Consider the following 63,747-nt stretch of genomic DNA (forward strand, 5'->3'; position numbering starts at 1 on the left):
CTCCTTACACCTACAGACTATCCTCAGGACCCCTCTCTCCTTACACCTACAGACTATCCTCAGGACCCCTCTCTCTCCTTACACCTACAGACTATCCTCAGGACCCCTCTCTCTCCTTACACCTACAGACTATCCTCAGGACCTCTCTCTCCTTACACCTACAGACTATCCTCAGGACCCCTCTCTCCTTACACCTACAGACTATCCTCAGGACCCCTCTCTCTCCTTACACCTACAGACTATCCTCAGGACCCCTCTCTCCTTACACCTACAGACTATCCTCAGGACCCCTCTCTCCTTACACCTACAGACTATCCTCAGGACCACCCCTCTCTCCTTACACCTACAGACTATCCTCAGGACCCCTCTCTCCTTATACCCACAGACTATCCTCAGGACCCCTCTCTCTCCTTACACCTACAGACTATCCTCAGGTCCCCTCTCACCTTACACCTACAGACTATCCTCAGGACCCCTCTCTCCTTACACCTACAGACTATCCTCAGGACCTCTCTCTCCTTACACCTTCAGACTATCCTCAGGAGCCCTCTCTCCTCACATCTACAGACTATCCTCAGGACCTCTCTCTCCTTACACCTTCAGACTATCCTCAGGAGCCCTCTCTCCTCACATCTACAGACTATCCTCAGGACCTCTCTCCTTACACCTACAGACTATCCTCAGGACCCCTCTCTCCTTACACCTACAGACTATCCTCAGGACCTCTCTCTCCTTACACCTACAGACTATCCTCAGGACCCCTCTCTCCTTATACCTACAGACTATCCTCAGGACCCCTCTCTCTCCTTACACCTACAGACTATCCTCAGGACACCTCTCTCCTTACACCTACAGACTATCCTCAGGACCCCTTTCTCTCCTTACACCTACAAACTATCCTCAGGACCCCTCTCTCCTTACACCTACAGACTATCCTCAGGACCCCTCTCTCTCCTTACACATGCAGACTATCCTCAGGACCCCTCTCTCTCCTTACACCTACAGACTATCCTCAGGGCCCCTCTCTCTCCTTACACCTACAGACTATCCTCAGGACCCCTCTCTCCTTACACCTACAGACTATCCTCAGGACCCCTCTCTCCTTACACCTACAGACTATCCTCAGGACCCCTCTCTCCTTACATCTACAGACTATCCTCAGGACCCCTCTCTCCTTACATCTACAGACTATCCTCAGGACCCCTCTCTCCTTACATCTACAGACTATCCTCAGGACCCCTCTCTCTCCTTACACCTACAGACTATCCTCAGGACCCTCTCTCCTTACACCTACAGACTATCCTCAGGACCCCTCTCTCTCCTTACACCTACAGACTATCCTCAGGACCCCTCTCTCTCCTTACACCTACAGACTATCCTCAGGACCCCTCTCTCCTTACATCTACAGACTATCCTCAGGACCCCTCTCTCCTTACACCTACAGACTATCCTCAGGACCCCTCTCTCCTTACATCTACAGACTATCCTCAGGACCCCTCTCTCTCCATACACCTACAGACTATCCTCAGGACCCCTCTCTCCTTACATCTACAGACTATCCTCAGGGCCCCTCTCTCTCCTTACATCTACAGACTATCCTCAGGGCCCCTCTCTCTCCTTACACATAAAGACTATCCTCAGGACACCTCTCTCCTTACACCTACAGACTATCCTCAGGACCCCTCTCTCCTTACACCTACAGACTATCCTCAGGACCCCTCTCTCCTTACATCTACAGACTATCCTCAGGACCCCTCTCTCCTTACATCTACAGACTATCCTCAGGACCCCTCTCTCCTTACACCTACAGACTATCCTCAGGACCCCTCTCTCCTCACACCTACAGACTATTCTCAGGACCCCTCTCTCCTTACACCTACAGACTATCCTCAGGACCCCTCTCTCCTTACACCTACAGACTATCCTCAGGACCCCTCTCTCCTTACACCTACAGACTATCCTCAGGACCCCTCTCTCCTTACACCTACAGACTATCCTCAGGACCCCTCTCTCCTTACACCTACAGACTATCCTCAGGACCCCTCTCTCCTTACACCTACAGACTATCCTCAGGACCCCTCTCTTTCCTTACACCTACAGACTATCCTCAGGACCCCTCTCTCCTTACATCTACAGACTATCCTCAGGACCCCTCTCTCTCCATACACCTACAGGCTATCCTCAGGACCCCTCTCTCCTTACATCTACAGACTATCCTCAGGGCCCCTCTCTCTCCTTACACATAAAGACTATCCTCAGGACACCTCTCTCCTTACACCTACAGACTATCCTCAGGACCCCTCTCTCTCCTTACACCTACAGACTATCCTCAGGACCCCCCCCCCCCCCCCCCCCCCCCCGTCACACCTGCAGACCCTTTCCTTGCAGACTATCCTCAGGGGCGGTTCTTGGTGTAGGACCCTCCATCCTTGCACCCCCTTTTCCCATCCCTGGGGGGCTCCCTCCGGTCCTTGGTGGGCTCCGCTCTTCTTGGCTCCTCTCCTTTCTCTGTCTTCTGAGTTCAGCTCTGAAGCTTCTCGTTGAAGTTTCATTTTTTTCTTGAACATCTGTCACCAAAAAGGAAACCAAAGTGACATCACTTCCCCAAAAAGAGGAGACAGGGAGCAGAGAGCAGCGCAGCTCACACCGGCACCAGCCCTGCTGCAGAACCTCCTCACCTGGACATGGGCTCCTCCTGAGGCTCCTCAGCACCTTCCCCCAGCTCCTCAGGTGGTGCCATGGACATGACCATCAAGGTGGGTGATGATGGGGCGCAGGGGCCCCAGGAGCCGGACACCATGGGCTGCAGCCACCCCCTCCCTTCTTCCCCTGTGACTCTCAGCCCTGGGGCGGTTATTCCGAAGCCCCCACTCTTTCCTCTTGGTACCAGATTTCCTCTTCCTTTAGTGGTTCATGTCTCAGCTTAAATAACAACCAGCAAAACCTCCACAACTAGAGCTGGGAGGGACAGCACCCCTATGGGGACCCTACTGCACAAACCTATAGGGACCCCACTGCACACACCAATGGGACCCCACTGCACAAACCCATAGGGACCCTACCACGCACACCCATGGGGACCCCACTGCACACACCAATGGGAATCCCACTGCACTTGTCCATGGAAACCCCACTGCACACACCAATGGGAATCCCACTGCACTTGTCCATGGAAACCCCACTGCACACACCAATGGGACCCAACAGCACACACCAATGGGACCCCACTGCACACACCAATGGGACCCCACTGCACACACCAATGGGACCCAACTGCACACACCAATGGGACCCCACTGCACACACCAATGGGACCCCCACTGCACACACCAATGGGACTCCACTGCACACACCAATGGGACCCCACTGCACTTGTCCATGGGAACCTCACTGCACACACCAATGGGACCCCACTGCACACACCAATGGGACCCCACTGCACACACCAATGGGACTCCACTGCACACACCAATGGGACCCCACTGCACTTGTCCATGGGAACCTCACTGCACACACCAATGGGACCCCACTGCACACACCAATGGGACCCCACTGCACACACCAATGGGACCCCACTGCACACACCAATGGGACCCCACTGCACACACCAAGTCTGCATGTCTGGGGGGCTGAAGTCTCTACCTGCTGCCAATGGACCAGGACAGAGGAGAAGTCCATGGTGTTCAGGATCCTGGGGCTCTACAGGTGGGTGATGGATGGGGCCCCGGAGGTCAGGGCCCCACCAGGTGTAGACAGAGGAGACCTCCCCCCCCCCCCCCCACCCCACATCACCCTGTGGATCATTACAGCCTCATTGTGGATCTGTTATCGCTGAGATTTATTCATTGGATTAAGAAAAAAAAAACTCTTATTTTGGTGAAAATATTAGGAAATTATTTATTGTTATTATTATGATTTCAAAAAATGATAGAAATAAGATCAATAATAGTGAGCACGATTTATAATCATTAATTGTTTTATCATTCGTTTATTCCTATATTTATTATCTTCTGTATCACGTGTGTAAATATTTTCTATATATTCAGAGATAGAAATAAAGAACAGAAACATTAACAACAAAAAATACAGAAAAAAAGTATCAAAACAAGATATTTATTTATTGATCCTATAAAGAGTCTGGAGAAGTAAATGTCATATATGTAACTTCTGTGATCTGCAAAGGATCTATTATATAAGAGACAGATATAAGATAAATATAAGATAGATATAATATAGATATAAGATAAATATAAGATAGATATAATATAGATATAATATAGATATAATATAGATATAAGATAAATATAAGATAGATATAATATATATATAATATAGATATAATGTAGATATAAGATAAATATAAGACAGATATAAGATAAATATAAGATAGATATAATATAGATATAAGATAAATATAAGACAGATATAAGATAGATATAAGATAGATACATATTACACAGATATAATATAGATATAATATTAGACAGATATAATATAGATATAAGATAAATACACAGATATAATATAGTTACATATTACACAGATATAATATAGATATAAGATAAATACACAGATATAATATAGATATAAGATAAATACACAGATATAATATAGTTACATATTACACAGATATAACATAGATATAAGATAAATACACAGATATAATATAGATATAATATTACACAGATATAATATAGATATAAGATAAATACACAGATATAATATAGATATAATATTATACAGATATAATATAGATACAATATTACACAGATATAATATAGATACATATTACACAGATATAATATAGATATAATATTACACAGATATAATATAGATATAATATTACACAGATATAATATAGATATAAGATAAATACACAGATATAATATAGATATAATATTACACAGATATAATATAGATATAATATTACACAGATATAATATAGATATAATATTACACAGATATAATATAGATACATATTACACAGATATATATAATATTACACAGATATATATAATATTACACAGATATAATATAGATACATATTACACAGATATAATATAGATACATATTACACAGATTTAATATAGATATAATATTACACAGATATAATATAGATATAATATTACACAGATATAATATAGATATAATATTACACAGATATAATATAGATATAATAATACACAGATATAATATAGATATAATATTACACAGATATAAGATAGATATAATATTACACAGATATAATATAGATATAATATTACACAGATATAATATAGATACATATTACACAGATATAATATAGATATAAGATAAATACACAGATATAATATAGATATAATAATACACAGATATAATATAGATATAATATTACACAGATATAAGATAGATATAATATTACACAGATATAATATAGATATAATATTACACAGATATAATATAGATATAATATTACACAGATATAATATAGATATAATATTACACAGATATAATATAGATATAATATTACACAGATATAATATAGATACATATTACGCAGATATAATATAGATATAATATTACACAGATATAATATAGATATAATATTACACAGATATAATATAGATATAATAATACACAGATATAATATAGATATAATATTACACAGATATAAGATAGATATAATATTACACAGATATAATATAGATATAATATTACACAGATATAATATAGATATAATAATACACAGATATAATATAGATATAATATTACACAGATATAAGATAGATATAATATTACACAGATATAATATAGATATAAGATAAATACACAGATATAATATAGATATAATAATACACAGATATAATATAGATACATATTACACAGATATAAGATAGATACATAATACACAGATATAATATAGATATAATATTACACAGATATAAGATAGATACATAATACACAGATATAATATAGATATAATATTACACAGATATAATATAGATATAATACACAGATATAATATAGATATAATATTACACAGATATAATATAGATATAATAATACACAGATATAATATAGATATAATATTACACAGATATAAGATAGATACATAATACACAGATATAATATAGATATAATATTACACAGATATAATATAGATATAATACACAGATATAATATAGATATAATATTACACAGATATAATATAGATACATATTACACAGATATAATATAGATATAAGATAAGTACACAGATATAATATAGATATAATATTACACAGATATAATATAGATATAATATTACACAGATATAATATAGATATAATATTACACAGATATAAGATAGATATAATATAGATACATATTACACAGATATAAGATAGATACATATTACACAGATATAATATAGATATAATATTACACAGATATAATATAGATATAATATTAAACAGATATAATATAGATACATATTACACAGATATAATATAGATATAAGATAAATACACAGATATAATATAGATATAATATTACACAGATATAATATAGATATAATATTACACAGATATAATATAGATATAATATTACACAGATATAATATAGATATAATATTACACAGATATAATATAGATACATATTACACAGATATATATAATATTACACAGATATATATAATATTACACAGATATAATATAGATACATATTACACAGATATAAGATAGATATAATATTACACAGATATAATATAGATATAATAATACACAGATATAATATAGATATAATATTACACAGATATAAGATAGATATAATATTACACAGATATAATATAGATATAATATTACACAGATATAATATAGATATAATATTACACAGATATAATATAGATACATATTACACAGATATAATATAGATACATATTACACAGATATAATATAGATACATATTACACAGATATAATATAGATATAATATTACACAGATATAATATAGATATAATAATACACAGATATAATATAGATATAATATTACACAGATATAATATAGATATAATATTACACAGATATAATATAGATATAAGATAAATACACAGATATAATATAGATATAATATTACACAGATATAATATAGATATAATATTACACAGATATAATATAGATACATATTACACAGATATAATATAGATATAATATTACACAGATATAATATAGATACATATTACACAGATATAATATAGATATAATATTACACAGATATAATATAGATATAATATTACACAGATATAATATAGATATAATATTACACAGATATAATATAGATATAATATTACACAGATATAATATAGATACATATTACACAGATATAATATAGATACATATTACACAGATATAATATAGATACATATTACACAGATATAATATAGATATAATATTACACAGATATAATATAGATATAATATTACACAGATATAATATAGATATAAGATAAATACACAGATATAATATAGATATAATATTACACAGATATAATATAGATATAAGATAAATACACAGATATAATATAGATATAATATTACACAGATATAATATAGATATAATATTACACAGATATAATATAGATATAATATTACACAGATATAATATAGATACATATTACACAGATATAATATAGATATAATATTACACAGATATAATATAGATACATATTACACAGATATAATATAGATATAATATTACACAGATATAATATAGATATAATATTACACAGATATAATATAGATATAATATTACACAGATATAATATAGATATAATATTACACAGATATAATATAGATACATATTACACAGATATAATATAGATACATATTACACAGATATAATATAGATACATATTACACAGATATAATATAGATACATATTACACAGATATAATATAGATATAATATTACACAGATATAATATAGATACATATTACACAGATATAATATAGATACATATTACACAGATATAATATAGATACATATTACACAGATATAATATAGATATAATATTACACAGATATAATATAGATACATATTACACAGATATAATATAGATATAATATTACACAGATATAATATAGATACATATTACACAGATATAATATAGATATAATATTACACAGATATAATATAGATATAATATTACACAGATATAATATAGATATAATATTACACAGATATAATATAGATACATATTACACAGATATAATATAGATATAATAATACACAGATATAATATAGATATAATATTACACAGATATAATATAGATATAATATTACACAGATATAATATAGATATAATATTACACAGATATAATATAGATACATATTACACAGATATAATATAGATATAATAATACACAGATATAATATAGATACATATTACACAGATATAATATAGATATAATATTACACAGATATAATATAGATATAATATTACACAGATATAATATAGATACATATTACACAGATATAATATAGATATAATATTACACAGATATAATATAGATACATATTACACAGATATAATATAGATATAATATTACACAGATATAATATAGATACATATTACACAGATATAATATAGATACATATTACACAGATATAATATAGATACATATTACACAGATATAATATAGATATAATATTACACAGATATAATATAGATATAATATTACACAGATATAATATAGATACATATTACACAGATATAATATAGATATAATATTACACAGATATAATATAGATACATATTACACAGATATAATATAGATATAATATTACACAGATATAATATAGATACATATTACACAGATATAATATAGATATAATATTACACAGATATAATATAGATACATATTACACAGATATAATATAGATACATATTACACAGATATAATATAGATACATATTACACAGATATTAGAGACATCACAGATTCTTATTTAAAGTTCTTTATTCGTTTTTCTGTTTTCTTGATGTTTTGTTTCTTTTTTATCTTCCTTCCTCCTGATACAGAAGATTTCCTTTTATTTTCTCAGTAATATAATAATTAATATATTTAGTCATTAGAATTCTCCTCCCCCTCTTTATCATTTGTTTTCTGTTCGGGCGGATTTTTTGGTTCTGTGTGAACTGCGGCAAAATAATCGGGAGATCAGAAAAAAGATCGGGGATCGGGCGGGAATCTACTGCACCCGATAAATGCAGATTTATGTTACATTTATATATTTCTTCATAAATAATGAATATCATAGTATATAATGTAGTAATAATAATCCTTAGTATTATCATTATTCATTTGTTTGCTGCAGTTTTACATTTATATATTATTTTATACCTCATATATATATATTTGTATTATTCAGCTTTTATTTCCTTGTATTTATATATTATTATTATTATTTTCTTTTTACTTCATTATTCCCGCATTTCCCTTTTATTTATTTAACATTTTAATTTGACTTTCATGTTATATTAATAATTATTTTATTTCAGTCTTTACATTTAGTTTTAGATTTTATAAACAGTTATTATATATGGATATATGTGTATAAATATATATATAATCTGTATGTTATTTTCTCTTATATATATATATGTGTGTATATAATCTGTATGTTATTTTCTCTTATATATATATATGTGTGTATATAATCTGTATGTTATTTTCTCTTATATATATATATGTGTATATAATCTGTATGTTATTTTCTCTTATATATATATATGTGTATATAATCTGTATGTTATTTTCTCTTATATATATATATATATATATATATATATATGTGTATATAATCTGTATGTTATTTTCTCTTATATATATATATGTGTATATAATCTGTATGTTATTTTCTCTTATATATATATATATGTGTATATAATCTGTATGTTATTTTCTCTTATATATATATATATATATGTGTGTATATAATCTGTATGTTATTTTCTCTTATATATATATATATGTGTGTATATAATCTGTATGTTATTTTCTCTTATATATATATATATGTGTGTATATAATCTGTATGTTATTTTCTCTTATATATATATATATGTATGTATATAATCTGTATGTTATTTTCTCTTATATATATATATATATATGTGTGTATATAATCTGTATGTTATTTTCTCTTATATATATATATATGTGTGTATATAATCTGTATGTTATTTTCTCTTATATATATATATATGTGTGTATATAATCTGTATGTTATTTTCTCTTATATATATATATATGTGTGTATATAATCTGTATGTTATTTTCTCTTATATATATATATATGTATGTATATAATCTGTATGTTATTTTCTCTTATATATATATATGTGTGTATAATCTGTATGTTATTTTCTCTTATATATATATATGTGTATATAATCTGTATGTTATTTTCTCTTATATATATATATATGTGTATATAATCTGTATGTTATTTTCTCTTATATATATATATATATATGTGTGTATATAATCTGTATGTTATTTTCTCTTATATATATATATGTGTGTATATAATCTGTATGTTATTTTCTCTTATATATATATATATGTGTGTATATAATCTGTATGTTATTTTCTCTTATATATATATATATGTGTGTATATAATCTGTATGTTATTTTCTCTTATATATATATATATGTATGTATATAATCTGTATGTTATTTTCTCTTATATATATATATGTGTGTATAATCTGTATTAATGTTATTTTCTCTCTTATTTAGTCGTTTGTGTCTGTTCCTTCCTAAGGGGTGCCTCCAGCTGTTGCAAAACTACAACTCCCAGCATGTTGGATTATATAGTAGTATATAGTATAGATCAGTGTTTCCCAACCAGGGGTGCCTCCAGCTGTTGCAGAACTACAACTCCCAGCATGTTGGATTATATAGTAGTATATAGTATAGGTCAGTGTTTCCCAACCAGGGTGTCTCCAGCTGTTGCAGAACTACAACTCCCAGCATGTTGGACTTTATAGTAGTATATAGTATAGGTCAATGTTTCCCAACCAGGGTGCCTCCAGCTGTTGCAGAACTACAACTCCCAGAATGTTGGACTTTATAGTAGTATATAGTATAGGTCAATGTTTCCCAACCAGGGTGCCTCCAGCTGTTGCAAAACTACAACTCCCAGCATGTTGGACCATATAGTAGTATATAGTATGGGTCAATGTTTCCCAACCATTGGCTGTCCGGGCATGCTGGGAGTTGTAGTTTCCGGGCATGCTGGGAGTTGTAGTTTTGCAACATCTGGAGGGCCACAGTTTGAAGACCACTGGTCTATATAGTCACAATATTGTGTATAATAGGTGGATGTGTAACTATAATGGTTGCACATAACATTCTCAGCTCTGCTACATCTCTTCATGGCATTTCATATTGAGTGAAGTCATCTTGTATTACAGAATTATTATTATTATATTATCATGTATTCTATTCGTTTATGGAGCCCGGATGTGGCAGAGCTGACTTTGTCATTACATTGGGATGACAGACACCTGCAGTCCTATGTAAGAGCACATAGAATCCCTTGTATGACAGGCTCAGCTCTGCTACATGGTTAGAATCCTGTCATATCCCCAGATGTTGTAGTCGGGTCGGGATTGTGTAACCTCAGAGCAGAAATCACTCAGCTCCTCCCATTACTGACACTGATTACACAAGACTGCGGGTTAACCCTTCTGCTGCCGCAAATACATACACATATCTATATATACATATATACAGAGATATACAGATACATATACACATATATACAGAGATATACAGATACATACACATATATACAGAGATATACAGATACATATAGACATATATACAGAGATATACAGATACATACACATATATACAGAGATATACAGATACATACACATATATACAGAGATATACAGATACATACACATATATACAGAGATATACAGATACATATACACATATATACAGCGATATACAGATATATATACACATATATAAAGAGATATACAGATATATATATATATATATACATATATACAGAGATATACAGATATATATATATACATATATACAGAGATATACAGATACATATACACATATAAACAGAGATATACAGATACATACACATATATACAGAGATATACAGATACATACACATATATACAGAGATATACAGATACATACACATATATACAGAGATATACAGATACATACACATATATACAGAGATATACAGATACATACACATATATACAGAGATATACAGATACATATACACATATATACAGAGATATACAGATATATATATATACACATATATACAGAGATATACAGATACATACACATATATACAGAGATATACAGATACATACACATATATACAGAGATATACAGATACATATACACATATATACAGAGATATACAGATATATATATATACACATATATACAGAGATATACAGATACATACACATATATACAGAGATATACAGATACATACACATATATACAGAGATATACAGATACATATACACATATATACAGAGATATACAGATACATACACATATATACAGAGATATATACACATATATACAGAGATATACAGATATATATACACATATATACAGAGATATACAGATACATACACATATATACAGAGATATACAGATACATATACACATATATACAGAGATATACAGATACATACACATATATACAGAGATATACAGATACATATACACATATATACAGAGATATACAGATACATACACATATATACAGAGATATACATATATATATATATATATATACATATATACAGAGATATACAGATATATATATATATACATATATACAGAGATATACAGATACATATACACATATATACAGAGATATACAGATATATATACACATATATACAGAGATATACAGATATATACACATATATACAGAGATATACAGATACATATACACATATATACAGAGATATACAGATACATATACACATATATACAGAGATATACAGATATATATACACATATATATACAGAGATATACACACATATATACAGAGATATACAGATATATATACACATATATACAGAGATATACAGATACATATACACATATATACAGAGATATACAGATATATATACACATATATACAGAGATATACAGATATATATACACATATATACAGAGATATACAGATACATATACACATATATACAGAGATATACAGATATATATACACATATATACAGAGATATACAGATATATATACACATATATACAGAGATATACAGATACATATACACATATATACAGAGATATACAGATATATATACACATATATACAGAGATATACAGATACATACACATATATACAGAGATATACAGATACATACACATATACAGATATATACAGAGATATACAGATACATATACACATATATACAGAGATATACAGATATATATACACATATATACAGAGATATACAGATATATATACAGAGATATACAGAGATATACAGATATATATACACATATATACAGAGATATACAGATACATATACACATATATACAGAGATATACAGATACATACACATATATACAGAGATATACAGATATATATATACACATATATACAGAGATATACACACATCTATACAGATATATACAGATATATATACAGAGATATACAGAGATATACAGATATATATACACATATATACAGAGATATACAGATATATATACACATATATACAGAGATATACAGATATATATACACATATATACAGAGATATACAGATATATATACACATATATACAGAGATATACAGATATATATACACATATATACAGAGATATACAGATATATATATATACACATATATACAGAGATATACAGATACATATACACATATATACAGAGATATACAGATATATATACACATATATACAGAGATATACAGATATATATACACATATATACAGAGATATACAGATATATATAGAGATATACAGAGATATACAGATATATATACACATATATACAGAGATATACAGATACATATACACATATATACAGAGATATACAGATATATATACACATATATACAGAGATATACAGATACATACACATATATACAGAGATATACAGATATATATACACATATATACAGAGATATACAGATATATATACACATATATACAGAGATATACAGATATATATACACATATATACAGAGATATACAGATACATATACACATATATACAGAGATATACAGATATATATACACATATATACAGAGATATACAGATATATATATATACACATATATACAGAGATATACAGATACATATACACATATATACAGAGATATACAGATATATATACAGATACATACAGAGATATACAGATACATATACACATATATACAGAGATATACAGATATATATACACATATATACAGAGATATACAGATATATATACACATATATACAGAGATATACAGATATATATACACATATATACAGAGATATACAGATACATATACACATATATACAGAGATATACAGATATATATACACATATATACAGAGATATACAGATATATATATATACACATATATACAGAGATATACAGATACATATACACATATATACAGAGATATACAGATATATATACAGATACATACAGAGATATACAGATACATATACACATATATACAGAGATATACAGATATATATACAGATACATACAGAGATATACAGATACATATACACATATATACAGAGATATACAGATACATATACACATATATACAGAGATATACAGATATATATACACATATATACAGAGATATACAGATATATATACACATATATACAGAGATATACAGATACATATACACATATATACAGAGATATACAGATACATATACACATATATACAGAGATATACAGATATATATACACATATATATACAGAGATATACACACATATATACAGAGATATACAGATATATATACACATATATACAGAGATATACAGATACATATACACATATATACAGAGATATACAGATATATATACACATATACAGATATATACAGATATATACAGATACATATACACATATATACAGAGATATACAGATACATACACATATACAGATATATACAGATATATACAGATACACATATATACAGATATATACAGATACATACACATATATACAGCGATATACAGATATATATACACATATATACAGAGATATACAGATACATATACACATATATACAGAGATATACAGATATATATACACATATATACAGAGATATACAGATATATATATATATATATATATATATACATATATACAGAGATATACAGATATATATATATATACCTATATACAGAGATATACAGATATATATATATATACACATATATACAGAGATATACAGATACATACACATATATACAGCGATATACAGATATATATACACATATATACAGAGATATACAGATACATATACACATATATACAGCGATATACAGATATATATACACATATATAAAGAGATATACAGATACATATACACATATATACAGCGATATACAGATATATATACACATATATAAAGAGATATACAGATATATATATATATATACATATATACAGAGATATACAGATATATATATATACATATATACAGAGATATACAGATATATATATACACATATATACAGAGATATACAGATATATATACACATATATACAGAGATATACAGATACATATACACATATATACAGAGATATACAGATATATATACACATATATACAGAGATATACAGATACATATACACATATATACAGAGATATACAGATATATATACACATATATACAGAGATATACAGATACATATACACATATATACAGAGATATACAGATATATATATATACACATATATACAGAGATATACAGATACATATACACATATATACAGAGATATACAGATATATATACACATATATACAGAGATATACAGATACATATACACATATATACAGAGATATACAGATATATATATACACATATATACAGAGATATACAGATACATATACACATATATACAGAGATATACAGATATATATACACATATATACAGAGATATACAGATATATATACACATATATACAGAGATATACAGATACATATACACATATATACAGAGATATACAGATACATACACATATATACAGAGATATACACACATATATACAGAGATATACAGATATATATACAGATACATACAGATATATATACACATATATACAGAGATATACATATACACATATATACAGAGATATACAGATACATACACATATATACAGAGATATACAGATATATATACACATATATACAGAGATATACAGATACATATACACATATATACAGAGATATACAGATACATATACACATATATACAGAGATATACAGATATATATATACACATATATACAGAGATATACAGATATATATACACATATATACAGAGATATACAGATACATATACACATATATACAGAGATATACAGATATATATACATATATACAGAGATATACAGATATATATACACATATATACAGAGATATACAGATATATATACATATATACAGAGATATACAGATATATATACATATATACAGAGATATACAGATACATATACACATATATACAGAGATATACAGATATATATACACATATATACAGAGATATACAGATATATATACATATATACAGAGATATACAGATATATATATACATATATACAGAGATATACAGATACATATACACATATATACAGAGATATACAGATATATATACACATATATACAGAGATATACAGATATATATACATATATACAGAGATATACAGATATATATACACATATATACAGAGATATACAGATATATATACATATATACAGAGATATACAGATATATATACATATATATACAGAGATATACAGATACATATACACATATATACAGAGATATACAGAGATATACACACATATATACAGAGATATACAGATATATATACAGATACATACAGATATATATACACATATATACAGAGATATACATATACACATATATACAGAGATATACAGATATATATATATATACACATATATACAGAGATATACAGATATATATACACATATATACAGAGATATACAGATACATATACACATATATACAGAGATATACAGATATATATACACATATATACAGAGATATACAGATATATATACACATATATACAGAGATATACAGAATATATATACAGAGATATACAGATATATATACACATATATACAGAGATATACAGATATATATACACATATATACAGAGATATACAGATATATATACAGAGATATACAGATACATACACATATATACAGATACACATAAATATACAGGTATATACAGATACACATATATACAGAGATATACAGATACATACACATATATACAGAGATATACAGATATATATACACATATATACAGAGATATACAGATACATACACATATACAGATATATACAGATATATATACACATATATACAGATACATACACATATATACAGAGATATATACACATATATACAGAGATATACAGATACATACACATATATACAGAGATATACAGATACATACACATATACAGATATATACAGATATATACAGATACACATATATACAGCGATATACAGATACATACACATATATACAGAGATATACAGATACATACACATATACAGATATATACAGATATATACAGATACATACACATATATACAGAGATATACAGATACATACACATATATACAGAGATATACAGATACATACACATATATACAGAGATATACAGATACATACACATATACAGATATATACAGATATATACAGATACATACACATATATACAGAGATATACAGATATATATACACATATATACAGAGATATACAGATATATATATATACACATATATACAGAGATATACAGATACATACACATATACAGATATATACAGATATATATACACATATATACAGATACATACACATATATACAGAGATATATACACATATATACAAAGATATACAGATACATACACATATATACAGAGATATACAGAGATATATACACATATATACAGAGATATACAGATACATATACACATATATACAGAGATATACAGATACATACACATATACAGATATATACAGATATATACAGATACACATATATACAGATATATACAGATACATACACATATATACAGAGATATACAGATATATATACACATATATACAGAGATATACAGATACATACACATATACAGATATATACAGATATATATACACATATATACAGAGATATATACACATATATACAAAGATATACAGATACATACACATATATACAGAGATATACAGATACATACACATATACAGATATATACAGATATATACAGATACACATATATACAGATATATACAGATACACATATATACAGATATATACAGATACACATATATACAGACATACATACAGATATATATATATATATATATATATATATATAAAGGGAGAGAAAGAGATACAAATATATACAGATATAATTAGATGTCCCTATATACAGTATAATGTCCCTATATACAGTATAATGTCCCTATATACAGTATAATTAGATGTCACTATATACAGTATAATTAGATGTCCCTATATACAGTATAATTAGATGTCCCTATATACAGTATAATGTCCCTATATACAGTATAATTAGATGTCCCTATATACAGTATAATGTCCCTATATACAGTATAATTAGATGTCCCTATATACAGTATAATTAGATGTCCCTATATACAGTATAATGTCCCTATATACAGTATAATTAGATGTCCCTATATACAGTATAATTAGATGTCCCTATATACAGTATAATTAAATGTCCCTATATACAGTATAATTAGATGTCCCTATATACAGTATAATTAGATGTCCCTATATACAGTATAATGTCCCTATATACAGTATAATTAGATGTCCCTATATACAGTATAATTAGATGTCCCTATATACAGTATAATGTCCCTATATACAGTATAATTAGATGTCCCTATATACAGTATAATGTCCCTATATACAGTATAATTAGATGTCCCTATATACAGTATAATTAGATGTCCCTATATACAGTATAATGTCCTTATATACAGTATAATTAGATGTCCCTATATACAGTATAATTAGATGTCCCTATATACAGTATAATGTCCTTATATACAGTATAATGTCCCTATATACAGTATAATTAGATGTCCCTATATACAGTATAATGTCCCTATATACAGTATAATTAGATGTCCCTATATACAGTATAATGTCCCTATATACAGTATAATTAGATGTCCCTATATACAGTATAATTAGATGTCCCTATATACAGTATAATGTCCTTATATACAGTATAATGTCCCTATATACAGTATAATTAGATGTCCCTATATACAGTATAATGTCCCTATATACAGTATAATTAGATGTCCCTATATACAGTATAATGTCCCTATATACAGTATAATTAGATGTCCCTATATACAGTATAATGTCCCTATATACAGTATAATTAGATGTCCCTATATACAGTATACGTGTGCCAAAATAATATCCGATAATAGTAAATCCCATATAATAGGCTTAGATACACAACTCATCAGACAGTATCACACATGATAGGATTAGATACAGCAGCTCATTAGACAGTATCACACATCATAGGATTAGATACACAACTCATCAGACAGTATCACACATGATAGGATTAGATACACAGCTCATCAGACAGTATCACACATGATAGGATTAGATACAGCAGCTCAGCAGACAGTATCACACATGATAGGATTAGATACACAGCTCATCAGATAGTATCACACATGATAGGATTAGATACACAGCTCAGCAGACAGTATCACACATGATAGGATTAGATACACAGCTCATCAGACAGTATCACACATGATAGGATTAGATACACAGCTCATCAGACAGTATCACACATGATAGGATTAGATACACAGGCACAGCAGACAGTATCACACATGATTGGATTAGATACACAGCTCATAAAACAGTATCACACATGATAGGATTAGATACAGAGGCTCAGCAGACAGTATCACACATGATAGGATTAGATACAGCAGCTCAGCACACAGTATCACACATGGTAGGATTAGATACAGAGGCTCATCAGACAGTATCACATATGCTAGGATTAGATACAGCAGCTCAGCAGACAGTATCACACATGATAGAATTAGATACACATCACAGCAGACAGTATCACACATGGTAGAATTAGATACACAGCTCAGCAGACAGTATCACATATGATAGGATTAGATACACAGCTCATCAGACAGTATCACACATGATAGGATTAGATACACAGCTCATCAGACAGTGTCACACATGATAGGATTAGATACACAGCTCAGCAGACAGTATCACACATGATAGGATTAGATACACAGCTCAGCAGACAGTATCACACATGATAGGATTAGATACACAGCTCAGCAGACAGTATCACACATGATAGGATTAGATACAGAGGCTCAGCAGACAGTATCACACATGATAGGATTAGATACACAGCTCAGCAGACAGTATCACACATGATAGGATTAGATACACAGCTCAGCAGACAGTATCACACATGATAGGATTAGATACACAGCTCGTTGACATCACATGCTGGGGGTTGTAGTCGGGGGGGGGGTTCCTTCCCCTATTAACCCCTGCAGCTCCAGGGTCGACAGATCTGTTAAAGCCCTGTTCTCACTGCCGCCGGTATACTGCAATGTGTGAACAGAGTTTGCGGCTTCCTCAGCCTTCATGTTACGCTTCCTGTCAGTGAATGGAAACATCCAGAGGCTGACTGAAAATCCATTCTGACTTAATACTCCTCACAGCTGAGGGTTTGTTGCATTTGCATCCAGTCTGTCCCGATACATTGTAACAGTCTTGAGTCCGAGGTGTTCAGCTCACAGAGCATTGTCCAGGCCAGGTGTCTCCAAACCAATGGCTGTCCAGGCATGCTGGGAGTTGTAGTTTAGCAACAGCTGAAGGCTGGTACAGAATGTTTCTATTCACTGAAAGCAAGCAGAGATCTGGGAAATATTGTAACATCGTTTTGTCATCAGTATTTCTATTGGAGACATTTTTATTTTTTTTGCAAAACACAAGGTGCCTCCAGCTGTTGCCAAACCACAACTCCCATCGTGCCTGGAGCCGAAGCTGCCTGAGCTTGCTGGGACTTGTGGTGGAGCAGCCTGCGGCCCCTTATCAGGACTGTTTGTCCCAGTCTGGAGGCCTCACAGGAAGTTGTGCGTCCATTGTGATAATCCCCTCTTATCTGCAGCTCCAGACGGGAGGAAATTTCCTCCCCACATCCGCAATGTCCTCCCCCCGCACCCCACCCAGACCCATCAGGGACAGGACAGACCCCCGCACCCCACCCAGACCCATCAGGGACAGGACAGACCCCCGCACCCCACCCAGACCCATCAGGGACAGGACAGACCCCCGCACCCCACCCAGACCCATCAGGGACAGGACAGACCCCCGCACCCCACCCAGACCCATCAGGGACAGGACAGACCCCCGCACCCCACCCAGACCCATCAGGGACAGGACAGACCCCCGCACCCCACCCAGACCCATCAGGGACAGGACAGACCCCCGCACCCCACCCAGACCCATCAGGGACAGGACAGACCCCCGCACCCCACCCAGACCCATCAGGGACAGGACAGACCCCCGCACCCCACCCAGACCCATCAGGGACAGGACAGACCCCCCGCACCCCACCCAGACCCATCAGGGACAGGACAGACCCCCGCACCCCACCCAGACCCATCAGGTACAGGACAGACCCCCCCCCCACACCCCACCCAGACCCATCAGGGACAGGACAGACCCCCGCACCCCACCCAGACCCATCAGGGACCGGACAGACCCCCCGCACCCCACCCAGACCCATCAGGGACAGGACAGACCCCCGCACCCCACCCAGACCCATCAGGGACAGGACAGACCCCCGCACCCCACCCAGACCCATCAGGGACAGGACAGACCCCCGCACCCCCACCCAGACCCATCAGGGACAGGACAGACCCCCGCACCCCACCCAGACCCATCAGGGACAGGACAGACCCCCGCACCCCACCCAGACCCATCAGGGACAGGACAGACCCCCGCACCCCACCCAGACCCATCAGGGACAGGACAGACCCCCGCACCCCACCCAGACCCATCAGGGACAGGACAGACCCCCCCCCACACCCCACACAGACCCATCAGGGACCGGACAGACCCCCCGCACCCCACCCAGACCCATCAGGGACAGGACAGACCCCCGCACCCCACCCAGACCCATCAGGGACAGGACAGACCCCCGCACCCCACCCAGACCCATCAGGGACAGGACAGACCCCCGCACCCCACCCAGACCCATCAGGGACAGGACAGACCCCCTGCACCCCACCCAGACCCATCAGGGACAGGACAGACCCCCGCACCCCACCCAGACCCATCAGGGACAGGACAGACCCCCGCACCCCACCCAGACCCATCAGGGACAGGACAGACCCCCGCACCCCACCCAGAGCCACCAGGGACAGCACAGAGCCCCTGCACCCCACCCAGAGCCATCAGGGACAGGACAGACCCCCCTGCACTCCACCCAGAGCCATCAGGGACCGGACAGACCCCCCCCGCACCACATCCAGAGCCATCAGGGACAGGACAGACTCCCCGCACCCCACCCAGAGCCACCAGGGACCGGACAGACCCCCGCACCCCACCCAGAGCCACCAGAGACAGCACAGAGCCCCTGCACCCCACCCAGAGCCATCAGGGACAGGACAGACTCCCCGCACCCCACCCAGAGCCACCAGGGACCGGACAGACCCCCGCACCCCACCCAGAGCCACCAGAGACAGCACAGAGCCCCTGCACCCCACCCAGAGCCATCAGGGACAGCACAGAGCCCCCCCGCACCCCACCCAGACCCATCAGGGACCGGACAGACCGCCCGCACCCCACCCAGACCCATCAGGGACCGGACAGACCCCCCGCACCCCACCCAGACCCATCAGGGACAGGACAGACCCCCCTGCACTCCACCCAGAGCCATCAGGGACCGGACAGACCCCCCTGCACTCCACCCAGAGCCATCAGGGACCGGACAGACCCCCCCCCGCACCACATCCAGAGCCATCAGGGACCGGACAGACCCCCGCACCCCACCCAGAGCCATCAGGGACTGGACAGACCCCCCGCACCCCACCCAGACCCATCAGGGACCAGACAGACCCCACCCAGACCCATCAGGGACCGGACAGACTCCTGCACCCCACCCAGACCGGACAGACCCCTGCACCCCACCCAGTCCCATCAGGGACAGGACAGACCCCCGCACCCGACCCAGACCCATCAGGGACCGGACAGACCCCCGCACCCCACCCAGAGCCATCAGGGACAGGACAGACCCCCGCACCCCACCCAGAGCCATCAGGGACAGGACAGACCCCCGCACCCCACCCAGACCCATCAGGGACAGGACAGACCCCCCGCACCCACCCAGAGCCATCAGGGACCGGACAGTCCCTTTAAGAGCAGAAACATTGAGTTGTCATATCTGTTATCAGGAAAGCTGGGTAACAATCAATGTGAGTCGGATGAAACCCAGCTGACCCAGAGTCCAGAATGACACATCTGCTACTTTTACACATCCTGCTACCATTCATGACTCTGGAAAAAGCTGGGTGAATGCTATCATATGAAGCTCAGGTGACAGGTCAGCTTGTAGGAAAGCTAAGTGGGTGGTGTAATATGAAGGTCAGCTGACAGGTCAGTCTACAGGAAAGCTGGGTGGTTGGTGTAATATAAAGGTCAGCTGACAGGTCAGTATATAGGAAAGCTGGGTGGATGCTGTAATATGAAGCTCAGGTGACAGATACAGGAAAGCTGGGTGAATGGTGTAATATGAAGCTCAGGTGACAGGTCAGTCTGTAGGAAAGCTGGGTGGATGGTGTAATATAAAGGTCAGCTGACAGGTCAGTATATAGGAAAGCTAAGTGGGTGGTGTAATATGAAGCTCAGGTGACAGGTCGGTCTATAGGAAAGCTGTGTGGATGGTGTAATATAAAGGTCAGCTGACAGATCAGTATATAGGAAAGCTAAGTGGGTGGTGTAATATGAAGCTCAGGTGACAGGTCAGTCTATAGGAAAGCTGGGTGGATGGAGTAATATAAAGGTCAGCTGACAGGTCAGTCTATAGGAAAGCTGGGTGGGTGGTGTAATATGAAGCTCAGGTGACAGGTCAGTATATAGGAAAGCTAAGTGGGTGGTGTAATATGAAGCTCAGGTGACAGGTCAGTCTATAGGAAAGCTGGGTGGATGGTGTAATATAAAGGTCAGCTGACAGGTCAGTATATAGGAAAGCTAAGTGGGTGGTGTAATATGAAGCTCAGGTGACAGGTCAGTCTATAGGAAAGCTGGGTGGATGGAGTAATATAAAGGTCAGCTGACAGGTCAGTCTATAGGAAAGCTGGGTGGGTGGTGTAATATAAAGCTCAGGTGACAGGTCAGTATATAGGAAAGCTAAGTGGGTGGTGTAATATGAAGCTCATGTGACAGGTCAGTCTATAGGAAAGCTGGGTGGATGGCATAATATAAAGGTCAGCTGACAGGTCAGTCTATAGGAAAGCTGTGTGGATGGAGTAATATAAAGGTCAGCTGACAAGTAAGTCTATAGGAAAGCTGAGTGGGTGGTGTAATATAAAGGCCAGCTGACAGGTCAGTATAAAGGAAAGCTGGGTGAATGGTGTAATATGAAGCTCAGGTGACAGGTCAGTCTATAGGAAAGCTGGGTGGTTGGTGTAATATGAAGCTCAGGTCTGTTAGTGGGATCAGACAGGGCGAGGCTCGGGTGCGGCACCCATTGTGGTTGTTCAGATTTGGTGCCCGGGTCACATGACGCCTGATTTCCTTGCAGACCTGATTCCTCCCCCTGAATTTTTGTTAGTGATTTGGACTTCAATGATTTAGACACTTTTCCTTTTCACTTTGTAGTGGTCAGAGATTAATTACACACAAACATATTGTTCTTCTTCTGCTCCAATACTCCTGCAGTTCCTCCTGTCATGGTGATATCTTGACCTCTGACCTCCCATCCTGACCTCTGACCTCCATAGTTTATCACAATTTCTGGATTTTTATTTCTCCACCTGATCTTTGAGGATTGTCCTCAGGTTCTCCATGGGATTCGAGCTCTGGGGGGTTCCTGGCCATGGACTTGTTCATCACCACACGGCTCCAGGTTAGATATAGTGCCAGGACGTCCTCTACAGGTGACACCTACATGGACAGCGAGGTGATGGTATCTGGAGGAGCCTGGTGTGATGAGGGGCAGTAAAGAAGCCATCTCTCTCCATAAGACATTGTGCAGGAGACACAGAGGACAATGTTATTATCTCTGAAGCCCCTTCACATCTGGGAGAATGACTGGGTCCTGGGTCATCCAACAGTAAAGCCTCCGGAGACCATCATGTGTGGGGCGGCTTCTCATCCAACTCACAAGAACATGAATAAAGAAAGTAACTAACGTCCTATAAGAGCAAATTATCCAACCATCCAGGAGCCGAATCCTTTTCAGAAGAAATCCTGGCACTAGCCTGTATCTAACCATCCTACAAGAGCAACTTCTCCAACCATCCAGGAGCCGAAACCTCTTCATGAGACATCCTGACACTTCCAGGTATCCAACATTCTCTACAATGAACTCCTCCAACCATCCAGGAGCCGAATCCTCTTCAGGAGACATCCTGACACTTCCAGGTATCCAACATTCTCTACAATGAACTCCTCCAACCATCCAGGAGCCGAATCCTCTTCATGAGACATCCTGACACTTCCAGGTATCCAACATTCTCTACAATGAACTCCTCCAACCATCCAGGAGCCGAATCCTCTTCAGGAGACATCCTGACACTTCCAGGTATCCAACATTCTCTACAATGAACTCCTCCAACCATCCAGGAGCCGAATCCTCTTCATGAGACATCCTGACACTTCCAGGTATCCAACATTCTCTACAATGAACTTCCCCAACCATCCAGGAGCCGAATCCTCTTCATGAGACATCCTGACACTTCCAGGTATCCAATCATTCTCTACAATGAACTCCTCCAACCATCCAGGAGCCGAATCCTCTTCATGAGGCATCCTGACACTTCCAGGTATCCAACCATTCTCTACAATGAACTCCTCCAACCATCCAGGAGCCGAATCCTCTTCATGAGACATCCTGACACTTCCAGGTATCCAACATTCTCTACAATGAACTCCTCCAACCATCCAGGAGCCGAATCCTCTTCATGAGACATCCTGACACTTCCAGGTATCCAACATTCTCTACAATGAACTCCTCCAACCATCCAGGAGCCGAATCCTCTTCAGGAGACATCCTGACACTTCCAGGTATCCAACATTCTCTACAATGAACTCCTCCAACCATCCAGGTGCCGAATCCTCTTCATGAGACATCCTGACACTTCCAGGTATCCAACCATTCTCTACAATGAACTTCTCCAACCATCCAGGAGCCGAATCCTCTTCATGAGACATCCTGACACTTCCAGGTATCCAACATTCTCTACAATGAACTCCTCCAACCATCCAGGAGCCGAATCCTCTTCAGGAGACATCCTGACACTTCCAGGTATCCAACCATTCTCTACAATGAACTCCTCCAACCATCCAGGAGCCGAATCCTCTTCATGAGACATCCTGACACTTCCAGGTATCCAACCATTCTCTACAATGAACTCCTCCAACCATCCAGGAGCCGAATCCTCTTCATGAGGCATCCTGACACTTCCAGGTATCCAACCATTCTCTACAATGAACTTCTCCAACCATCCATGAGCCGAATCCTCTTCATGAGACATCCTGACACTTCCAGGTATCCAACCATTCTCTACAATGAACTCCTCCAACCATCCAGAAGCCGAATCCTCTTCATGAGGCATCCTGACACTTCCAGGTATCCAACCATTCTCTACAATGAACTTCTCCAACCATCCAGGAGCTGAATCCTCTTCATGAGACATCCTGACACTTCCAGGTATCCAATATTCTCTACAATGAACTCCTCCAACCATCCAGGAGCCGAATCCTCTTCATCAGACATCCTGACACTTCCAGGTATCCAACATTCTCTACAATGAACTCCTCCAACCATCCAGGAGCCGAATCCTCTTCATGAGACATCCTGACACTTCCAGGTATCCAACATTCTCTACAATGAACTTCTCCAACCATCCAGGAGCCGAATCCTCTTCATGAGACATCCTGACACTTCCAGGTATCCAACATTCTCTACAATGAACTCCTCCAACCATCCAGGAGCCGAATCCTCTTCAGGAGACATCCTGACACTTCCAGGTATCCAACATTCTCTACAATGAACTCCTCCAACCATCCAGGTGCCGAATCCTCTTCATGAGACATCCTGACACTTCCAGGTATCCAACCATTCTCTACAATGAACTCCTCCAACCATCCAGGAGCCGAATCCTCTTCATGAGGCATCCTGACACTTCCAGGTATCCAACCATTCTCTACAATGAACTTCTCCAACCATCCATGAGCCGAATCCTCTTCATGAGACATCCTGACACTTCCAGGTATCCAACCATTCTCTACAATGAACTCCTCCAACCATCCAGGAGCCGAATCCTCTTCATGAGGCATCCTGACACTTCCAGGTATCCAACCATTCTCTACAATGAACTTCTCCAACCATCCAGGAGCCGAATCCTCTTCATGAGACATCCTGACACTTCCAGGTATCCAATATTCTCTACAATGAACTCCTCCAACCATCCAGGAGCCGAATCCTCTTCATGAGACATCCTGACACTTCCAGGTATCCAACATTCTCTACAATGAACTCCTCCAACCATCCAGAAGCCGAATCCTCTTCATGAGACATCCTGACACTTCCAGGTATCCAACATTCTCTACAATGAACTTCTCCAACCATCCAGGAGCCGAATCCTCTTCATGAGACATCCTGACACTTCCAGGTATCCAACATTCTCTACAATGAACTCCTCCAACCATCCAGGAGCCGAATCCTCTTCATGAGACATCCTGACACTTCCAGGTATCCAACCATTCTCTACAATGAACTCCTCCAACCATCCAGGAGCCGAATCCTCTTCATGAGGCATCCTGACACTTCCAGGTATCCAACCATTCTCTACAATGAACTTCTCCAACCATCCAGGAGCCGAATCCTCTTCATGAGACATCCTGACACTTCCAGGTATCCAATCATTCTCTACAATGAACTCCTCCAACCATCCAGGTGCCGAATCCTCTTCATGAGACATCCTGACACTTCCAGGTATCCAACCATTCTCTACAATGAACTTCTCCAACCATCCAGGAGCCGAATCCTCTTCATGAGACATCCTGACACTTCCAGGTATCCAACATTCTCTACAATGAACTCCTCCAACCATCCAGGAGCCGAATCCTCTTCATGAGACATCCTGACACTTCCAGGTATCCAACATTCTCTACAATGAACTCCTCCCACCATCCAGGTGCCGAATCCTCTTCATGAGACATCCTGACACTTCCAGGTATCCAACATTCTCTACAATGAACTCCTCCAACCATCCAGGAGCCGAATCCTCTTCATGAGACATCCTGACACTTCCAGGTATCCAATATTCTCTACAATGAACTCCTCCAACCATCCAGGAGCCGAATCCTCTTCATGAGACATCCTGACACTTCCAGGTATCCAACATTCTCTACAATGAACTCCTCCAACCATCCAGGAGCCGAATCCTCTTCATAAGACATCCTGACACTTCCAGGTATCCAACATTCTCTACAATGAACTCCTCCAACCAACCAGGAGCTAAATCTTCTTCAGGAACCATCCTGGCACTAGCCGGAGCCAAAATTCTGTGCAGTGATGATGTTAGAATGGGAGGTCAGAGATCAGGATTGGACCCTGGAGAATCCAGCATGACAGGAAGAACAGCAGGAGTGTTGGAGGAGAAGGAGAAGAAGGGTAAACAGTAAATCTATAAAGTAGTTACATAAACTTGATGAATTTATCAACAAAGTTTAAAAAATTTATGAAATGTTACAATTGTTCTTCAGTAACCATGGAAATGTCTGACTACAACAGTGGTCTCCAAATTGTGGACTTCCAGCTGTGGTAAAACTACAACCCCCAGCATGCCCAGACAGTCAACGGTAGTTTTGCAACAGCTGAAGGTTCACAGTTCACATGAGGCGGATTTATACGTAATGTGAACAGGTCCTGAGTGTTATGTATACACCTGCTAACTGTGTTTATTATAATACCGCCATACTGTGCTGCTTGATGTCCTCTTTTCCACTCAGGATTTTTTCTGTCCCCTGCCCTGGGCAGAAATAGATGGGGCAGAAGATGGTGACCCCATATACTTAGAATCTGCAGGGTCCCTTTAAGCCTTCAGATATGGCCTGTGTATATGGCGGGTGAGATGTTATATGGAGGGAGCGCTGCTCTGAAGATCGCTTGTGGTTACTTCGCTCTTCCTGTTTACCAGGGAACCTTATTTCTGTTCAGTAATCGACTGTTTTTCGCACATCTCGCTATTTTTGTCACTGCCGCGATCCACAATGAGAGGAAGTGACGGTTTCTGTGAAACGGCTGCAGCAGCGTCATCCTCAGGGGGCTGGGAGTATCACTGTATCACCACAGCTGAGATACCGCCGCATCTCCAATATGGGGCTGCTGATCATGTGGAGGTCACAGGATGAGAGTTATATAGTGGAGGAGCAGGGTCCACAGCAGTACAGAGTATTTCAGGAGAGGAGTGTGCTGATCATGTGGAGGTCACAGGGTGAGAGTTATATAGTAGAGGAGCAGGGTCCACAGCAGTACAGAGTATTTCAGGAGAGGAGTGTACTGATCATGTGGAGGTCACAGGGGGAGAGTTATATAGTGGAGGCGCAGGGTGCACAGCAGTACAGAGTATTTCAGGAGAGGAGTGTACTGATCATGTGGAGATCACAGGGTGAGAGTTATATAGTGTAGGAGCAGGGTCCACAGCAGTGCAGGGTATACAGGAGAGGAGTGTACTGATCATGTGGAGGTCACAGGGTGAGAGTTATATAGTGGAGGAGCAGGGTCCACAGCAGTGCAGAGTATACAGGAGAGGAGTGTACTGATCATGTGGAGGTCACAGGGTGAGAGTTATATAGTGGAGGAGCAGGGTCCACAGCAGTACAGAGTATTTCAGGAGAGGAGTGTACTGATCATGTGGAGATCACAGGGTGAGAGTTATATAGTGGAGGAGCAGGGTCCACAGCAGTGCAGGGTATACAGGAGAGGAGTGTACTGATCATGTGGAGGTCACAGGGTGAGAGTTATATAGTGGAGGGGCAGGGTCCATAGCAGTACAGAGTATACAGGAGAGGAGTGTACTGATCATGTGGAGGTCACAGGGTGAGAGTTATATAGTGGAGGAGCAGGGTCCACAGCAGTACAGAGTATTTCAGGAGAGGAGTGTACTGATCATGTGGGGATCACAGGGTGAGAGTTATATAGTGGAGGAGCAGGGTCCACAGCAGTACAGAGTATTTCAGGAGAGGAGTGTACTGATCATGTGGAGGTCACAGGGGGAGAGTTATATAGTGGAGGAGCAGGGTCCACAGCAGTACAGAGTATTTCAGGAGAGGAGTGTGCTGATCATGTGGAGGTCACAGGGGGAGAGTTATATAGTGGAGGAGCAGGGTCCACAGCAGTGCAGAGTATACAGGAGAGGAGTGTACTGATCATGTGGAGGTCACAGGGTGAGAGTTATATAGTGGAGGAGCAGGGTCCACAGCAGTACAGAGTATTTCAGGAGAGGAGTGTACTGATCATGTGGAGATCACAGGGTGAGAGTTATATAGTGGAGGAGCAGGGTCCACAGCAGTGCAGGGTATACAGGAGAGGAGTGTACTGATCATGTGGAGGTCACAGGGTGAGAGTTATATAGTGGAGGGGCAGGGTCCATAGCAGTACAGAGTATACAGGAGAGGAGTGTACTGATCATGTGGAGGTCACAGGGTGAGAGTTATATAGTGGAGGAGCAGGGTCCACAGCAGTACAGAGTATTTCAGGAGAGGAGTGTACTGATCATGTGGGGATCACAGGGTGAGAGTTATATAGTGGAGGAGCAGGGTCCACAGCAGTACAGAGTATTTCAGGAGAGGAGTGTACTGATCATGTGGAGGTCACAGGGGGAGAGTTATATAGTGGAGGAGCAGGGTCCACAGCAGTGCAGGGAATACAGGAGAGGAGTGTACTGATCATGTGGAGGTCACAGGGTGAGAGTTATATAGTGGAGGAGCAGGGTCCACAGCAGTGCAGGGAATACAGGAGAGGAGTGTACTGATCATGTGGAGATCACAGGGTGAGAGTTATATAGTAGACGAGCAGGGTGCACAGCAGTACAGAGTATTTCAGGAGAGGAGTGTGCTGATCATGTGGAGGTCACAGGGTGAGAGTTATATAGTAGAGGAGCAGGGTCCACAGCAGTACAGAGTATACAGGAGAGGAGTGTGCTGATCATGTGGAGGTCACATGGGGAGAGTTATATAGTGGAGGAGCAGGGTCCACAGCAGTACAGAGTATTTCAGGAGAGGAGTGTGCTGATCATGTGGAGGTCACAGGGGGAGAGTTATATAGTGGAGGAGCAGGGTCCACAGCAGTACAGAGTATTTCAGGAGAGGAGTGTACTGATCATGTGGGGATCACAGGGTGAGAGTTATATAGTGGAGGAGCAGGGTCCACAGCAGTACAGAGTATTTCAGGAGAGGAGTGTACTGATCATGTAGAGGTCACAGGGTGAGAGTTATATAGTGGAGGAGCAGGGTGCACAGCAGTACAGAGTATTTCAGGAGAGGAATATACTGATCATGTGGAGGTCACAGGGTGAGAGTTATATAGTGGAGGAGCAGGGTCCACAGCAGTGCAGAGTATTTCAGGAGAGGAGTGTACTGATCATGTGGAGGTCACAGGGTGAGAGTTATATAGTGGAGGCGCAGGGTGCACAGCAGTACAGAGTATTTCAGGAGAGGAGTGTACTGATCATGTGGAGGTCACAGGATGAGAGTTATATAGTGGAGGAGCAGGGTCCACAGCAGTACAGAGTATTTCAGGAGAGGAGTGTACTTAAGGGGTGGGTGAAGACTTTCTGGATACATTGTATATAGTGACCGGGGGTGAAGAATTTCTGGATACATTGTATATAGTGACCGGGGGAGGGGGGGGAGACTTTCTGGATACATTGTATATAGTGACCGGGAGGGGGGGGGGGAAGACTTTCTGGATACATTGTATATAGTGATCGGAGGGTGAAGACTTTCTGGATACATTGTATATAGTGACCGGGGGGGGGGGGGGGTGAAGACTTTCTGGATACATTGTATATAGTGATCGGGGGTGAAGACTTTCTGGATACATTGTATATAGTGACCGGGGGTGAAGACTTTCTGGATACATTGTATATAGTGACGGGGGGTGAAGACTTTCTGGATACATTGTATATAGTGACCGGGGGGGGGTGAAGACTTTCTGGATACATTGTATATAGTGACCGGGGTGAAGACTTTCTGGATACATTGTATATAGTGACCGGGGTGAAGACTTTCTGGATACATTGTATATAGTGACAGGGGGTGAAGACTTTCTGGATACATTGTATATAGTGATCGGGGGTGAAGACTTTCTGGATACATTGTATATAGTGACCAGGGGTGAAAACTTTCTGGATACATTGTATATAGTGACCGGGGGTGAAGACTTTCTGGATACATTGTATATAGTGACCGGGGGTGAAGACTTTCTGGATACATTGTATATAGTGACCGGGGTGAAGACTTTCTGGATACATTGTATATAGTGACTGGGGGTGAAGACTTTCTGGATACATTGTATATAGTGACCGGGGATGAAGACTCTCTGGATACATTGTATATAGTGATCGGGGGTGAAGACTTTCTGGATACATTGTATATAGTGACCGGGGGTGAAGACTTTCTGTATACATTATATATAGTGACGGGGTGGTGAAGACTTTCTGGATACATTGTATATAGTGACCGGGGATGAAGACTTTCTGGATACATTGTATATAGTGACCAGGGGTGAAGACTTTCTGGATACATTGTATATAGTGACCGGGGGTGAAGACTTTCTGGATACATTGTATATAGTGACGGGGGGAAGACTTTCTGGATACATTGTATATAGTGACAGGGGGGGGTGAAGACTTTCTGGATACATTGTATATAGTGACGGGGGGTGAAGACTTTCTGGATACATTGTATATAGTGACCGGGGGTGAAGACTTTCTGGATACATTGTATATAGTGACCGGGGTGGGGGGGTGAAGACTTTCTGGATACATTGCATATAGTGATCGGGGGTGAAGACTTTCTGGATACATTGTATATAGTGACCGGGGGTGAAGACTTTCTGGATACATTGTATATAGTGACCGGGGGTGAAGACTTTCTGGTTACATTGTATATAGTGACCGGGGGTGAAGACTTTCTGGATACATTGTATATAGTGACCGGGAGTGAAGACTTTCTGGATACACTGTATATAGTGACGGGGGGGGGGGGGTGAAGACTTTCTGGATACATTGTATATAGTGACCGGGGGTGAAGACTTTCTGGATACATTGTATATAGTGACCGGGGGTGAAGACTTTCTGGATACATTGTATATAGTGACAGGGGGGGGGGGGAAAGACTTTCTGGATACATTGTATATAGTGACAGGGGGGGGAAAGACTTTCTGGATACATTGTATATAGTGACGGGGGGGGTGAAGACTTTCTGGATACATTGTATATAGTGACCGGGGGTGAAGACTTTCTGGATACATTGCATATAGTGACCGGGGGGTGAAAACTTTCTGGATACATTGTATATAGTGACCGGGGGTGAAGACTTTCTGGATACATTGTATATAGTGACCGGGGGAGAAGACTTTCTGAATACATTGTATATAGTGACCGGGAGTGAAGACTTTCTGGATACACTGTATATAGTGACGGGGGGGGGTGAAGACTTTCTGGATACATTGTATATAGTGACCGGGGGTGAAGACTTTCTGGATACATTGTATATAGTGACCGGGGGTGAAGACTTTCTGGATACATTGTATATTGTGACCAGGGGGTGAAGACTTTCTGGATACATTGTATATAGTGATGGGGGGGGGAAAGACTTTCTGGATACATTGTATATAGTGACTGGGGGGTGAAGACTTTCTGGATACATTGTATATAGTGACCGGGGTGAAGACTTTCTGGATACATTGTATATAGTGACTGGGGTGAAGACTTTCTGGATACATTGTATATAGTGACGGGGGGTGAAGACTTTCTGGATACATTGTATATAGTGACCGGGGTGAAGACTTTCTGGATGCATTGTATATAGTGACAGGGGGGTGAAGACTTTCTGGATACATTGTATATAGTGACCGGGGATGAAGACTTTCTGGATACATTGTATATAGTGACCGGGGGTGAAAACTTTCTGGATACATTGTATATAGTGACCGGGGGTGAAGACTTTCTGGATACATTGTATATAGTGACCGGGGGTGAAGACTTTCTGGATACATTGTATATAGTGACCGGGGGTGAAGACTTTCTGGATACATTGTATATGGTGACCGGGGGTGAAGACTTTCTGGATACATTGTATATAGTGACGGGGGGTGAAGACTTTCTGGATACATTGTATATAGTCACCGGGGGTGAAGACTTTCTGGATGCATTGTATATAGTGACCGGGGGGTGAAGACTTTCTGGATACATTGTATATAATGACCGGGGGGGTGAAGACTTTCTGGATACATTGTATATAGTAATCGAGGGGTGAAGACATTCTGGATACATTGTATATAGTGACTGGGGGTGAAGACTTTCTGGATACATTGTATATAGTGACCGGGGGTGAAGACTTTCTGGATACATTGTATATAGTGATCGAGGGGTGAAGACTTTCTGGATACATTGTATATAGTGACCGGGGGTGAAGACTTTCTGGATACATTTTATATAGTGACTGGGGGTGAAGACTTTCTGGATACATTGTATATAGTGATCGAGGGGTGAAGACTTTCTGGATACATTGTATATAGTGACCGGGGGTGAAGACTTTCTGGATACATTGTATATAGTGACCGGGGGTGAAGACTTTCTGGATACATTGTATATAGTGACGGGGGGTGAAGACTTTCTGGATACATTGTATATAGTGACAGGGGGGGGGGAAGACTTTCTGGATACATTGTATATAGTGACGGGGGGGTGAAGACTTTCTGGATACATTGTATATAGTGACCGGGGGTGAAGACTTTCTGGATACATTGTATATAGTGATCGGGGTGAAGACTTTCTGGATACATTGTATATAGTGACCGGGGGTGAAGACTTTCTGGATACATTGTATATAGTGATCGGGGGGTGAAGACTTTCTGGATACATTGTATATAGTGACGGGGGGGGTGAAGACTTTCTGGATACATTATATATAGTGACCGGGGGTGAAGACTTTCTGGATACATTGTATATAGTGATCGGGGGTGAAGACTTTCTGGATACATTATATATAGTGACCGGGGGTGAAGACTTTCTGGATACATTGTATATAGTGACCGGGGTGGAAGACTTTCTGGATACATTGTATATAGTGACCGGGGGTGAAGACTTTCAGGATACATTGTATATAGTGACCGGTGGTGAAGACTTTCTGGATACATTGTATATAGTGACCGGGGGTGAAGACTTTCTGGATACATTTGTATATAGTGACCGGGGGTGAAGACTTTCTGGATACATTGTATATAGTGACCGGGGGTGAAGACTTTCTGGATACATTTGTATATAGTGACCGGGGGTGAAGACTTTCTGGATACATTTGTATATAGTGACCGGGGGTGAAGACTTTCTGGATACATTGTATATAGTGACGGGGGGGTGAAGACTTTCTGGATACATTGTATATAGTGACCGGGGGTGAAGACTTTCAGGATACATTGTATATAGTGACCGGTGGTGAAGACTTTCTGGATACATTGTATATAGTGACCGGTGGTGAAGACTTTCTGGATACATTGTATATAGTGACGGGGGGTGAAGACTTTCCGGATACATTGTATATAGTGACTGGTGGTGAAGACTTTCTGGATACATTGTATATAGTGACGGGGGGGGGGTGAAGACTTTCTGGATACATTGTATATAGTGACGGGGGGTGAAGACTTTCTGGATACATTGTATATAGTGACCGGGGATGAAGACTTTCTGGATACATTGTATATAGTGATCGGGGGGTGAAGACTTTGTGTCATGTGACTGGCAGGATCCTTTAAGACATCTTTGGTCTCCGGTGAAGGCTCCGCCGCCTTCTTTGTGAAGCGCTTACAAAAAAACAAAAACATATTGTGAGGAATTTCCGGTGATATCCAGAACGGCGGCCGCGATAAAATGTATTTATATTGGGATAATAACAGCTCCGACCTTCTTGGCTGACACCGCTGCCATTGTTGGTGCCTCCCCCCGAGATCCTCATTGTTATGGAGAATATTTACTATATGGACCAGAGGGGATCGGTAATCGGGGGAGCAGAATATGGGGGGGGGGATTGGTCAATGGGGAGCAGAATATGGGGGGACTGGTCATTGGGGAGAAGAATATGGGGGGACTGGTCATTAGGGAGTAGAATATGGGGGGACTGGTCATTGGGGAGCAGAATATGGGGGGACTGGTCATTGGGGAGGAGGAGATGGGGGGACTGGTCATTGGGGAGCAGAAGATGGGGGGACTGGTCATTGGGGAGTAGAATATGGGGGGTCTGGTCATTGGAAGCAGAATATGGGGGTACTGGTCATTGGGGAGCAGAATATGGGGGGACTGGTCATTGTGGAGCAGAATATGGGGGGGACTGGTCATTGGAAGCAGAATATGGGGGTACTGGTCATTGGGGAGCAGAATATGGGGGGACTGGTCATTGGAAGCAGAATATGGGGGTACTGGTCATTGGGGAGCAGAATATGGGGGGACTTGTCATTGTGGAGCAGAATATGGGGGGGACTGGTCATTGTGGAGAAGAATATGGGGGGGACTGGTCATTGGGGAGCAGAATATGGGGGGACTGGTCATGGGGAGCAGAATATGGGGGGGCTGGTCATTGGGGAGCAGAATATGGGGGGGCTGGTCATTGAGGAGTAGAATATGGGGGGACTGATCATTGGGGAGTAGAATATGGGGGACTGGTCTTTGGGGAGCAGAATATGGGGGGACTGGTCATTGGGGAGAAGAATATGGGGGGACTGGTCATTGAGGAGGAGAATATGGGGGCACTGATCATTGGGGAGCAGAATATTGGGGGGACTGGTCATTGGGGAGAAGAACATGGGGGGACTGGTCATTGGGGAGAAGAATATGTGGGGACTGATCATTGGGGAGCAGAATATTGGGGGGACTGGTCATTTGGGAGAAGAATATGGGGGACTGGTCATTGGGGAGAAGAATATGGGGGGACTGGTCATTGGGGAGCAGAATATGGGGGGACTGGTCATTGGGGAGCAGAATATGGGCAGACTGGTCATTGGGGAGGAGAATATGGGGGGACAGGTCATCGGGGAGCAGAATATGGGGGGATTGGTCATCGGGCAGTAGAATATGGGGGGACTGGTCATTGGGGAGTAGAATATGAGGGAGACTGGTCATTGGGGAGTAGAATATGGGGGGGACTGGTCATTGGGGAGCAGAATATGGGGGACTGGTCATTGGGGAGTAGAATATGGGGGGACTGGTCATTGGGGAGTAGAATATGGGGGGACTGGTCATTGGGGAGCAGAATATGGGGGGACTGGTCACTGGGGAGGAGAATATGGGGGGACAGGTCATTGGGGAGCAGAATATGGGGGGACTGGTCATTGGGCAGTAGAATATGGGGGGACTGGTCTTTGGGGAGTCGAATATGAGGGGGACTGGTCATTGGGGAGTAGAATATGGGGGGGACTGGTCATTGGGGAGAAGAATATGGGGGGACTGGTCATTGGGGAGGAGAATATGGGGGGACTGGTCATTGGGGAGTATAGTATGAGGGGACTGGTCATTGGGCCGAAGAATATGGCGGGACTGGTCATTGGGGAGTAAAATATGGGGGGGACTGGTCATTGGGGAGTAGAATATGGGGGAACTGGTAATTGGGGAGTAGAGTATGAGGGGACTGGTCATTGGGCAGAAGAATATGGCGGGACTGGTCATTGGGGAGTAGAATATGGGGGAACTGGTCATTGGGGAGCAGAATATGGGGGGACTGGTCATTGGGGAGTAGAATATGGGGGGACTGGTCATTGGGGAGCAGAATATGGCGGGACTGGTCATTGGGGAGTAGAATATGGGGGGACTGGTCATTGGGGAATAGAATATGGGGGACTGGTCATTGGGGAGCAGAATATGGGGGGACTGGTCTTTGAGGAGTAGAATATGGGGGGACTGGTCATTGGGGACAGGAATATGGGGGAGACTGGTCATTGGGAAGTAGAATATGGGGGGACGGGTCATTGGGGAGCAGAATATGGGGGGACTGGTCATTGGGGAGCAGAATATGGGGGGACTGGTCATTGGGGAGCAGAATATGGGGGGACTGGTCATTGGGGAGGAGAATATGGGGGACTGGTCTTTGAGGAGTAGAATATGGGGGGACTGGTCATTGGTGAGGAGAATATGGGGGGACTGGTCATTGGGGAGGAGAATATGGGGGGACTGGTCTTTGAGGAGTAGAATATGGAGGGACTGGTCATTGGGGAGCAGAATATGGGGGGACTGGTCATTGGGGAGAAGAATATGGGGGGACTGGTCATTGGGGAGGAGAATATTGGGGGACTGGTCTTTGAGGAGTAGAATATGGGGGGACTGGTCATTGGTGAGGAGAATATGGGGGGACTGGTCATTGGGGAGGAGAATATGGGGGGACTGGTCTTTGAGGAGTAGAATATGGGGGGACTGGTCATTGGGGAGCAGAATATGGGGGGACTGGTCATTGGGGAGCAGAATATGGGAGGGGACTGGGAGGATCCCCTTGGTGCATTCCCACAGCCAGTCAGCAGGATTAAAAAAAAAGTCACATGATACACTCCCTGCAGTGTTACTAAGAAACAGGAACTGCCCTCTGCTAAGGAGTCAGGGAGGCGGGGCTAATGGCTGCCTTCTAAGGAGTCAGGGAGGCAGGGTTACCTTCTTATCGAGCCCTGATTGGCACCTCTGCAGCTGTTTAGTGGGGTCAGCTGTGCCCATTGTATAGGGGATCTCGTCTGTCCTAGTGATGGGATCCCGGAGGGGGCACCTGGCCAGTTCTTCAGACACCGGGGTGATGCCTCGAGTGGTCCTAACACCAGGACCCTTCTATCTACATAGCAACTAGATTGACCTCACTGGACCAATCAATCAGGGTCACCATGGGTGCCAAGCAATATCCCCCTTCATCCCGCCGAATCGCTAAAATGTTCTTGTAGATCTCTATGAGGAAGGCCCCATGTGATTGTCTTGACACAATGTCTCATATGTTTCTTCCAGGAGGCTCTTGCGGTGGTCACCGAGGACCACACGATGTTCACCATGATGAAGACAGAGATACCTGATGACTATTCTTCCAGCATTAAGGACCGTACAAACCTACCAGAGCCGGCGTGGATGACTACCGGTAACCGCCAGCAGAACATCAAACAGGAGGCGGAGGAGCAAACCAGGACCAGGTGAGGACCTGCCTGTCCATGTCAGGAACTGTCCGGAGCAGGGGCAAATGCCCATAGCAAACCTCTCCTGCTCCGGACAGTTCCTGAAATGGACAAAGGTGTCAGCAGAAAGCACTGTGGTCAGACTGGATAGAACTACACAACTTCCTGTGAAGCATACAGCAGCTGATAAGTACTGGAAGGATTACGTTTTTATATAGAAGTAATTTACAAATCTGTAGAGCACCAGTCGATTAAAAAACATTTGTATTCCATTGGAGTACCCCTTTAATGTCTCAGTACTTTGTCATTTCTTCTCTCCCTCAGACTCCCCCCAGGCGGGGTACCCGTATTAGATGTAAATAAATCAGAAGAAGAAAGTGAGACCCCACATGTAAACTACCAGACCACCTATCCCGACACCACGAGCACCGGGACCGAGTCACCGAACCACATCAACGGCAACGAGGAAAAGAGGGTAATCGTACCCGCAGGTCAGGAGCCAACAGGAGACGTGTGATACTAGTATTATAATATATGGGGGCGGTATTATAGTAGTTATATTCTTGTATATAGGAGCAGTATTATAGTAGTTATATTCTTGTATATAGGAGGCAGTATTATAGTAGTTATATTCTTGTATATAGGAGCAGTATTATAGTAGTTATATTCTTGTATATAGGAGCAGTATTATAGTAGTTATATTCTTGTATATAGGAGTAGTATTATAGTAGTTATATTCTTGTATATAGGAGCAGTATTATAGTAGTTATATTCTTGTATATAGGAGCAGTATTATAGTGGTTATATTCTTGTATATAGGAGAAGTATTATAGTAGTTATATTCTTGTATATAGGAGGCAGTATTATAGTAGTTATATTCTTGTATATAGGAGCAGTATTATAGTAGTTATATTCTTGTATATAGGAGCAGTATTATAATAGTTATATTCTTGTATATAGGAGCAGTATTATAGTAGTTATATTCTTGTATATAGGGAGCGGTATTATAGTAGTTATATTCTTGTATATAGGAGGCAGTATTATAGTAGTTATATTCTTGTATATAGGAGCAGTATTATAGTAGTTATATTCTTGTATATAGGAGCAGTATTATAGTAGTTATATTCTTGTATATAGGAGCAGTATTATAGTAGTTATATTCTTGTATATAGGAGCAGTATTATAGTAGTTATATTCTTGTATATAGGAGCAGTATTATAGTAGTTATATTCTTGTATATAGGAGCAGTATTATAGTTGTTATATTCTTGTATATAGCAGCAGTATTATAGTAGTTATATTCTTGTATATAGGAGCAGTATTATAGTAGTTATATTCTTGTATATAGGAGCAGTATTATAGTAGTTATATTCTTGTATATAGGAGGCAGTATTATAGTAGTTATATTCTTGTATATAGGAGCAGTATTATAGTAGTTATATTCTTGTATATAGGAGAAGTATTATAGTAGTTATATTCTTGTATATAGAAGGCAGTATTATAGTAGTTATATTCTTGTATATAGGAGCAGTATTATAGTAGTTATATTCTTGTATATAGGAGCAGTATTATAGTAGTTATATTCTTGTATATAGGAGCAGTATTATAGTAGTTATATTCTTGTATATAGGAGGTAGTATTATAGTAGTTATATTCTTGTATATAGGGGCAGTATTATAGTAGTTATATTCTTGTATATAGGAGGCAGTATTATAGTAGTTATATTCTTGTATATAGGAGCGGCATTATAGTAGTTATATTTTTGTATATAGGAGGCAGTATTATTGTAGTTATATTCTTGTATATAGGAGCAGTATTATAGTAGTTATATTGTTGTATATAGGAGGCAGTATTATAGTAGTTATATTCCTGTATATAGGAGCAGTATTATAGTAGATATATTCTTGTATATAGGGGCAGTATTATAGTAGTTATATTCTTGTATATAGGAGCAGTATTATAGTAGTTATATTCTTGTATATAGGAGCGGTATTATAGTAGTTATATTTTTGTATATAGGAGCAGTATTATAGTAGTTCTATTCTTGTATATAGGAGGCAGTATTATAGTAGTTATATTCTTGTATATAGGAGGCAGTATTATAGTAGTTATATTCCTGTATATAGGAGCAGTATTATAGTAGTTATATTCTTGTATATAGGAGGCAGTATTATAGTAGTTATATTCTTGTATATAGGAGCAGTATTATAGTAGTTATATTCTTGTATATAGGAGCAGTATTATAGTAGTTATATTCTTGTATAAAGGGGCAGTATTATAGTAGTTATATTCTTGTATATAGGAGCAGTATTATAGTAGTTATATTCTCGTATATAGGAGCAGTATTATAGTAGTTATATTCTCGTATATAGGAGCAGTATTATAGTAGTTATATTCTTGTATATAGGAGCAGTATTATAGTAGTTATATTCTCGTATATAGGAGCAGTATTATAGTAGTTATATTCTTGTATATAGGAGCAGTATTATAGTAGTTATATTCTTGTATATAGGAGCAGTATTATAGTAGTTATATTCTTGTATATAGGAGCAGTATTATAGTAGTTATATTCTTGTATATATGAGCAGTATTATAGTAGTTATATTCTTGTATATAGAGGCAGTATTATAGTAGTTATATTCTTGTATATAAGAGCAGTATTATAGTAGTTATATTCTTGTATATAGGAGCAGTATTATAGTAGTTATATTCTTGTATATAGGGGGCAGTATTATAGTAGTTATATTCTTGTATATAGGAACAGTATTATAGTAGATATATTCTTGTATATAGGAGCAGTATTATAGTAGTTATATTCTTGTATATAGGAGCAGTATTATAGTAGTTATATTCTTGTATATAGGAGCAGTATTATAGTAGCTATATTCTTGTATATAGGAGCAGTATTATAGTAGTTATATTCTTGTATATAGGAGCAGTATTATAGTAGATATATTCTTGTATATAGGAGACAGTATTATAGTAGTTATATTCTTGTATATAGAGGCAGTATTATAGTAGTTATATTCTTGTATATAGGAGACAGTATTATAGTAGTTATATTCTTGTATATAGGAGACAGTATTATAGTAGTTATATTCTTGTATATAGGAGCAGTATTATAGTAGTTATATTCTTGTATATAGGAGCAGTATTATAGTAGTTATATTCTTGTATATAGGAGCAGTATTATAGTAGTTATATTCTTGTATATAGGAGGCAGTATTATAGTAGTTATATTCTTGTATATAGGAGACAGTATTATAGTAGTTATATTCTTGTATATAGGAGCAGTATTATAGTAGTTATTTTCCTGTATATAGGAGCAGTATTATAGTAGTTATTTTCCTGTATATAGGAGCAGTATTATAGTAGATATATTCTTGTATATAGGGGCAGTATTATAGTAGTTATATTCTTGTATATAGGAGCAGTATTATAGTAGATATATTCTTGTATATAGGAGACAGTATTATAGTAGTTATATTCTTGTATATAGAGGCAGTATTATAGTAGTTATATTCTTGTATATAGGAGACAGTATTATAGTAGTTATATTCTTGTATATAGGAGCAGTATTATAGTAGTTATATTCTTGTATATAGGAGCAGTAGTATAGTAGTTATATTCTTGTATATAGGAGCAGTATTATAGTAGTTATATTCTTGTATATAGGAGACAGTATTATAGTAGTTATATTCTTGTATATAGGAGACAGTATTATAGTAGTTATATTCTTGTATATAGGAGCAGTATTATAGTAGTTATATTCTTGTATATAGGAGCAGTATTATAGTAGTTATATTCTTGTATATAGGAGCAGTATTATAGTAGTTATATTCTTGTATATAGGAGCAGTAGTATAGTAGTTATATTCTTGTATATAGGAGCAGTATTATAGTAGTTATATTCTTGTATATAGGAGACAGTATTACAGTAGTTATTTTCCTGTATATAGGAGCAGTATTATAGTAGGCATATTCTTGTATATAGGAGCAGTATTATAGTAGTTATATTCCTGTATATAGGAGCAGTATTATAGTAGTTATATTCTTCTATATAGGAGCAGTATTATAGTAGTTATATTCCTGTATATAGGAGCAGTATTATAGTAGTTATATTCCTGTATATAGGAGCAGTATTATAGTAGTTATATTCTTGTATATAGGAGGCAGTATTATAGTAGTTATATTCTTGTATATAGGAGCAGTATTATAGTAGTTATATTCCTGTATATAGGAGCAGTATTATAGTAGTTATATTCTTGTATATAGGAGAAGTATTATAGTAGTTATATTCTTGTATATAGGAGCAGTATTATAGTAGTTATATTCTTGTATATAGGGGCAGTATTATAGTAGTTATATTCTTGTATATAGGAGACAGTATTATAGTAGTTATATTCTTGTATATAGGAGCAGTATTATAGTAGTTATATTCTTGTATATAGGAGCAGTATTATAGTAGTTATATTCTTGTATATAGGGAGCAGTATTATAGTAGTTATATTCTTGTGTATAGGAGCAGTATTATAGTAGTTATATTCCTGTATATAGGAGCAGTATTATAGTAGTTATATTCTTGTATATAGGAGAAGTATTATAGTAGTTATATTCTTGTATATAGGAGCAGTATTATAGTAGTTATATTCTTGTATATAGGAGCAGTATTATAGTAGTTATATTCTTGTATATAGGGGGCAGTATTATAGTAGTTATATTCCTGTATATAGGAGCAGTATTATAGTAGTTATATTCTTGTATATAGGAGCAGTGTTATAGTAGTTATATTCTTGTATATAGGAGCAGTATTATAGTAGTTATATTCTTGTATATAGGAGCAGTATTATAGTAGTTATATTCTTGTATATAGGAGCAGTATTATAGTAGTTATATTCTTGTATATAGGAGCAGTATTATAGTAGTTATATTCTTGTATATAGGAGCAGTGTTATAGTAGTTATATTCTTGTATATAGGAGCAGTATTATAGTAGTTATATTCTTGTGTATAGGAGCAGTATTATAGTAGATATATTCTTGTATATAGGAGCAGTATTATAGTAGTTATATTCTTGTATATAGGAGCAGTATTATAGTAGTAACATTTTATAGAGTAATAATTTCTGATTCCAGACCCCTTGGCGTGGACGCAGGACCATGTGGCGCAGTGGCTGGACTGGGCGGTGAAGGAATATGGACTGATGGATGTGAATACGTCATTGATGCAGGGAGTGGATGGGAAGGAGTTGTGCAGGATGAGTCGGGAGGATTTCCTACGTATGGCGTCATCTTACAGTTCTGAGATGCTGATGTCACATCTCGCATATCTCCGCCAAAGTATGCACTCCCCCCCCCACCCACAATCCGCCTGTATATCACCAGTGTGAACAGATTGTATGATCTCCTCTCACAGAATAACCTTTATATTCTCCTCTATATCCGCACAGACAGCCCAACATTCACGTATTCCGTGGTCTCCGCTCCTCCTGTGACCCCGAGGAACCCAGTGAAGACAGGTAAACATGGCCGCCAAGCTATATGTCATGTGATCGAGCGGTGCGCCTCTCTGGTACCTGACTATGGTTTCCTGCGCTGTCTTTTCAGAGCCTCTATATGACGACACGCGGAGAGCGAGCTGGGGCTCCATCAACAACTCCATCCACAGAGGTGAGGAGGCTGCGCTCTACCTGGAAGGGTTAATGGCGTCTACGATAAGCGCAGTTCATGCTACGAATCTACTTCTCAGCTCTTTCCGTAATTTCTGTAGCGTTTTGTATAGAGCAGAATGGGTTAATTCACACCGCCCATCACCACTGATCTAACACTTTATTCCAGTGTTTCCCAACCAGCGCGCCTCCAGCTGTTGCAAAACTACAACTCCCAGCATGCCCAGACAGCCGAAGGCTGTCTGGGCATGCTGGGAGTTGTAGTTTTGCAACAGCTGGAGGAACCCTGGTTGGGAAACACTGCTTTATTCGTTGCCGCAACATAAGGAACCAAGTAAACGGAGCGAATGTTGTTTTATTGTAAACCGTCCGTCCGACCCATAATCCCTCCTCCACATTGTACGTTTTTACGCTTTGTTGTTGCCTCCATGTTTTCATTTCGGTCTTGTGTCTTTTTTCCATTCCTAGTCATGTGATTCTCTGATCATGTGATCTAAGGCTGAGAAAAAAATGCCACAAAAAGGAAAAAGCTCCAAACAATGCAATACTTATACTGTATACCTAACAACAACAAAAAAACTATAATAACAATGGAGGATTATGGGAGAAAAATGCCACAAACTGAGTGAAAATGTCACCTCTAGAGCGCGGCGTGTTATTGAATGAGCGCTAATGATCCGAAAAACGCAGCACAAGGGGGGAAGAGGTAAAGACGCAGTGTAAGTGGAGAGTTTACATTCCTCTCTGGCCACAGAATTTTTGCACTAAAAAAAAAACCACTTGGAAAAATGCGGCAAAAAAAGTTAATAAGTAAATAAATAAATAAAATAAATGAATGAATGAATAAAATAAATGAGTGAATAAATAAATAAAATAAATGAATGAATAAATAAATAAAATAAATGAATGAATAAATAAAATAAATGAATGAATAAATAAATAAAATAAATGAATGAATGAATAAAATAAATGAATGAATAAATAAAATAAATGAATGAATGAATAAAATAAATGAATAAATAAAATAAATGAATGAATGAATAAAATAAATGAATGAATGAATGAATAAATAAATAAATATATAAAATTAATAAATGAATGAATAAATAAATATATAAAATAAATGAATAAATAAATGAATAAATAAAGAAATAAATAAAATGAATGAATAAATAAAATAAATGAATGAATAAATAAAGTACATTAATAAATAAATAAATAAAATGAATAAATAAATGAATGAATAAATTGATACATTAAATAAAAGAATAAATAAATAAATGAATACATAAATAAAATAAATAAATAAAATGAATGAATAAATAAATAAAATGAATGAATAAATGAATAAATAGATGAATAAATAAATGAATAAATAAAATAAATAAATGAATGAATAAATTGATGCATTAAATCAAATAAATGAATAAATAAAATTAATGAATAAATAAAATAAATGAATAAATAAATGAATAAATAAAATAAATGAATGAATAAATGAATAAATAAATAAATGCCCTTTTTCATCCTAATAGAAGCTTTTTATGTGTTTGTGCAGGTTCTCCGCCCCAGACACCATCCATCACTATACGTAACACGCCAGGTGAGTGCGAATACACACACAGCGCATATTATTACCCGTCTATATAATAAAGAATCCTGCAGCTTTCTAATATACAGATAAGGCCGCGTTCACACCGCGTTTATGTCTCCGTTTCACTGTTTCCATTACCGTACGTTCATTTTTGCTGTCTTGTGTGCGCCAAAATAAAATGTTTACGTTACAGTTACAATGAAAGTCAATAGGTAACAGCGTACAGCAGCGACCGATCACGTAAACAAACACATCATGTGAACGCGCCCTTATATGTATTATATACAGTGTACAGGGCATCACAGTTGCTCATAGCAACCAATCACAGGGCAGCTTTCACTTTACTAGAGCAGTATAAAGAAATGAAAGCTGCGCTCTGATTGGCTGCCTGGTAGAAGCCTCTACCTGTTGCCCATAGCAACCGATGTGCAGCAATGTGCCCTGTGCAGCTTTCACTTTACCAAAGCAGAATAATACAGAAAAGCTGCGCTCTGATTGGTTATCTAATCGAAGGCCTTTTTCTGTTGCTCATAGCAACCAATCACAGCACAGCTTTCACTTTACCAAATGAAAGCTGGATTGTCATTGGTTGCTATGGGCAACAGGGGCAGGTCTTCTTTTAGACAACCAATCAGAGCGCAGCTTTTGTTCCTTATAATGCCCTGGAAAAGTGAAAGTTGCGCTGTGATTGGTTGCTGTGGGTAACAGTGCCTCTTTTTGCGCTTCCTCTGCTTGCTGTCAGTGAATAGGAAGCTTCTTGTTTACCTCTAGGTGCTGAGTAACGATACTTCTCACAGCTGAGGGTTTGATACAGTTGCATCCAGTGTAGGGTGGTGACTCTATACCGATACATTGTAACAAACATTCAGTGTTGCTGATACATCGAGGGCATAGAATGGTAACAAACCCTCAGCTGGATGTAAACCATAGCCAATTCCATTCACTGACAGCAGTCGGAGATCCTTTTTTTTTTTAAGCTGCAGAGCGTTTTGCACGTCTTTTGCGCTGTAAATGCGTATTTTACGTGATGGGGCCATTTCATAGCCGCAAATATTTCCTTTTCAGATCCGTATCAGGTGTTGGGGCCGACGAGCAGCCGCCTGTCTAATCCAGGTGAGCCATCCGTTCACGTTCCGGACAGACCGCGTTTTCGCCTCAACCAAAAACCATCGCGCCTGCGGGGGGCGGAGCTAAGATTTGCTCTTCTGTTCTTTGGCGCCCCCTTCTTAGCAGTAACAGTAAAGGGGCCATCCAGCACGAAAAACCAAAATGTAGCTGCTTTCTTCCAGAAACGGCGCCCCCCTGTCCTCAGGTTGTGTGCGGTATTGCAGCTCGGTTCTATTGAAGTGAATGGAGCCAAGGTGTAATACCGCACACAACCTGAGGATAGATGTGGCGCTGTTTTTGGAACAAACGGACATTTTATTTTATTTTTTTTATCAAAGCAACGTTTTGGTCTCCAAACTGTGAACCTTCAGATGTTGCATAACTACAACTCCCAGCATGCCCGGACAGCCAACGGCTGTCCGGGCATGCTGGGAGTTGTAGTTTTGCAACAGGTACTTTAACATAATTTAGCAAAGGACAAAAAGCACAATCTTTGTATTTACACATCGCAGTCATAACGCTGCTGTTCTTCTATGATTTTCGTAAACTGGTGGCGAAAACGCGGTCTGGCCGGACACCCCCTTTAACTTCTAATTAGAGGCAAATTGAGATACACGGTGATTCTGGTCACATGACAAAAAAAAAATCTGCGCTAATGTCTGTGACCCGCAGTCGTATGAGTATTTTTTGCATATGTCACACGGCGCGACCCCAATCGCCCGCGGCCAAGGGAGCATTCGCATCACGATTTTAACCCCCATTATTCGCATTGTAGAATTTAAATCGTAAAATCGCGTAAAAACGAATGCTAAAAATCGTATCTCCAAAACAGACAACTTTATGCTCTCACGCGTTTTTATCTGAATTCGCTTTTTTTTCCCTCCATCTTTCTAGACCAGTGTCTCCCAAACTGGGAGCCTCCAGCTGTTGCAATCCAAGGAGATGGAGCTGAGATGCTCCAGACGCCGATCCGAAAATGTTAATTATATGGGAAACCCTGAATAATCTAAGATCGGCGCCGGTGATGTCACCCATATCCTGTACTGCAGGGTTTTCCAAATAGTGTGTCTCCAGCTGTTGCAAAACTACAACTCCCACCATGCCCGGACAGCCAACGGCTGTCCGGGCATGCTGGGAGTTGTAGTTTTGCAACAGCTGGAGACACCCTGGCTAGAAAAGCATTGGTATTTTCTGTGGGTCAGACTGGTGATCACATGACCTAGTGACAGTAATAAAATACATTTATGCAACAGCTGTCTGGGCATGCTGGGAGTTGTAGTTTTGCAAGAGCTGGAGACACCCTGGCTAGAAAAGCATTGGTATTTTCTGTGGGTCAGACTGGTGATCACATGACCCAGTGACAGTAATAAAATACATTTATGCAACAGCTGTCTGGGCATGCTGGGAGTTGTAGTTTTGCAACAGCTGGAGGCACCCTGGTTAGAAAAGCATTGTGATTTTCTCTGGGTCAGACTGGTGATCACATGACCCAGTGACAGTAATAAAATACATTGATGCAACAGCTGTCCAGGCATGCTGAGAGTTGTAGTTTTGCAACAGCTGGAGGCACCCTGGTTAGAAAAGCATTGTGATTTTCTGTGGGTCAGACTGGTGATCACATGACCTAGTGACAGTAATAAAATACATTGATGCAACCGCTGTCTGGGCATGCTAAGAGTTGTAGTTTTGCAACAGCTGGAGGCACCCTGGTTAGAAAAGCATTGTGATTTTCTCTGGGTCAGACTGGTGATCACATGACCCAGTGACAGTAATAAAATACATTGATGCAACAGCTGTCCGGGCATGCTGAGAATTGTAGTTTTGCAACAGCTGGAGGCACCCTGGTTAGAAAAGCATTGTGATTTTCTGTGGGTCAGACTGGTGATCACATGACCTAGTGACAGTAATAAAATACATTGATGCAACCGCTGTCTGGGCATGCTAAGAGTTGTAGTTTTGCAACAGCTGGAGGCACCCTGGTTAGAAAAGCATTGTGATTTTCTCTGGGTCAGACTGGTGATCACATGACCCAGTGACAGTAATAAAATACATTGATGCAACAGATGTTTGGGCATGCTGAGAATTGTAGTTTTGCAACAGCTGGAGGCACCCTGGTTAGAAAAGATTTGTGATTTTCTGTGGGTCACACTGGTGATCACATGACCTAGTGACAGTAATAAAATACATTGATGCAACAGAGGGCATGCTGAGAATTGTAGTTTTGCAACAGCTGGAGGCACCCAGTTTGGGAAAAACTGTTATAGACAATTCAGGGGGGGGGGGGGGAATTGTATCCGTTTAAATTCAATGCGCTTTACATAAAAAAGAAATAATCGGATACAATTTTAATCCGTTTTTGTTTTTTCCTAATTTTCCGAATGCGCAATGTTTATCAAAGCGGGCGCATACGATTTGCGAATAGAAGTCGATGGATACGTCTAGATATATACGATTCTACACAACAGAGTCTGAAGAACGCGATGGATGTAAAAATCGTGATGTGATCGCGGCCTATTGCGGAACGACCCTGTAGGATTGCGCCATATCCTGACGCCACTGACATTAGATACAATGTTGCACAAGTAATTAGGTCTCATTATGAAGACAAACGGTGTCAGCGAGCGCCATCTTGGAGGATTACACTGATTGTCAGGCCGGGGGGTCCGCGCGGATTATATGGCTGCACAACCTCTGTAAACCGCGGTAAAGCCGGAGGATTAGCGACACCTCCCAGGTCTCAGTAAACATCGCCATGTTGTAACGCACATTAAGGAACGCGGTCTGAGGATCGCAGACGATTTCCTGGGGTCTCTGGTTTCAGACCCCCCTCCTGCACCGGCCGTGACTTCTGCCCCCTCAGCTGGACACCACTTGTGTGGAGAACAGATTACGGCGCTCCGCAGGACGCCGGCCCTTTAATTACCGGGGACAAATGTGTCAATGTTTCCCCCCCCCCCCCCCCAAATAATCTGTTTTATAATTAATTAGCTGTAATCTCCTTATAACGACTTCATCCCCGCAGTCGGCCATATTGGTCAAGGTTGGATAACATATGGCAGCCATTTTGGATTTTTGCTGTGGCGGACGATCGTTCTTCAGGTTTTTTATTTTTAGGCCGAGAATAAAAATCAAATGGGGGGGTGGGGGGGGCAGTGACTGGAAGGGGACGTAATACGACCCAAGTGAGTATTGTACCGCCATCTTGGTCTCTGTTGTAATGACGCTGTGATCGCAGTGGTAATGGCGCCCGTATTATAATGACGCTGTGATCGCAGTGGTAATGGCGCCCGTATTATAATGACGCTGTGATCGTAGTGGTAATGGCGTCCGTATTATAATGACCTTGTGATCGTAGTGGTAATGGCGCCCGTATTATAATGACGCTGTGATCGCAGTGGTAATGGCGCCCGTATTATAATGACGCTGTGATCGTAGTGGTAATGGCGCCCGTATTATAATGATGCTGTGATCGCAGTGGTAATGGCGCCCGTATTATAATGACGCTGTGATCGCAGTGGTAATGGCGCCCGTATTATAATGACGCTGTGATCGTAGTGGTAATGGCGCCCGTATTATAATGACGCTGTGATCGCAGTGGTAATGGCGCCCGTATTATAATGACGCTGTGATCGTAGTGGTAATGGCGCCCGTATTATAATGACACTGTGATCGTAGTGGTAATGGCGCCCGTATTATAATGACGCTGTGATCGTAGTGGTAATGGCGCCCGTATTATAATGACGCTGTGATCGCAGTGGTAATGGCGCCCGTATTATAATGACGCTGTGATCGTAGTGGTAATGGCGCCCGTATTATAATGACGCTGTGATCGTAGTGGTAATGGCGCCCGTATTATAATGACGCTGTGATCGTAGTGGTAATGGCGCCCGTATTATAATGACGCTGTGATCGCAGTGGTAATGGCGCCCGTATTATAATGACGCTGTGATCGTAGTGGTAATGGCGCCCGTATTATAATGACGCTGTGATCGTAGTGGTAATGGCGCCCGTATTATAATGACGCTGTGATCGCAGTGGTAATGGCGCCCGTATTATAATGGCGCTGTGATCGCAGTGGTAATGGCGCCCGTATTATAATGACGCTGTGATCGTAGTGGTAATGGCGCCCGCATTATAATGACGCTGTGATCGCAGTGGTAATGGCGCCCGTATTATAATGACGCTGTGATCACAGTGGTAATGGCGCCCGTATTATAATGACGCTGTGATCGTAGTGGTAATGGCGCCCGTATTATAATGACGCTGTGATCGCAGTGGTAATGGCGCCCGTATTATAATGGCGCTGTGATCGCAGTGGTAATGGCGCCCGTATTATAATGACGCTGTGATCGCAGTGGTAATGGCGCCCGTATTATAATGACGCTGTGATCGCAGTGGTAATGGCGCCCGTATTATAATGACGCTGTGATCGTAGTGGTAATGGCGCCCGTATTATAATGGCGCTGTGATCGCAGTGGTAATGGCGCCCGTATTATAATGACGCTGTGATCGCAGTGGTAATGGCGCCCGTATTATAATGACGCTGTGATCGTAGTGGTAATGGCGCCCGTATTATAATGACGCTGTGATCGCAGTGGTAATGGCGCCCGTATTATAATGACGCTGTGATCGTAGTGGTAATGGCGCCCGTATTATAATGACGCTGTGATCGTAGTGGTAATGGCGCCCGTATTATAATGACGCTGTGATCGCAGTGGTAATGGCGCCCGTATTATAATGACGCTGTAATCGCAGTGGTAATGGCGCCCGTATTATAATGATGCTGTGATCGTAGTGGTAATGGCGCCTGTATTATAATGACGCTGTAATCGCAGTGGTAATGGCGCCCGTATTATAATGACGCTGTGATCGTAGTGGTAATGGCGCCCGTATTATAATGACGCTGTAATCGCAGTGGTAATGGCGCCCGTATTATAATGACGCTGTGATCGCAGTGGTAATGGCGCCTGTATTATAATGACGCTGTGATCGCAGTGGTAATGGCGCCCGTATTATAATGACGCTGTGATCGTAGTGGTAATGGCGCCCGTATTATAATGACGCTGTGATCGTAGTGGTAATGGCGCCCGTATTATAATGACGCTGTGATCGCAGTGGTAATGGCGCCCGTATTATAATGACGCTGTGATCGTAGTGGTAATGGCGTCCGTATTATAATGACGCTGTGATCGTAGTGGTAATGGCGCCCGTATTATAATGACGCTGTGATCGTAGTGGTAATGGCGCCCGTATTATAATGACGCTGTGATCGTAGTGGTAATGGCGTCCGTATTATAATGACCTTGTGATCGTAGTGGTAATGGCGCCCGTATTATAATGACGCTGTGATCGCAGTGGTAATGGCGCCCGTATTATAATGACGCTGTGATCGTAGTGGTAATGGCGCCCGTATTATAATGACGCTGTGATCGTAGTGGTAATGGCGCCCGTATTATAATGACCTTGTGATCGTAGTGGTAATGGCGCCGTATTATAATGACGCTGTGATCGTAGTGGTAATGGCGCCCGTATTATAATGACGCTGTGATCGCAGTGGTAATGGCGCCCGTATTATAATGACACTGTGATCGTAGTGGTAATGGCCCCGTATTATAATGACGCTGTGATCGCAGTGGTAATGGCGCCCGTATTATAATGACGCTGTGATCGTAGTGGTAATGGCGCCCGTATTATAATGACGCTGTGATCGTAGTGGTAATGGCGCCCGTATTATAATGACGCTGTGATCGCAGTGGTAATGGCGCCCGTATTATAATGACGCTGTGATCGTAGTGGTAATGGCGCCCGTATTATAATGACGCTGTGATCGTAGTGGTAATGGCGCCTGTATTATAATGACGCTGTGATCGTAGTGGTAATGGCGTCCGTATTATAATGACGCTGTGATCGCAGTGGTAATGGCGCCCGTATTATAATGACGCTGTGATCGTAGTGGTAATGGCGTCCGTATTATAATAACGCTGTGATCGCAGTGGTAATGGCGCCCGTATTATAATGACGCTGTGATCGTAGTGGTAATGGCGCCCGTATTATAATGACGCTGTGATCGTAGTGGTAATGGCGCCCGTATTATAATGACGCTGTGATCGTAGTGGTAATGGCGCCCGTATTATAATGACGCTGTGATCGTAGTGGTAATGGCGCCCGTATTATAATGACGCTGTGATCGCAGTGGTAATGGCGCCCGTATTATAATGACGCTGTGATCGTAGTGGTAATGGCGCCCGTATTATAATGACGCTGTGATCGTAGTGGTAATGGCGCCCGTATTATAATGACGCTGTGATCGCAGTGGTAATGGCGCCCGTATTATAATGACGCTGTGATCGTAGTGGTAATGGCGCCCGTATTATAATGACGCTGTGATCGTAGTGGTAATGGCGTCCGTATTATAATGACGCTGTGATCGTAGTGGTAATGGCGCCCGTATTATAATGACGCTGTGATCGTAGTGGTAATGGCGTCCGTATTATAATGACGCTGTGATCGTAGTGGTAATGGCGCCCGTATTATAATGGCGCTGTGATCGTAGTGGTAATGGCGCCCGTATTATAATGACGCTGTGATCGCAGTGGTAATGGCGCCCGTATTATAATGACGCTGTGATCGTAGTGGTAATGGCGCCCGTATTATAATGACGCTGTGATCGTAGTGGTAATGGCGTCCGTATTATAATGGCGCTGTGATCGTAGTGGTAATGGCGCCCGTATTATAATGACGCTGTGATCGTAGTGGTAATGGCGCTGTGATCGTAGTGGTAATGGCGCCCGTATTATAATGACGCTGTGATCGTAGTGGTAATGGCGCCCGTATTATAATGACGCTGTGATCGCAGTGGTAATGGCGCCCGTATTATAATGACGCTGTGATCGTAGTGGTAATGGCGCCCGTATTATAATGACGCTGTGATCGTAGTGGTAATGGCGCCCGTATTATAATGGCGCTGTGATCGCAGTGGTAATGGCGCCCGTATTATAATGGCGCTGTGATCGTAGTGGTAATGGCGCCCGTATTATAATGACGCTGTGATCGCAGTGGTAATGGCGCCCGTATTATAATGACGCTGTGATCGCAGTGGTAATGGCGCCCGTATTATAATGACGCTGTGATCGCAGTGGTAATGGCGCCCGTATTATAATGACGCTGTGATCGCAGTGGTAATGGCGCCCGTATTATAATGACGCTGTGATCGCAGTGGTAATGGCGCCCGTATTATAATGGCGCTGTGATCGCAGTGGTAATGGCGCCCGTATTATAATGACGCTGTGATCGTAGTGGTAATGGCGCCCGTATTATAATGACGCTGTGATCGTAGTGGTAATGGCGCCGTATTGTAATGGCGCCTGTATTATAATGGCGCCCGTATTGTAATGGCGCCCGTATTGTAATGGTGCCGTATTGTAATGGCGCCCGTATTATAATGGCGCCCCCTCACTGCTCTTCTTCTCCTTTGCAGGCAGCGGTCAGATCCAGCTTTGGCAGTTCCTCCTTGAGCTCCTCTCGGACAGTGGGAACGCCGGCTGCATCGCCTGGGAGGGCGTGAACGGAGAATTCAAGATGACGGACCCGGATGAGGTGGCGCGGCGCTGGGGCGAGCGCAAGAGCAAACCCAACATGAACTACGACAAGCTGAGCCGCGCGCTGCGCTACTACTACGACAAGAACATCATGAGCAAAGTGCACGGCAAGAGATACGCCTACAGGTTCGACTTCCAGGGCATCCAGGTGGTCCAGCAATCCCACAACAACGACCCCTCCGGCTGCAAATACCAGGACGGGAACTACTATACCCAGCAAGCCAAGTCCACCATGCCACTACCCCCCCACCACAACCAGTCGCCCGCCATCATCCCTGTGCAGTACTTCAGCTCGCCCCCTGGTGGTGGACTGTACCCTGCGCAGACGAGGCAACATGGCGGCCAAGTGGGGTCACACATGTCTTACTACTGAGTCACAGCAGGACAGTCGTGACAATGGAGAAGGAAAGGCAAACTCCAGATCTAACCTCCTCCCTATACACAGGTGGTGGCCGCCATTACAGCCCCTGCAGGCGTCACCCGGGACCCCCACATTCCTGATAAATGGAGGCAAAGAATAAATAACTGCAGATCGAGGGAAGACAAGTGCCCCATCCCCCTACAGGAGCCACCATGTTGGCTGTCACCCAGCTTTCCCAGGTGTAGAAAGGAAATGACTCACAGACTGATATATACGGGGGGTTCCATTTTTCGGGGGGAGATGCTCTTAGTATGGAGGGTCTCATGGTTAAGGACTTTCATGGGGCTGCGGTCTGGATATTGGGGTCTCCCCCCCTCTGTGAATCTTGTTTTTTTATTGTCATTTATGTTATTTGTATTTTACCATTAAATGCATTAGGCCTTAACGCACTGATCTGAGGGGACGACACTGAGGGTGGGGGGGCACCTCAGGATTAAGCCCCGACAGAGAATCGAATGGGTTAACCATGCGTCCTCTTCCCTTTTCCTTATTTTTAATAAATTACCGCAATGCAGCCCCCAAGGTGTCAGTAGAGGGGTCCGCACTTAAAGGGACAGTCACCCTGACCATCAGTACATGCTGTGAGGCTGAACTATTACTCTCTGTTATCAGCCACTTCAGGCCGGGGAGAGATCACAATGTTCCCCCTCACTATAGTGGGATCCTGTACAGCAGTGCTTCCAAACCAGAGTGCCTCCAGCTGTTGCAAAACTACAACCCCCAGCATGCCTGGACAGCCTTTGGCCAGGGTTTCCCAAGCGTGTGTCTCTAGCTGTTGCAAAACTACAAACCCCAGCATGCCCAGACAGCTTAAGGCCTGTCTGCTTCCTCCACAAGATCCACTGTCCCTGAAAGGTCATTCAAGGCTTCCCTCTCATCTCATGCTGGGAGTTGTCTCTAAGAAAGTGTTTGGAACCAGGGTGCCTCCAGCTGTTGCAAAACTACAACTCCCAGCATGCCCAGACAGCTGTTGCATCAATGTATTTCATTACTGTCACCGGGTCATGTGATCACCAGTGTGACAGACGGAAAATCACAATGCTTTTCTAACCATGGCGCCTCCAGCTGTTGCAAAACTACGACTTCCAGCATGCCTGGATAGCCAGCGGATGTCTGGGCATGCTGGGAGTCGTAGTTTTGCAACAGCTGAAGGCCCCCTGGATGGAAAACAGTGCATTAAGCTCGTGTGATTTCTTTTTTTTTGTGGATTAGACTGGTGATCACGTGACCCAGTTACAGTAATGAAATGGCTGTCCGGGAATGATGGGAGTTATAGTTTTGCAACAGCTGGAGCCACACAGTTTGGAAAACCCTGCAGTACAGGACACGGGTGACATCACCGCCGCCGATCTTAGATTATTTGGCGTTTTCCATATAATTAACATTTTCGGATCCGCGCCTGGAGGATCTTAGCTCTCCGGGGATTGTACCAATCAAACATGGGGAGATCAGTGGCGCCCCCCTCCTATGGGCAGTATCAATGCTCTCCAGCTGATGCAACACTACAACTCCCAGCATGTCTTGATTACTGAGAATTTACTGATCATTGCCCTATACTATAGGTGCGGCCATCCAGATATTGCTGGGAGTTGTAGTTCTGCAACAGCTGGAGGTCCACAGCGCCCGACCCCCTTCTTATGTGCAGGTTTTTATGATTTACTGATCGATCAGGACACAATACTCCGACCCCCTGTATCCTGTGTGACCCCCGAACATCCCCCAGCACCCGCTGCCTTCCTGTTTATCAGGAAATAGGACAATGGCCAGAGATGGCCCCACAGCCCCCTGTGCATGACATAAGGGGGGCACTAGTGCTACAACAATGGGGGCCGAGGCTCAGAGTGAGAAGATGGAACAGAGACGAGAGAGGATACAGCAGTGGGGAGGAGAGGATACAGCAGTGGGAGGAGAGGATACAGCAGTGGGGAGGAGAGGATACAGCAGTGGGGAGGAGAGGATACAGCAGTGGGGGGAGGAGAGGATACAGCAGTGGGGGGGACGGGGGGAGAGGATACAGCAGTGTGGGGGGAGAGGATACAGCAGTGGGGGGAGGAGAGGATACAGCAGTGGGGGGAGGAGAGGATACAGCAGTGGGGGGAGGAGAGGATACAGCAGTGGGGGAGGAGAGGATACAGCAGTGGGGGGGAGAGGATACAGCAGTGGGGGGGAGAGGATACAGCAGTGGGGTGAGAGGAGCAGTGGGGGAGGATACAGCAGTGGGGGGGAGGAGGAGTACAGCAGTGGGGGGGGGAGGATACAGCAGTGGGGTGGAGAGGATACAGCAGTGGGGGTGGGAGGAGGATACAGCAGTGGGGTGGAGAGGGATACAGCAGTGGGGGGGGAGGAGGATACAGCAGTGGGGGGAGAGGATACAGCAGTGGGGGGAGAGGATACAGCAGTGGGGGGGAGGGAGAGGATACAGCAGTGGGGGGAGAGAGGATACAGCAGTGGGGGGAGGAGAGGATACAGCAGTGGGGGGAGGAGAGGATACAGCAGTGGGGGGAGGGAGAGGATACAGCAGTGGGGGAGGAGAGGATACAGCAGTGGGGGGGAGGAGAGGATACAGCAGTGGGGGGAGGAGAGGATACAGCAGTGGGGGGAGGAGAGGATACAGCAGTGGGGGGAGGAGAGGATACAGCAGTGGGGGGGAGAGGATACAGCAGTGGGGGGGAGAGGATACAGCAGTGGGGGGGAGAGGATACAGCAGTGGGGGGGAGAGGATACAGTGGGGAGGGAGGATACAGCAGTGGGGGGGGAGGATACAGCAGTGGGGGGGGAGGATACAGGGGGGGGCAGGGGGGGTGGGAGATACAGCAGTGGGGGGTGGAGAGGACAGCAGTGGGGGTGGGAGAGGATACAGCAGTGGGGTGAGAGGATACAGCAGTGGGGTGGAGAGGATACAGCAGTGGGGTGGAGAGATACAGCAGTGGGGAGGAGAGGATACAGCAGTGGGGAGGAGAGGATACAGCAGTGGGGTGGAGAGGATACAGCAGTGGGGGTGGAGAGGATACAGCAGTGGGGGGGAGGAAGCAGGGGAGGATACAGCAGTGGGGGTGGGGTGGAGAGGATACAGCAGTGGGGGGGAGAGGATACAGCAGTGGGGGGGGAGAGGATACAGCAGTGGGGGGGAGAGGATACAGCAGTGGGGGAGGAGAGGATACAGCAGTGGGGGGAGGAGAGGATACAGCAGTGGGGGGAGGAGAGGATACAGCAGTGGGGGGAGGAGAGGATACAGCAGTGGGGGGAGGAGAGGATACAGCAGTGGGGAGGAGAGGATACATGCAGTGGGGAGGAGAGGATACAGCAGTGGGGAGGAGAGGATACAGCAGTGGGGAGGAGAGGATACAGCAGTGGGTGGAGAGGATACAGCAGTGGGAGAGGATACAGCAGTGGGGTGGAGAGGATACAACAGTGGGGGGGAGGATACAGCAGTGGGGGGGGGAGGATACAGCAGTGGGGGGGGAGAGGATACAACAGTGGGGAAGAGGATACAGCAGTGGGGGGGAGAGGATACAGCAGTGGGGGGGGGGGAGGATACAGCAGTGGGGAGGAGAGGATACAGCAGTGGGGAGGAGAGGATACAGCAGTGGGGAGGAGAGGATACAGCAGTGGGGAGGAGAGGATACAGCAGTGGGGAGGAGAGGATACAGCAGTGGGGAGGAGAGGATACAGCAGTGGGGAGGAGAGGATACAGCAGTGGGGGGGAGAGGATACAGCAGTGGGGGGGAGAGGATACAGCAGTGGGGGGGGAGAGGATACAGCAGTGGGGGGGGAGAGGATACAGCAGTGGGGGGGGGAGAGGATACAGCAGTGGGGGGGAGGATACAGCAGTGGGGGGGGAGGATACAGCAGTGGGGGGGGAGAGGATACAGCAGTGGGGGGGAGAGGATACAGCAGTGGGGGGGAGAGGATACAGCAGTGGGGGGGGGGATACAGCAGTGGGGTGGAGAGGATACAGCAGTGGGGGGAGGACAGGATACAGCAGTGGGGGGAGGAGAGGATACAGCAGTGGGGTGGAGAGGATACAGCAGTGGGGTGGAGAGGATACAGCAGTGGGGAGGAGAGGATACAGCAGTGGGGAGGAGAGGATACAGCAGTGGGGAGGAGAGGATACAGAAGTGGGGAGGGGAGGATACAGCAGTGGGGGGGGGGATACAGCAGTGGGGGGGATACAGAAGTGGGGGGGGGATACAGCAGTGGGGAGGAGAGGATACAGCAGTGGGGAGGAGAGGATACAGCAGTGGGGAGGAGAGGATACAGCAGTGGGGAGGAGAGGATACAGCAGTGGGGAGGAGAGGATACAGCAGCGGGGGGGAGGATACAGCAGCGGGGTGGAGGATAGAGCAGTGGGGTGGAGAGGATACAGCAGTGGGGGGGGGATACAGCAGTGGGGTGGAGAGGATACAGCAGTGGGGTGGAGAGGATACAGCAGTGGGGTGGAGAGGATACAGCAGTGGGGGGGAGAGGATACAGCAGTGGGGGGAGAGGATACAGCAGTGGGGGGGAGAGGATACAGCAGTGGGGGGGAGGAGAGGATACAGCAGTGGGGGGAGGAGAGGATACAGCAGTGGGGGGAGGAGAGGATACAGCAGTGGGGAGGAGAGGATACAGCAGTGGGGAGGAGAGGATACAGCAGTGGGGTGGAGAGGATACAGCAGTGGGGAGGAGAGGATACAGCAGTGGGGAGGAGAGGATACAGCAGTGGGGAGGAGAGGATACAGCAGTGGGGAGGAGAGGATACAGCAGTGGGGTGGAGAGGATACAGCAGTGTGGGGGGGGAGAGGATACAGCAGTGGGGGGGAGGATACAGCAGTGGGGGGGGAGAGGATACAGCAGTGGGGGGGGGGATACAGCAGTGGGGGGGGGGAGAGGATGCAGTGGGGGGGGGGGAGAGGATACAGCAGTGGGGGGGGAGAGGATACAGCAGTGGGGGGGAGAGGATACAGCAGTGGGGGGGGATACAGCAGTGGGGGGAGGAGAGGATACAGCAGTGGGGGGAGGAGAGGATACAGCAGTGGGGGGAGGAGAGGATACAGCAGTGGGGTGGAGAGGATACAGCAGTGGGGTGGAGAGGATACAGCAGTGGGGTGGAGAGGATACAGCAGTGGGGAGGAGAGGATACAGCAGTGGGGAGGAGAGGATACAGCAGTGGGGAGGAGAGGATACAGCAGTGGGGAGGGGAGGATACAGCAGTGGGGGGGGATACAGCAGTGGGGGGGATACAGCAGTGGGGGGGGATACAGCAGTGGGGAGGAGAGGATACAGCAGTGGGGAGGAGAGGATACAGCAGTGGGGGGGAGGATACAGCAGTGGGGGGGAGGATACAGCAGTGGGGGGGAGGATACAGCAGTGGGGTGGAGAGGATACAGCAGTGGGGGGATACAGCAGTGGGGTGGAGAGGATACAGCAGTGGGGTGGAGAGGATACAGCAGTGGGGTGGAGAGGATACAGCAGTGGGGTGGAGAGGATACAGCAGTGGGGTGGAGAGGATACAGCAGTGGGGTGGAGAGGATACAGCAGTGGGGGGGGAGAGGATACAGCAGTGGGGGGGGAGAGGATACAGCAGTGGGGGGGGAGAGGATACAGCAGTGGGGGGGAGAGGATACAGCAGTGGGGGGGAGAGGATACAGCAGTGGGGGGGAGAGGATACAGCAGTGGGGAGGAGAGGATACAGCAGTGGGGAGGAGAGGATACAGCAGTGGGGAGGAGAGGATACAGCAGTGGGGGGAGGAGAGGATACAGCAGTGGGGAGGAGAGGATACAGCAGTGGGGAGGAGAGGATACAGCAGTGGGGGGAGGATACAGCAGTGGGGAGGAGAGGATACAGCAGTGGGGGGAGGAGAGGATACAGCAGTGGGGGGAGGAGAGGATACAGCAGTGGGGGGAGGAGAGGATACAGCAGTGGGGAGGAGAGGATACAGCAGTGGGGTGGAGAGGATACAGCAGTGGGGGGGAGAGGATACAGCAGTGGGGAGGAGAGGATACAGCAGTGGGGGGGGAGAGGATACAGCAGTGGGGAGGAGAGGATACAGCAGTGGGGAGGAGAGGATACAGCAGTGGGGTGGAGAGGATACAGCAGTAGGGTGGAGAGGATACAGCAGTGGGGTGGAGAGGATACAGCAGTGGGGTGGAGAGGATACAGCAGTGGGGAGGAGAGGATACAGCAGTGGGGGGAGGATACAGCAGTGGGGGGGGAGGATACAGCAGTGGGGTGGAGAGGATACAGCAGTGGGGTGGAGAGGATACAGCAGTGGGGGGGAGAGGATACAGCAGTGGGGGGGAGGATACAGCAGTGGGGGGGGGGAGGATACAGCAGTGGGGAGGAGAGGATACAGCAGTGGGGAGGAGAGGATACAGCAGTGGGGAGGAGAGGATACAGCAGTGGGGAGGAGAGGATACAGCAGTGGGGAGGAGAGGATACAGCAGTGGGGTGGAGAGGATACAGCAGTGGGGTGGAGAGGATACAGCAGTGGGGAGGAGAGGATACAGCAGTGGGGTGGAGAGGATACAGCAGTGGGGGGGGGGAGAGGATACAGCAGTGGGGGGGAGGATACAGCAGTGGGGGGGGAGAGGATACAGCAGTGGGGGGGGGGATACAGCAGTGGGGGGGGGAGAGGATACAGCAGTGGGGGGGGAGAGGATACAGCAGTGGGGGGGAGAGGATACAGCAGTGGGGGGGGGATACAGCAGTGGGGGGAGGAGAGGATACAGCAGTGGGGGGAGGAGAGGATACAGCAGTGGGGGGAGGAGAGGATACAGCAGTGGGGTGGAGAGGATACAGCAGTGGGGTGGAGAGGATACAGCAGTGGGGAGGAGAGGATACAGCAGTGGGGAGGAGAGGATACAGCAGTGGGGAGGAGAGGATACAGCAGTGGGGAGGGGAGGATACAGCAGTGGGGGGGGATACAGCAGTGGGGGGGATACAGCAGTGGGGGGGGATACAGCAGTGGGGAGGAGAGGATACAGCAGTGGGGAGGAGAGGATACAGCAGTGGGGGGGAGGATACAGCAGTGGGGGGGAGGATACAGCAGTGGGGGGGAGGATACAGCAGTGGGGTGGAGAGGATACAGCAGTGGGGGGATACAGCAGTGGGGTGGAGAGGATACAGCAGTGGGGTGGAGAGGATACAGCAGTGGGGTGGAGAGGATACAGCAGTGGGGTGGAGAGGATACAGCAGTGGGGTGGAGAGGATACAGCAGTGGGGTGGAGAGGATACAGCAGTGGGGGGGGAGAGGATACAGCAGTGGGGGGGGAGAGGATACAGCAGTGGGGGGGAGAGGATACAGCAGTGGGGGGGAGAGGATACAGCAGTGGGGGGGAGAGGATACAGCAGTGGGGAGGAGAGGATACAGCAG

General features: G+C 41.8%; 1 protein-coding gene across 3 annotated transcripts; it reads left to right on the forward strand.

Annotated features, from left to right (window-relative positions):
* The first annotated feature begins 2,635 nt into the window (after positions 1-2,635).
* On the forward strand, positions 2,636-56,817 carry LOC130351372 (Friend leukemia integration 1 transcription factor-like). 3 transcript variants are annotated; one of them, XM_056554918.1, is made up of 9 exons: positions 2,636-2,756; positions 39,847-40,025; positions 40,332-40,498; positions 45,140-45,343; positions 45,454-45,522; positions 45,611-45,673; positions 47,231-47,275; positions 48,332-48,379; positions 55,851-56,808. In XM_056554918.1, exons 1-9 carry the CDS (start codon positions 2,739-2,741, stop codon positions 56,342-56,344), a joined length of 1,287 nt encoding a protein of 428 aa, XP_056410893.1. In that variant the 5' UTR covers positions 2,636-2,738; the 3' UTR covers positions 56,345-56,808. The 3 variants fall into 3 exon arrangements, with proteins under 3 accessions (XP_056410893.1, XP_056410894.1, XP_056410892.1); XM_056554917.1 differs by lacking the exon at positions 2,636-2,756 and adding an exon at positions 3,546-3,705 and having other exon boundaries at positions 55,851-56,812; XM_056554919.1 differs by lacking the exons at positions 2,636-2,756; positions 48,332-48,379 and adding an exon at positions 3,545-3,705 and having other exon boundaries at positions 55,851-56,817.
* The last annotated feature ends 6,930 nt before the right edge of the window (positions 56,818-63,747 follow it).

Source organism: Hyla sarda, unplaced genomic scaffold (genome assembly GCF_029499605.1).
Source record: "Hyla sarda isolate aHylSar1 unplaced genomic scaffold, aHylSar1.hap1 scaffold_972, whole genome shotgun sequence".
NCBI classification, from domain to species: Eukaryota; Metazoa; Chordata; class Amphibia; order Anura; family Hylidae; genus Hyla; species Hyla sarda.

What these genes read in the sequence shown, in the direction of transcription:
- LOC130351372 (XM_056554917.1), top strand. Translation starts at nt 3,652, where the DNA reads ATGGACCAGGACAGAGGAGAAGTCCATGGTGTTCAGGATCCTGGGGCT. An exon ending in GAGGGTAATCGTACCCGCAG is followed by an intron (nt 40,499 to 45,139) that starts GTCAGGAGCCAA and finishes TTCTGATTCCAG; the next exon opens with ACCCCTTGGCGTGGACGCAG. An exon ending in TCTCGCATATCTCCGCCAAA is followed by an intron (nt 45,344 to 45,453) that starts GTATGCACTCCC and finishes ATATCCGCACAG; the next exon opens with ACAGCCCAACATTCACGTAT.